This window comes from Triticum aestivum, chromosome 7D (assembly GCF_018294505.1).
Source record: "Triticum aestivum cultivar Chinese Spring chromosome 7D, IWGSC CS RefSeq v2.1, whole genome shotgun sequence".
Taxonomy (NCBI): domain Eukaryota; kingdom Viridiplantae; phylum Streptophyta; class Magnoliopsida; order Poales; family Poaceae; genus Triticum; species Triticum aestivum.
The window spans coordinates 37,108,551-37,171,905 of NC_057814.1; the positions used below are offsets into that span (position 1 = coordinate 37,108,551).

At 46.5% G+C, this 63,355-nt stretch overlaps 2 protein-coding genes and 1 pseudogene across 2 annotated transcripts; 2 read left to right on the forward strand and 1 right to left on the reverse strand.

Moving 5' to 3' along the window:
* The first annotated feature begins 920 nt into the window (after positions 1 to 920).
* On the forward strand, positions 921 to 2,148 carry LOC123170710 (uncharacterized). The gene is made up of 2 exons (XM_044588506.1): positions 921 to 1,206; positions 1,292 to 2,148. The coding sequence occupies exons 1-2, from the start codon at positions 921 to 923 to the stop codon at positions 2,011 to 2,013; spliced, it is 1,008 nt and encodes a 335-aa protein (XP_044444441.1). The 3' UTR covers positions 2,014 to 2,148.
* A 30,908-nt stretch (positions 2,149 to 33,056) lies between these two features.
* LOC123163637 (GDSL esterase/lipase At1g29660) lies at positions 33,057 to 35,107 on the reverse strand. Its single transcript, XM_044580997.1, has 5 exons — positions 34,773 to 35,107; positions 34,507 to 34,692; positions 34,306 to 34,418; positions 33,591 to 34,065; positions 33,057 to 33,371 (listed from the first exon to the last, which is right to left on the reverse strand). Exons 1-5 carry the CDS (start codon positions 35,059 to 35,061, stop codon positions 33,172 to 33,174), a joined length of 1,263 nt encoding a protein of 420 aa, XP_044436932.1. The 5' UTR covers positions 35,062 to 35,107; the 3' UTR covers positions 33,057 to 33,171.
* Positions 35,108 to 51,949: 16,842 nt separating this feature from the next.
* LOC123164412 (putative inorganic phosphate transporter 1-13) lies at positions 51,950 to 53,746 on the forward strand (annotated as a pseudogene).
* Positions 53,747 to 63,355: the final 9,609 nt, after the last annotated feature.

The window sequence follows — 63,355 nt, forward strand, 5'->3', positions numbered from 1 at the left end:
TCTAGCGGATGAACCTGTTTGGACTTTGGAATCTAAAGGGGTATATTCAGTCAAATCTTTCGATAATGCTATTAACTTTGGTGGGATAATCTCCGATATCGGAGATAGTCTACGAAAAGTTTGTTGCCACCAAAAGATTCATGTTTGTCTCCGGCTGTGTCTATAACGAAGTGCTTACTAGAGACAATTTAGGAAAAAGGAGGCATGTCGGTGATCCATCTTGTTTATTCTGCACCAAAAACGATTGCGTGCAACATATGTTTTTTTATTGTGTTGAAGCCAAATATGTTTGGGCTTTTGTTTCGTAATTCTTTCATATTCATGAAATAACTTTTTCTGAGGAGATATGTGCTATCTGGTGTCAGTATAAGAGTACACGTGCTGAACATGGTCATTGTTGTCTCCTTGTGGAGCAAAAAAGAAAGGCAGTAACGTTACACCTGCGTAATTATAATTACGTGTTTAACGTAAAGAGCAACGTGGAAGTGCGCTATGTGCGTGCAAGGTAGTGGTGGATCTGATTACCAAAAACAAAAGAGAAAAAGATAGTGGTTGACCTTTGACATGGTCGTTTCAGAGGCCGTCGGCAGGTCGGCTGGTGAGCGTCGCACGTTTAGTTAACTTACAAACACATGGTAACTAACATGAGACGAGAACAATAATTAGCAGGTCAACGCTTCTCTAGTCTTTGAGAGTCTGAGCTTTCCTTCCCCAAGAAATTAACAAGCGTAGCTATGGGGTATTTGTGTACACTTTCTGTCACCTTTGTCTTCCCCTACGCTACTTCACCGCCTATAAGAGTCTTGATCCACCCCCTACTACACAGTACACACCCATCCTCCGTCCATCGCAGACCACCACCGGCCGGCTTCACAAGCTCTTCGTACCTACACTTTGACAGCTCGTTCACGCCGGCAGCGATGGCGGTGAAGCGGCAGGCAGCTTGGTGCTTCCTGGCCGTTGTTCTAGTGGTGACTCTCTCAGTGGCGATGGCGCAGCCGCCGCAGCCAAGGGTGGGCGGGCCGGGGAGAGGCAAACTGCCGCCGGGCAACGGCAGGTTCGAGGCGGTGACATTCAACAAGTTCCACAAGCGAAAGTACGAGGTGGCGTGCACCGACAACCGCGGCCCTCCTTGCCTCGTCTCCTGCCCAAAAAACTGCCCCAACAAGTGCCTCGCCTATTGCAGCTACTGCATGACCTTCTGCAGTACGTACCGTGCATCTCATCTCCTTAGTTATCATCTGCAATTTAATATATTGACCCATCTAGCTATGTTAACTATGTGCAACAGTGTGTGATCTGTTCCCGGGTCAGTCGTGCGGGGACCCGCGGTTCACAGGGGGCGACGGCAACACCTTCTATTTCCACGGCAAGAAGGACCAGGACTTCTGTATCGTCTCTGACAAGGACCTCCACATCAACGCACACTTCATCGGCAACCACAACCCGGATATGAAGCGTGACTTCACATGGGTGCAGGCCCTCGGCATCACCTTCGGCGATGGCCACCGCCTCTATGTCGGTGCCCGAAAGGCTGTTCAGTGGGACGAGGAGGAGGACCACGTCCAGATCGCCCTTGACGGCGAGCCCGTGGAGGTCGAGGCCGCTAAGAATGCACGGTGGTTATCCAAGGCCATGCCCGGACTCTCCATCACGCGTACCGACACGGTGAACACCATCGTCGTGGAGCTAGATGGTGTGTTCAGCATCTCGGCCAACGCCGTGCCCATCACCGATGAGGATTCCCGGGTCCATAGCTATGGCAAGACTGAGGAGGACAGCCTCGTGCACCTCGACCTCGGGTTCAAGTTCTACGACCTCACCAATGACGTGGATGGTGTGCTCGGCCAGACCTACCGCTCCGACTACATCAGCAAGGTCAACGTCACGGCCAAGATGCCTATCATGGGCGGCGCACCCAAGTACCTCTCAGCCGGCCTCTTCTCCACAGACTGTGCTGTCTCCCAGTACCACCGCAGCGGCGCCAGCTCAGTCGAGACATTTGCGTTATAAATGGATATCTAAACACACGCACAATCAAACAATGCAAGGAAAGGAAGAAATAAGATCCAAACTGTATTAGCTTACAAAAAGATCCAAACTCTATTACATGCTTAATTAATTCAATAATCCACAAGTAACTGTACTTCCAATATATATGTCGCTCATGTAACTGTTTTTGAATCGAATGAATACAATCGATTCGACTTGTTTTGTGGGAAATGTCTCATGCGTATTTTACCTCTTGTTTTGCTTTGGTTCACATTAATCGTAGTAAAGTTGAACCAAAATATGTAGCCACATTTCATCACTTAAATATTCCATTACGTAACCACCATAACTTGCCACAGAAATACCTTCATGAATTAATAGAATCTAGTGACGTTGATAAATGGAAGTATATTTGGAATTAATTCAACTCATTATTCTTCTAGTAAATCTTATATCTTTTAAAAAATTGATAGTTTTGTATTAGGCACAGAATCTAGGCCTAAGAAATCTCTATAATATGGTTCCTCTTGTTATATGTGCTGTGGCCATTCTAGTGAGCACCCAATTTTTGGTTGGAACTCTCATTATTTTCTGCATTTCTAGGGCACTGCTATAATTTTGTGTGCCCAGTACGAAATTAAGGAGTATTATTTTTTAGACAAAAGGTAAATTTATTTACTTTGTTTTAGTAAAGCCAAACAGTCCTGTAGTTGCATGAGGTCACTAGTGTCAGACAGAGGAAGGAACAAACATCAACATCACCCTAACGATCACTAGTGCGAGGCGCTAGTAAATACTACTTGCCAGGGTCGGGCCCACAGTGGTGCAAAAAGTGCGGCCCGCACAAGGCCCAAAATTCTGGAGGGCCCAAAATTTTTACATAGGCCTAGTATTAAAAGAAACTTATACAGTACTGGGCTGCTAGGCGCTGGAGTGGGCTCTGCCACTCTGGGCTGGAGTCGAAGCGACGAGGGCATCCATCGAGCGACAGCGACCAGCGCTGAAACAGGATCGGCCGGTCGCGAAATCATTGGTCGAGGAATACTCGTTGCATGTCTAAAAAAAAAAAAGAATACTCGTTGCAAAGATCGCTCTAACCTCTAAGGTTGTGACAAGTGACGCGCTGCATGTGCGCCACCTGTCGCAACCCGGGAGTTTTTCCTTTTTTCGTAGATCCGTTTATTCAAAACGTTTTATCTTTTAAACCGTGCGTCTAAATATCGAACCCCTTTCACTGCTGGATTCCTCGTGTCGAGATCTTCAAAACTAGATCCTCATGTTGATAGGTTTTGACGAACTTTTTTTATGAAAAAACCGAACCGGAAGAACGGGTTTTTCCCTTTCCAAAAGAGGCACCCCGTACCTCTCACGAAATCACAACCGTGCTTCTCGCGGAAGCAAAACTGTGACTCTCGCGGAAGGAAAAACAAAAAAGAAACGTGTTTTTTTTCGTTTTCGAGGAAGCACGGCCGTGACTATCGCGAAAGCACAACTGTGCCTCTCGCGTAAGCAAAACCGTGACTCTCGCGAAAGAAAGAAAACAAAAATGCATTTTTTCGTTTTCGAGAGGCACGGCCGTTACTCTCGCGAAAGCACAACCGTGCCTTTCACGGAAGCAAAACCGTGACTCTCGCGTAAGGAGAAAAAACAGAAAATGAGTTTTTTCGTTTCCGAGAGGCACTGCCGTGACTCTCGCGAAAGAAAAAAACGCGTTTTTTTGCGCAAATTTTTTTTTAATTTTTTTTATCGAAAAGCTAAGGAAGAGTGGTGGAAAACCAAAACGTCAAAAAAGACCGTTAAAAAGGCGAAAACGCGTGTGAAAAAATAAAAAAATTTCCGAAAAGAGCGCCCAGAGCACGACACGTGGCGAATGGCTTAAAGCGCGTCAGGTGGCACTAATCGTTGCGAGGCTCCCGAAGGAGTGCTCGTTTATTAGTTGCTCTCGGCCGATCGGGGATCGTTCTCTAGCCTAACCTCCTCGACTCCAGCGATGAAACGGCGGCAGCGATTAGCGCAGAAACGAGAACTTCTCCTGATCTCCTCGTCGTCCTCGATTCCTCCTCAACTGCTTGTACTCAATCAGGCCTGTACTCGATGCCTCAATCGCTACATCGGAAATTCGGGATCTTGAAAACTAAAAACTCTCGATCGTGGGGCAACGGCCGTGGGCTCGTGGCTGTTGGAGTCCGGAACACCTCCAGCTGAACCCTCACTCTCTCTCACACGGACGGAGGAATATGAAGAACAGTCAGGGGGGGGGGGGGGGGGGGGCGGGCGAGCAGGGGCTAGACCCCTGCCGATCGCTCGCCCCCTCAACCGTTTTTAGTTAGATGTGTACTCTACAACGCTAATGGCCGCTGCTAATTGTATCATCAGCCCTTATAAAAAAATTTCTCAAAAAAAAAGCCCTTATAAAAATATATTTACTGAACCAAGTACACCGAACATAGAAGGCCAAAGCCCAATAGGCCACTGTACAACGCTAATGTGATCGATCCGATCTATTTATTGATCTACGTATGTGTTCTGCCGAACTGCTAGGGCGTTTGCCGCTGCCGCCGGCTGCCGCTTATGCCATCCTCCGTCCGAGTCCGTCCTACGTGCCCGGCTAGGGCGTTTGCAAATTGCCCGGGCGGCAGCTCGCCACGATGACGGCGCCATCGACTGATCTACAGTCCGCTGCCCGGATATTACTAGAGACAGCTGGATTAGATCACAAGAAATTCAGAATACTATTAGAGGCCGCTAGGCAGACGACTAGGATTGAAGATATTGGCAGCAGGTACCACTACGCACCAGTAATTCTTTTTCATGAATTATGATCTTAGTCAGGCTAATTAGCTCTGCGTACAAAATAGAGCATTTGACTGTTTATGCATTTTTGGATCCACGAGATGAGTTAGTTGATGTGAGTAATATATGCTCAGTGGTGGATTTTTGTATCTTGCAGTCTTTTCTAGTCAAGAACGGGCTCAATGAGTCTAAACTTGCAACTATCTAGACCTAAAAATATTGTCTTCACTTGTCGATTTGACCGCTGGATTATTTTAAACAAGTAAAACTACCGTAGATACTGCAGTTGGTTATAACTCTTTCAGTGTCAACCACGACAACTGAACAAGCTTTTTCGACCATCCGAGACATGCATGTTTTTGAAACACAATGAAGACAATTTTCTTCGACATTACATAATTTTCTATATTGGAAGGGAAAATAGTCCACTTGTTTAACACGGTGGTTGTAAGGCTAAATTTAAGTTAACATAAATGTAACACTAATTCTAATTCCAGATATATATTTTGAAGATTTGTCATCAACACTATTGTGGGACTTAACATATCATGATGTTTCATGACTGTTGTGAACATTGACTCCCCCCCCCCCCCCCCCCCCCCCCCCTCATGTCCAAATCCTGCCGTCCCTGAGAACAGTGGAGCACACAAGGGATATTCCGGCGACGAACGCCTGTATCTTGGCCTTTTATTCCTCCGGACTCAACAAACTGACGCAATACATGGGCTTATATAGCCCAGCACACAGGGCAGGCCGCCACACTCGGCCACGCACGCACGTTGCACCACTAACCAACCCTACATGCACGTCCATATCCACCTGATGCATGCACGCAATAACCAACTAGCCTACTCCAGTGAATTACAGAAAACCACCACATTTCAGCTTAGGTTTGCAGAAAACACTCATCTACGTTTTTGCTGTAGAAAACACTGATTTTTTCCCAATCTTTTGCAAAAAGCACCAAACCTCCTGTTCGGGCAGCTTAAGCACTATTATGACAGGTGGGACCCTGTCTTGTCAACGTGGCGTCACGACCGCGAGCTAACGCCGTGTAAGGGCGTCACGGCCGGTCCGCCGATAGAAACCAGCTCGATCCAGCTCTCTCCTCTGCCTCGCCCTCTCCTCTCGTCACTCTGTTCTCCTCTCCTCATTATGTTCTTCTCCCCCGACGCCGCCACACCGCGGTCCGCCGTTCTGTTGCTCCCCCGTGGCCATGGTGTCGTGGAGCGACGAGACCAGTGAGGATTCAGTCATGAACATCTCCTCCTCCTGCGATGGCATCATCAAGGTCAGTTTGCTACAGCTAGGGTTAGGGTTAGGGTTAGTGAATTGGGGATTTTGTGAATGAGCTCGATTTGAACCTAGGTTTCTCTTTGCTTGCTCCCGCAGCTTCCAGCTACGATGCACGATCCGAATTTCAATGGCACTGACGCAGATGTGAATGTTTTGTGCGAACACGGCGAGCCGGTAGAGCGCTTTGTTGCATTTGAAGGGATGCACACCGGCAGGAGGTTTCTAGGATGTGCTAAGAAGGTATCATCCTTTATAAAGGAAGGTGTTCATTGCTTAATGTTTTGTTTATGTAGTTGTTAAGCTTTGTTTAGTTTGGTCTTTGTTTACCTATATCTGACATGCCTTGTCATCAGATGGTACACATTGTTTATTGTGGTTAGTGATTACTGCTCTGTTTATCAAGTTGTTAAGCTTGGTTAAATGCTTAGTCTTTGTTTAACTTGTTTTATCCAGTGAGTGGATGGTAGTCATTGTTTATTGTGGTTAGTGCCTAATTACTTGTTTAACAGTGGTCATTGTTTATTTTTTTTGTGATATGTTTGCTGCACATATTAGAACCCTGAACATGTTTGCTTATAGAGTATGGCACTTAACAGTGGTCTTCATCCTACTCACTTAGATGATTCTTTATTATTTAATTTACAAGAAGGCATAAACTGTGGAGTAGTTCAATGGATTGATTTTGAATGGCCAGACTCAATGGAGAAGGCATTGGCCAAGTTATGGGATATGCATGAGGAGATTAAGTCAGCTAGGACCAATGACAATCTGGAGAGTTCCTTTGCAATTCACAACCTGACAGAAGAGAAGAAGAAACTACAGGAGAATTATGACAGATTGTATGCTGATGTCAATGCTCTCTTGGATGCCCAGCAGCAGAGGAGTCTGGAGTTGAACAATCAAAAGGAGCAGAAGGAATGTCTTGATGTGAAGATTGCAGAGCTAGAAACTGTAGTGGGCAACTTGAAGGCAGAGCTGGCAAAGAAAGAGGAGGAGAAGAAGAAAGTAGGGAGGACTATGACAGTTTGTATGCTGATGTGAATGCTCTCTTGGATGCCCAGCAGCAGAAGGGTGTGGAGTTAAACAATCAGAAGGAGCAGAAGGAATATGTTGATGTGAAGATTGCTGAGCTAGAAATTGTAGTGGGCAACTTGAAGGTAGAGCTGTCAAAGAAAGAGGAGGAGAAGAAGAAGCTGCTGCAAAAGTATGATACTCTAGTGAACCTGACAGGTGCTCAAGCCAATGTGATTAGGAACTTGAAGTTCAATCATTTGAAGGGGAAGGAAAGGCTTACAGAAGAGAGGCTTAAATTGCAGCATCACATTTCTGAGCTTCAAAAGTCTGAGGAGAAGATAAAGCAGAAGCTTCAGGGGGTGAAGGCCATCTTAGATGAGGAGGGGTGTCTTCTAGTATGATAATCATCTATCTGTATGTAGATGATAGTCTTCTATGCAAAACTTTAGTATGAACTTGGTCCTCAACTACTTTAACTATGTATTTTGTGATCCATGGTGTTGGATCCAGCAGTGTTGTAATGTAGATGATAATCATCTAATTAGTACTTTAGTTTGAATTTGTGAACCCAGTAATTTAAGTATGTATATTGTGATCCATTGTGTTGGATCCAACCTTGATGTAGATGATTATCATCTATTCAATATTTGAGTTTGAATCTGTGAACCAAGTAATTTAACTTAGTATTTTGTTATCAATGGTGTTGGATCCAATTTGACCCTCATTTCATCGATTCATCGACAAAATGGCCCTAGGGCTATCTTAACCCTCATTTCATCGATTCATCGACAAAATGGACCTAGGGCTATCTTGACCCTCATTTCATCGATTCATAGACAAAATGGGCCTAGGGGTATCTTGACCCTCATTTCATCGATTCATCGACAAAATGGGCCTAGGGGTACCTTGACCAACATTTCATCGATTCATCGACAAAATGGGCCTAGGGGTACCTTGACCCTCATTTCATCGATTCATCGACAAAATGGGCCTAGGGGTATCTTCACCCTCATTTCATCGATTCATCGACAAAATGGACCTAGGGGTACCTTGACCACCATTTCATCGATTCATCGACAAAATGGGCCTAGGGGTACCTTGACCCTCATTTCATCGATTCATCGACAAAATGGGCCTAGGGGTATCTTCACCCTCATTTCATTGATTCATGGACAAAATGGCCCTAGGGATATCTTGACCCTCATTTCATCGATTCATCGACAAAATGGACCTAGGGGTACCTTAACCACCATTTCATCGACAAAATGGGCCTAGGGGTACCTTCACCCTCATTTCATCATCAAAAGTGTTTAATTATCAAAACAGCAAGACCATCATGAACAAGTGTATAATTATCAAAACAACAAGACCATCATCAACATGTGTTTAATTTTCCTAATAGCAAGACCATCATGAACAAGTGTTTAATTGTCAAAACAGCAAGACCATCATCAACATGTGTTTCATTTTCCTAACAGCAAGACCATCATCAACAAGTGTTTAATTTTGCTAACAGCAAGACCATCATCAACAAGTGTTTACTTTTCCTAACAGCAAGACCATCATATGGATCAAATTGAACATGATAGCAGCAAGACCATCATATGGATCATCAACATGATAACAGCAAGAACATCATCATAGTGCATAATTCTCATAAGAGCTAGACCATCAATACTAGTTATTACAGTACCATAACATCAAACCAGCATGAGTTGTTCCCAAAATAGATCATAGCAATTAACAGTTTTGCCTGATCACATCATCAACAGATTTGCCAAAGCACATTAGTTCCCTGAAGCATAAAAGTAATCCTTCAGCCTTGATGGTTTCTTCCTCTGTCTTGGTGGCAAGAAGGTTGTCCTTGTTGCTGCAGCTGAGCTGCTTGGCCTGCTTGCTGGAGCTGCTGTGCTGCTTGCCCTGCTTGCTGGAGCTGCTGAGCTGCTTGCCCCTGGTGGTGCCTTGCTTGTTCGTGTAGTAGATGCCCTTTGCTGGAGCTGCAACAGATGAAGCTGCAGTAGTAGATGTGGTACCCTCCTCTGTCCTGTTTGACTGCATTTGAAAATGGTAGCAAGTTAATACATTCAAGTGGTACAAAACAGAAATAGATGGCAACAAGTATGGCAACAGAGGCTAACCTCATGCCTGTTCTTTTTCATTGCTAGACCTGGCTTTAGGTTTTTTTGGCAAGATGTGTATATATGACCCACATGATTGCAATTGCTGCATGTAATTGAAGCCATCCTAGATGTATCTTTAGGTGCTGGTGGCTCAAACTGGCTCCTTCTCCTTTTAGTTTGCTTCTTCCCTGGTTTATCCTTGAAAACTGGGAGTTCTATGTCTCTAGTTTTGGTCTTAGGCCAGAGGTCAGGTCCAGGTACAGGAAATATGATGGGACTCTTCAGGCCTTAATTTGGCTTTGGTAATAGCAGAGACTGCATGATTGCATGGCACTGCAGTCATATCCCGTTTTCTGCACCCACATGTCCTGTGCTGCAAGTTAACTGCATAGGTATTCTCATTGCTTGTCACTTGGTAAATATTTGGCCCAGCCATCAATGCTTGACAGTTCCTAGAGTGTTTCTTTGCTTCTTCAAGTAACTCAGCATATGTTGGGCATATTTACCACTTGGCTAACTGTGTCTTACTCCTATTTGTATTGAACCTGACCATCAACTTAGTCTTGATTCCATCTACCATGGTCTTTATTGGTTTACACCTCACATCTAATATCATCTCGTTGAACACCTCACTAATTAATATTGTTGACAACTAGGTCAGTTTTGCAATTGAAGTCCATGACATATCTAGCCCAAGCATGTCTAGTAATTTTATTTAACCAAGTCCAGGCAGCCTTACACTCTACTTTAAGATCGTCCATTGCAGCAAGATGGCCATGTTCACTATAGGAGTAACTTGCCTTATCCATGTACTTCTTTAATTTTGACCCCCTAAAACCAGCAGTCCGGAAGTTTTGGTACATGTGTCTAAGGCAGAATCTTTGGGGGCTCGTAGCTTTCGAAAGACCCTATTTGGAGAAATGACCAAACTTACTAATAAGCAATGAATATTAACTACTTCTAGCAATTACTATGAACTACTTATATCAATTAGAAATGAGCAATGAATATTAACTAATACTAATCAAATTCTATGAACTACTAGTAAGCAATTACTATGAAGTACTAATACTAAGCAAATCTATGAGCAAATTCTATAATACCTTATGTCTATCAGAGATTATGGTTAAAAACCAAATCTCCCAGATTCTCCACCAATAGCTGCCTTCAGTTCTGTGAGAAACCAGGTCCAACTCTTTGTGTCTTCTTTGTCCACAACTCCAAAGGCAATGGGATAGATGTTATTATTCCCATCCCTTCCTGTGGCAGCAAGGATTTGTTGGCCAGTAGAGAGCTTGATGAAACATCCATCCACACCTGCAATGGCCCACAAGATATGTTATAAACAAAGTATGGTGCACCACATTTATGTCATATATAACACAGTTTAGTAGTCACCTATGAATGGTCTGCATCCATTCAGAAATCCTTCCTTGCAAGCATTCAAACATATGAACAAACCATGGAACCCTGGATTGATGCTTGGATGGTCCTTCAGGAACTTAGTAGTGACATTGCACCTACTACCTGGATTGGTGTCTAACACAGCCTGCAAGTAATCCCTGATCCTGGTGTATTGCCCCCTCTGATTTCCTTGCACCACCTTAATAGCATTGTTCTTAGCCCTGTAGGCCATATGAGTGCTGATCTCAACTCCATACTTGCTCTTCAGATTTTGCATTATTGTACTTATTGGTGTGTTCAGGTCTGTTCTTATTGCTTCTAAAACTTGATGTGTAACCCACTTTGTAGTCACCTTGGTGCTCTCTGCTACAGCTGGACATGTGTGCAACAAATTAGTTTTCCTAATGCAGAAAGTTTTCTCTTTTCCCACCACAGAAGCTGCAATGAAGAAAGGGCAGTCTTCATGTGTGCACACAGCTATAATTCTGTCATTGCAGTTCCTATGAAACTGATAGTTTCTGTTCTGTGCTATGTGGAAAGTGAGAAGTGCCCTTCTAAATTGGTACACATTATCAAAGCATAACTTCTTAGCAAACTGCAGCTCTGGGCTCTCTCTATCCTCATGATACCATACCCTTGGTTTGGGTTATTTAGCCCTAGACTTACTGCCAAGCACAAATGCTAGGGGTACAACCCCATCATCTTGCTCCTCCTTCAAATCACCTGATCTGGCTCCTCATCAGATGATGGTACCCAAACACCCTCAAACTGTTGCTTTAAACTAGCATGTGATCTTGTGGTTGGTCCCTTTCTTACTTTCAACTTCTTCCTCTTTTTCCCCTGTGGTAGCACCTCCTTTTCAAGTTCCTCATGATCTCCATGCTCCTCTTGCTCTGCATTTTCCTCATGCACTTCCTCTTGTATCTCATAAAGTTCATCTACATCATTGTCACCTTCAAAGTGTAAGAGTGGGTCCTCTCTCTGCCTCCTTAGCTCAGCCATCCTAGCCATGAAATCCTCATCTTCCTCCAAGTCAGAGTCATCTTCAGTTAGTAGCACAGGAAGTTTTCTTTTCACTACCTGCACCCTCTCAACATTCTTCTGATGCTGGTTAAATCTCTGAATTGATCTCCTTCTAAGCTCCATACTTCTTTCTAACTCCTGTTGCTCCATGTCAACATCATCTCCATTGCCTTGCTCGATATCAACATCTGCTTCATTGCCTTGCTCCATATTAACATTGTGGCTCTGCTGTGTGGAGAAAAACTGGATTGGTTCATGCTCCTCAACTACTACATCCCTTTTTGATAGTTTGGATGGTGACTTGTACACCACCCCAACATCATTCACCTCATATACAATGCTCTCTCCAACATTGGCTATAGGAACTTGCTGATCACAAACATAACCTCTGTTTATATCTGCAGGTCTGGGCTCACTATCCCTAACTATTCTCAGGTTTACTATGTTCTGATCTTTATTGGCAATGTGATCCAGCATCTCATCCACCTTGTCATCATCACATATCTCCTCCAAACCAGCTACTCCCAACCCAGCATCCCTCACATAATACATATATTCTTTACTTCCATATCTTGCTGTCTCTATGAGTGCTAACAGATTGTAAAAAGTGATGTCTGAAACACACATAGTCCTTTCCAAGTTATCCATATCATGAAAGTGCAGTCTAACCTCCCAAACATCATCAGACAAGCTACAAAAAGGAACAATTCTTATATACTTATTAATTAAACAGTATAGTACTAACTACAAACAATACAGGTGACCAATTTAAAATATACAATGCATGGCAATTTAAATAAGAGCAAACTGTGATCCAAAATTAGCACTGTCTACTAAATAAACAATGCATAGCAATTTAAATCAACTCTACATGGATACTAAAAAAGTGCATAGCTATTTTTCTACTAAACAGAGCATGGGAATAGCACTCTCTACTGAACTAATTTTTTTTCACTATATTGTCTCCAAAACAGAGCATAGTAACATCACTACAATCTAATTTACAGAGCAGATGAACACTTAGTACTAGGATAAAGAACCATTTTTGATTTACACACCTAACCCTAACTATGGAATCGACAGAAAACGAGGGGGTGGGAGGGCAGAGGAGATATCTTACTCCACACCGCCGAATGCAGATGCCCAGTAGTGGCTCCCCGTCGGAGTAGCCTGCACAGCACGGGCCAGAGCGCCGGCGGCACGGTACTCCAGCGACGGGGACGGTGGTCTGCTCCGCGGGGCCTGGCTAGGTTTAGAGCTCCCGCAGACTTCCTCGGGTGACTTTGGATCTCCGCCGCCAAGGAACCCTCCTGCGCCGTCGCCGCCTCCGCCATCCACTCTGCCGCCGGCGTCCGGGCTTGCCGTTGCCATGAATGAGACAGAGAGAGAGGAGAGCACGCCGTCGCGGGGATGGTGGGGAAATTTCCAGATGCAGGAGAAGTGTCGATTCGATCTGGTCTCTTGACCTAGCGGGGGTGTTGGTGGGCACTGTAGCGCCGTTACACGGCGTCAGCTTGCAACCGTTAGCCACGTCGACGAGACAGGGTCCCACCTATCATAATAGTGCTTAAACTCCCCGAACAGGAGGTTTGGTGCTTTTTGCAAAAGATTAAAAAAAAATCAGTGTTTTCTGCAGCAAAAACGTAGATGAGTGTTTTATGCAAACCTAAGCTGAAATGTGGTGGTTTTTTGCAATTCACTCAGCCTACTCCTAGATAATAATGCGTAGCACTCACGGGCGCAACGCTCTCCCTGTGCATGCCTCCCTGGCGATCCGGTCTTCTCTGGATCGTGAGCCTACCTGCTCGTCCGCAAAACCTAATCGCCAGGTTGCGTTGCTGCACACTACCTCGTTCGCCCTACGACCACAAGCCTGGCCACAAACCGGCTCGAGCTGGGCTCACTCAATGGGCATGGACATGAGCACGAACTCACGCACCACCTGTGACACACACACACAGCACGAACACACTCGTGGTTTATTTCCTAATAGTGGCTACAGGAAGGAAAGGAACGTCTCGTCGCCTGGTCATTAGATCGATCGGATCACAGGGTGACCGACCGCTGCCATCATTGCCTTCCTTGCCTCCTCTATCCTCTCTCAAATTTGGATTGATCGACGACCGACTCTAGCCTCCTGCCAGGTGCTTACTTCTTAGCGAGTCCTTCTTTTCGATTAATTTTGGTTCCTACTCCTAATTCCTAATTTTGGAATTAACTATTGGTAGGGATCGTTACTTTGTTAGAGATTGGTTTTTTACTTCTTACCTCCTCGGTTAAACATAGGACCCAAAATTAGGTGAGTTAGATAGTTCGTCTAATTGGCAAACATTGATACATGATCTCCAACTCCAATTGATATATGCTACTGTATAATTTCAATTTTATTTTATTCATCTTCTTTATCTTGTGTGTCAATAATATAGACTTGAGTCATCACGGGGAAACATGAGTCTGGTGCCTCACAAGTGAAAAGCACAAGAACAAAATTAACTAATTAATCTTGTAAAGGTGGTATCGACAGATTTGTTACAAAAACACCCAAGTGTCATCTGGTAATCAGTGTGTTGATTCTTCTACCCTTGCACTTGCAATTGTTCCTTGCAATGATTCTAGAGATGGTCAGACAGAGACAAATAATATGGAGGTAGAGGATGATAATATTGATGTTAACTTGAATAGTTCATCTCGTCAGGATGTTGATGATTCTTTTCGGTCTGATATATTCGATCCAAGAAACTGGGATTCTCTTGATTCTAACCAGATTGATATCTTAGCACAAAAGGGTCCAAAAAGACACATATTAATTAAGAAATGTCCCAAAGATAGATATCGTAAAGGTTTACTACAATATTCTATATTAGATTCCTATCAAATGGAGAGTATTGTGATAGAGAATGGCTTGTCTATGCTAGACAACTTGATAGTCTTTTTATTTGATTGTAAATTATTTACAAAAAGTTTTCGGAAAGGTCAGTTGGCAAATGAGGGTTGTAATGATTGGTCACATATGACCAATAGACTAAAAGATCACGAGCCAATTGTGGATCATGTTTTGAGTATGACAAATTGGTATGAGCTGCGCAGTAGATTAGAAAAACATCAAACTATTGATAAAGCAGCTCAACGACAACTTGAGAAAGAGAAGGACCATTGGAGAAAGGTATTTTTCAGAATTGTTTGCATTCTAAAATTTCTTGCCAAGCATAATCTAGCATTCCGTGGTACGAATGGCAAGTTGTATGAAGATAGCAATGGTGATTTCTTGGGTTTGGTAGAGATGTTGCCTGAATTTGACCCTCATTATTCAGGAGCATGTTCGTCATATTACAAATGAAGAAAATCATGCTCATTATCTTGATCATAAGATTCAGAATGAATTGCTACACTTGCTTGATTCATGTATTAGGTCTGAAATTATCAAGAAAATAAAGAGCTCAAAGTATTTCTCTGTCATACTTGATTGTACTCCTGATGCAAGTCTCCATGAGCAAATTTCTTTAATTATAAGACATGTGGATTCATCTTCAAGTCAAGTTTGCATAGAAGAGTCCTTTCTAGGATTTCTTGATGTAAATGATACAACTGGCCAAGGACTTTTTGAAGTGCTACAGAACAAGCTAAAACTTTTTGATCCTGATATAAATGATGTGCGAGGACAAGGTTACGATAATGTATCAAATATGAAAGGAACGCATCAAGGGGTACAAAGAAAACTTTTGGATGTAAATCCTAGAGCTTTTTATTCTGCTTGTGGTTGTCATAGCCTTGATTTAACACTTTGTGATATGGCCAAGACTTGTGGTAGAGCAAAAGACTTTTTTGGAATCATCCAGCACATCTATACAATGTTTGCCAATTCTACTAAGAAATGGCATATTTTGAAAAAAAACATATTAGGATTGGCTCTCAAGTCCCTGTCAGCTACACGTTGGGAGAGTCGTGTTGAAAGGTTAAAGCTATTAGATTTCAATGTTCAGACATTTGGGAGGCTCTACTTCAGGTAACCAATATGTTCATATTGATAATGATGCAATTCATTCAGGCTTTGACTAGATCCAACCATAACATTTATGAACTGTCTTTTAATTTCAGGTATCTGAAATTGATAGTGATCCAAAGGCAAGCAGTGAGGATCTAGGTTTGGCGAACAATGAACTTGAAGGGTATGAATTTATTGTGGCAATAGAAATTTAGTATGAGGTATTGTCTGCTATTAATTTAGTAAGGAAGAACTTGCAAACAAAGGATATGATTATTGATGTTGCAGTTGAGAAAGTGAAAGGACTTATGTCTTTCTTCAAGGGATACAGAGCAACTAGTTTCTTAGAAGCATTGGAGATAGCCAAAGAAATTGCAGTTGAGATGGATATTGATGCAACATTTAGTAAAATGAGAGAAATTAAAAGAAAGAAACAATTTGATGAGAACCCAGACGACACAAATATTGCCACACAGTCTGCAGAGGAATCATTTAGAGTCAACCATTTTATATGTGTTGTTGATCAAGCAGTTTCCTCACTCACAAGGAGAATTGAGCAATATGAAGGTTACCAAAAAATATTCGGTTTCTTATTTACCTCTGAAACATTATGTTCATTGGATAAGGATAGTTTGAAATCTTCTTGTGTTAATATTCAGGCTGCCCTTATGAAGGATAAACAATCTGTTATTGATGCCAATGCTTTATTTTTAATTTGAAGTTTCTTCAAAATTTCATGCCAAAAGAAAATATCGGACCTGTTGAAATTCTGAATTTTTTAAAGTGGCTCGATTGTTTTCCCAATGCAAGTATTGCATATAGACATCTGTTGGCCATTCCTGTGACAGTTGCATTGGCAGAAAGAAGTTTTTCTAAATTGAAGCCATTGAAGTCATATATGCGCACTGCTATGACACAGCAAAGACTCAATGATTTGGCCACAATAGCACTTGAGAGTGAAGTGTTGGAGAATATTGATTATGAGTATATCGTTGAAGATTCCATTCAAAGAATACTAAAAGAATGAGGATGTTCAAATAAATAGCAACCACGAGTTGTATAGGTATGAGTTTTGTATATGTCCAATTGTTATGTAAGACATTATATTATATACATTACAATTTTTTCTGGGAGATATATATACTATAATTGGTCGTTAGTTTATTTTTTGTGATATAGGACCTCATTTTTTAGTTTCGCACAGGGCCCCGGATTTTGCCGGCCCTGCCCTGATACTTGCCACTTCTAGATCTTTAGTTGTGGTGGACGAATAGCTGCGCCCGTGACTGGTCGACCCACACAGATACATGTCGATTTCCCCCCAAAACATCTCAAAACCATTTCATTTTTCCCAAAATCCAAATTGTGTCGTCGCCCTCCTCCACCCGCCACGCCCATACCCCTCCTCGCCGATGAAAGGATCTATATAGTTGACTAGAGGGGGGGGGGGGTGAATAGGCAGTTAACAATTTTTAGCCTTTCTTTACCAATTTAAACTTCGCATCGAAGTACGTTGTATAGATATGCAACTAGGTGAGCAACCTATATGATGCAACAACAACAAGTACATAAGCAAGCAGGGGATATAACACAAATAAGCTTGCACAAGTAAAGGCATGAGATAACCAAGAGTGGAGCCGGTGAAGACGAGGATGTGTTACCGAAGTTCCTTCCTTTTGAGGGGAAGTACGTCTCCGTTAGAGCGGTGTGGAGGCACAATGCTCCCCAAGAAGCCACTAGGGCCATCGTATTCTCCTCACGCCCTCACACAATGCGAGATGCTGTGATTCCACTATTCGTGCCCTTGGAGGCGGCGACCGAACCTTTACAAACAAGGTTGGGGCAATCTCCACAACTTAATTGGAGGCTCCCAACGACACCACGAAGCTTCACCACAATGGACTATGGCTCTGTGGTGACCTCAACCGTCTAGGGTGCTCAAACACCCAAGAGTAACAAGATCCGCAAAGGATTAGTGGGGGGAATCAAATTTCTCTTGGTGGAAGTGTAGATCGAGGCCTTCTCAACCAATCCCTAGGGAGGGAGATCGGGCGAAAATGGAGCTTAGAGCACCAATGGAGCTTGGGGATGGAAGAGGTAGTCAATTCGGAGAAGAGGACACCCCTTATATAGTGGAGGGACAAATTCAACCGTTATCCACCAACTCAGCCTGCGCAGCACGGTACTACCACACCAGGGGCGCGGTACTACCGCAAGGGCAAGCGGTACTACCGCAGGGCCCCGCGGTACTACCGCCCGAGCAGCACAAAACAGGACTGCCCAAGTGCACGGAAGCAAAGGGCGGTAGAACCACTGGCGCGGTACTACCGCTCCCCCTTGCGGTACTACTGCAAGGCAGGGAAGTTCCATATTTTAGGAAGGCACGGACATATAAAAATACATCCGTGGCAACTTCCGCTGAGTTGGAGTCAATGCAAAAATCCGACACGGTAGTACCGTAAGCCAGGAGCGGTACTATCGTGCGTGGTGCGGATGTAAAAAATTACATCCGCTCCTACTTCCGCGCAGGGTGCTGAGCCAGACCACAACGCACGGTACTACCGCGCCCTGGGCGCGGATGTAAAAAATTACATCCGCCCCAACTATCGCAGCCGCAGTAGCGCCCAGCCAGGGGCGACAGTACTACCGCTCGAGGAGAGCGGTACTACCGTGGGCGCTTGCGGTACTACCGCGCCTTCGCCCGGTACTACCACAAGGGCCTGCGGTACTACCGCTCCTTGGAGCAATACTACCGCATGCCCAAGCTCAGCAAGCACGACGGTTTGCATAGACGCGAAATAACGGAGGATGCTCCAAAGGGCCAGAGGAAACGAGGTGCAAAAAGGAGTAGATGTGTGCGTGAAGATTCCACCCAAAACTTTCCAAAGCGGACCCCCTCTTAATAGTACGGCTTCCCTACGACTCAAATCCACCGAAAAGAAACGTAGAAAAACGCCGTCTTCAATAGTCTTCAAGGGGCACCAAACCGTCTTGTGCCTAGTGATGAAATGTCTGGAATACTCAAGGCACACGATTAGTCCGCAAAAGCATTGTCATCAATCACCAAAACCACTAAGGGATAAATGTGCCCTTACAATCTCCCCCTTTTTGGTGGATTGATGACAACACGGGATTTGCACAAAGGAAGATAACATAGAGCATGAGCAAACCCCACAACTCCAAAATATAGACGGGCTCCCCCTAGGCGTGTGCTATCTAGAAAGGTGTTTTGGACTGCACGGCACACATACTAGGATCAACACTCCCCCTATATTTTATAAACAAGGCAGATCTTGTAACAATAAGGCTACCACTAAGCAAGATAGTAACTATGAGCATAATATAGATAGCACAATATAACATAAGCTCAATAAGGTACGAAAGAGTGCATATGTCTTACACCATATGAAAGATAAGTCTCACAAACGCAAACCAAACCAAAGCAAACGAGGTTCAACGGAGCAAAGCAAACGACACAACGAAACAAACGACTCGCAAATCCTACACTCTCTCCCCCTTTGGCATCGAGACGCCAAAAAGGAAGAGAGGACACCTACAACACAAGTGGTGGCTCGAGCGGAGTAGTCACTCGCACGTCAGACTCGGCAGCAGGGACGGTCTCCTCGTTGTCCTCCTCAGAATCGGTCCACTGGAAACCTTGCTTTTCCATCCACTCGGCCTCTGGAGTGATGCGCTCCTCAGAGCCGCCGGAAACTTCCTCTCCAAAAACCCTCATGATCTTCTTGTCGCGGCGGCGACTTCCCTTGGAGGCAACATGAGTCTTGTACTATCCCTTTGTCTGCATGCAGAACAAGGTCTTCATCTTGGCCTTCAGCTTCTTAGCCCAGGAGGGCTCAGTCGAGGGAGGAGCATACCCAGCAGAACTATCCTCATCCTTGTCCTCCTCTTCAATCTCATCCTCATCAACATTCATACGAGCAGCCGCTGCCTCAGTCCGGGTAGTGGTGTTGGCCCACTGAGGCTTGATCCTGAGCCTGATGGGCTCATGATGAATCATCCAATCGGGGGCATTGAACTCATCCTCGGGATAGAGCTTGTCCCAAGTCTTCGTGATCAGGAGATATAAGTAAGCTGCATAGATAGGTACCTTACGGTTGAATACCGCAAACTAAAGCTCGCACCACATGATGTGTGACACGTCAAGAGGTTGAGTCTGAGAGTGACGCGCCTCCTCACAAATGAGTAACATATCCACAAGATAAGCATGCACCTTGTCCTTGTCACCAATGCGGGGAAAGAGGGAGTTGCGGAAGATGCGATGCATGATGTCAAGGAATGAGTTCAGTACCCATGCCTTCTTGCCACTAGGAAGCGTCTTCTCAACATAGAAGGGCTGAAGCTTGTTCTTGTTGGCAGACTCGGCATTGGCGTGAGGGCGGACACCAACGGGCGTGTCGAGCCCCTCATCGGGTACGTGGAGCAAATCCATGAAGTCCTTCCACTTAGCACTCATCTATTGGCCATTGGTCATCCAGGTCATCTTGCGTTCCTCATCAGGATGAAAGTAGACTGAGGCAAAGAACTGAGCGACAACCTCAGGGTCAAAATCCAGGTGAAAAGAGATAATCTCCTCAATGCCAAACCGCTCCACGAGATCCAAAGCCTCACCAAAATAGTCACGGTGCTTGTCCTGCCTCATGTGGTTCATGTCAATCCAGTGCACGTCCACGTAGAGATTCTGCTTGGCCTTGATCACATCCAGATAGATCAAATTCTGCTGCTTGGTCCAGAACAACTCATTCCCTCGGAAGTTGGCACGGGGATTCACATAGGGATTGATCTTCCTTCGAATAACAAACTCAGCCTGAGGTATCTCATCCATCCCCTTTGCGGGTTCCTTGTACTTGCTAGCGGAGGTCTTGACATTGCGCTTGGGGGCATTGGAGCCCTCTGGAGCTTCATCTTGGTTGCGCAGACGCTTGGAGCTCGTGTCACGGCTTGGGTTGGAACGACGTGCCGCGGCACCGGAGCCACCACCTAAGACACAACAGACAAGACACGAACGAGAAGCAAAAAGGATCAATGCAAAGACCACAGCAAAGTAGGTGAAACAAGTAGGAATAGCACGTGATAGTTGCCACAAGAGGATTTGAGACACCGGTAGTACCGCAGTGCCGCGCGGTACTAAATTTTTAGTGCTGCTCCTAGCCATGGTAGTACCGTGCCAAGGAGGCACGGTAGTACCGTGTCTGGGAGCGGCAGTAAAATTTTAGTGCCGTGCCCCGCGCGGTAGTACCGCACCTGAGGAGCGGTAGTACCGGACGAGCGGTAGTACCGCATGGTGGATGCGGTAGTACCGCACGGTTTGCAGATCCGAAACTTCAACTTAGATCTGAGCACAACATAGCAAGTACCCTCTCTACGCAATACTACTCTCCCACATCCTACTCTTGCAAAGATTTGGCCTAAAATCTCAAGAACAACATGCATCTCCCCAAAAACCTAGAACCAAAAGAACAAACCACAAAGAGAGAGATTTGGGGAGAAACCTTGTTCCATGGCAAGAGGGAGTGGTGGGGAAAGATCCCACCGGTCGGAATCCGAGGAGAGCGGCCGGAGACGGAGATCTGGCGAGGGACTCCGGCGCCATTCTTGAGCGAGAGAGAGAGAGACGGCACGGGGAAAACAGACGAATGGGTATGGGGGAGTTAGAACTCCCACTGCCCGTCCTTAACCCCCACGCGCCCTCGACAGCACGGTAGTACCACATGTCATCGCGGTAGTACCGCCCGGGCGGAAGTACCGCACCGAGGCAATAGTACCGCTCGCCCAGGCGGTAGTAAAAAATTACTGCCGCGCTGGGTGCGGAAGTACCGTGCGCTCTACATGCGGTAGTACCGTGGCGTGCTGCGGTAGTACCGCAAGCCGAAGAAGATGCACGTTTCCGAAAACACGAAAAACATGGTCTTTGCAAGGAAACCTACACAAGAACGGACAGACTGAAACTCTGAAACACAAGACAACACACACAAGGAAGACACGACGAAGGAAGACAAGAGACAACAAGAACTAAGACACTCAACACAACCTCTCTAAAGAGAGGGCGGTGGCCGGAGCCACCTATGTTTGAGTCACTTGGTATGGCACCGCGAAGAATTATCCTTGGGCCCATGACCGAGACTCGTCTTTGAAGCACAAGTACCATAAAAAATGGGTAATGTGAAAGAGGTGATTTATTTATGCATAATGGGGGGAGGAAGAGTTCATTGAGAGAACAACACTCCCCCTATGTCCATGCCTACATCTAAACTAGACACCAAGTTGAGTGTGGTGGGGTGTGCAAGGGTTCAAGTCACATTGCTCGAATCAATGATATTTAGCTCATGCCTTAACTCGTGGAATCTTGCTCCATCCAAGGGCTTCGTGAAAATATCTGCAATGTTATCATGAGTGTTGACATAGTTGAGCTCAATCTCCCCTCGCCTAATATGATCCCGGAGGAAGTCATACCAAATCTCAATATGCTTCGTCTTGAAGTGTTGCACCGGGTTGAGAGAAATCTTGATGGCACTTTCATTGTCACACCAAAGAGGCACTTTGTCACAAATGACACCGTAATCCTTTAAAGTTTGCCTCATCCATAAGATTTGAGCACAACAACTACCGGCCGCCACATACTCTGCTTCGGTGGATGAGAGAGACACACAACTTTGCTTCTTGGAAGACCAACTCACCAAAGAGCAACCAAGAAATTGGCACCCTCCGGAAGTGGACTTCCTATCCACTTTGTCTCCCGCCCAATCGGAGTCCGAATATCCTACAAGCTTGAAGTTTGCTCCTCTTGGGTACCATAGGCCAAAGCTTGGGGTATGAGCCAAATATTGAAAGATTCGCTTGACCGCCACAAAGTGGCTTTCCTTAGGTGCGGCTTGGAACCGTGCACAAATTCCCACACTCAACATGATATCTGGTCTAGATGCACAAAGGTAAAGCAAGGAGCCAATCATGGAGCGATATACCTTTTGATCCACCGCTTTACCATTGGGATCAATGTCAAGTTGGCACTTGGTGGGCATTGGAGTGGAAGCCGGCTTGACATCACTTAGCTTGAATCTCTTGAGCATGTCTTGAGTGTATTTGGCTTGGTTGATGAAGGTTCCTTCTCTTCTTTGCTTCACTTCGAACCCGAGAAAGAACTTCAACTCTCCCATGGAAGACATCTTGAACTTTGAGGTCATGAGAGCGGCTAATTCCTCATTGAAGGCTTTGTTAGGGGAACCAAAGATAATATCATCAACATATAGTTGGCACACAAACAACTCCCTTTTGACCTTCTTAGTAAAAAGAGTGGGGTCGATTAGCCCAACTTCAAATCCACGATCTTGTAACAACTCGGTAAGGTGGTCATACCACGCACGTGGGGCTTGTTTAAGGCCATAGAGTGCCTTATCGAGTTGATACACATGATCGGGAAAGTAAGGATCCTCGAACCCGGGGGGTTGCTTGACATATACCAACTCATTAATAGGACCATTAAGAAAAGCACTTTTCACATCCATTTGTTGCAACTTAAAGTTGTGATGAGAAGCATAAGCAATCAACGAACGAATGGATTCAAGGCGAGCAACGGGAGCGAAGGTTTCACCGTAGTCGATACCCTCGACTTGGGAGTAGCCTTGTGCCACCAATCTTGCCTTGTTGCGAATGATGGTCCCATGAGCATCTTGCTTGTTCTTGAATATCCACTTGGTTTCGATGACATTGTGATTCCCCGTTGGCCTTGGCACCAATCTCCACACCTTGTTTTACTCGAAGTTGTTGAGTTATTCATGCATGGCATTAAGCCAATCCGGATCTTCGAGCGCCTCATATACCTTTTGGGGTTCAACACAAGAGACAAACGCATGATGTTCACAATAGTTTGCCAATTGTCTACGAGTGCTTACCCCCTTTTGGATGCTTCCAAGCACATTCTTCATGAGATGACCCTTGGTGGAGAGCTTGGATGCAATCTTGGCGGCACGACGCTCCAATTCCTCCTCGGGGGTTAGTTGAGGAGCGGTTACTTGATCATCTTGCGCGCCGTCTTGAGCTTGTTCTTGATCTTGAGTTTTCTCTTGATCTTGAACTTGCTCGGAGGAGAGAACTTCACCTTGAGCATCACTTGGTGATTCAACACCTTCTTGAGGTTGATCTTGCCCTTGGTCTTGTTCATGATGTTGAGGGCCTTCACTTTGTTCTTCGGAAGCACGTGGGTCTTGGGTTGGAGATGGTTCCACTTGAGTGGAACATTGTCCTTCTCCGTCGGCCACAAGGGGTTCCTCAATGGGTAGGATATGACCCACACCCATTCTTATTATGGCTTGGGGAGGAATTTCATCACCTACATCATAAGTACCACTTTGCTCCACTTGGGAGTCGTTATTCTCATCAAACTCCACGTTACACGTCTCCTCAATAAGTCCCGTGGACTTATTGAGAACACGGTAAATATGCCCTCTTGAGCTCTAGCCTCAAATTTAGACAAACGAACACCTTTCTTGAGAATGAAACACTTACACCCGAACACCCAAAAGTACTTGAGGTTGGGCTTGTTACCGGTGAGTATCTCATATGGAGTCTCGTTCAAGCCTTTGTGCAGATAGAGCCGATTTGATGCATGACACGCGGTGTTGATGGCTTCGGCCCAAAAGTTGTATGGAGACTTGAACTCTGCCATCATGGTCCTTGCCGCATCCATCAACGTCCGGCTCTTCCTCTCCGCTACACCATTTTGTTGAGGGGTATATGGTGCGGAATATTGATGCTTGATCCCCTCATCACTAAGAAACTCATCCAAGGTGTAGTTCTTGAACTCGGTGCCGTTGTCACTTCTTATAGTCAAGATCTTTGCATTGTGTTGACGTTGGGCTTCATTTGCAAAGTCAATGACGGTTTGTTGGGTCTTGCTCTTCCTCTTGAAGAAATATACCCAAGTGTATCTTGAATAATCATCCACAATTACCAAGCAATACTTTCTACCCCCAAGACTATCAAAGGATGGAGGCCCAAAGAGCTCCATGTGAAGGAGCTCCAAAGGCCTCTTCGAGTAAATGATAGTCGTGGGCGGGTGAGCCTTCTCATGTAGCTTCCCTTCGATACAAGCACTGCAAGCACGATCTTTAGCAAAAATAACATTTGTTAGTCCACGGACATGGTCCCCCTTGAGAAGACTTTGCAAAGATCTCATATTGACATGGGCTAGACGGCGATGCCAAAGCCATCCCACGTCAACTTTAGCCATTAGGCATGTCGCGGTCTTAGTGGGTCGCTCCGAAAAGTTAATCACATAGAGACCATTCTCGACATGCCCAACAAAGGCTACTTTAAGAGTCTTGCTCCACAAGAGGGCCACGGTATCAATATGAAAGAATGTGGCAAAACCCATGAGTGCAAGTTGACGAACAAAAAGTAAATTGTATGCAAGGGACTCAACAAGCATGACTTTCTCGATCGTGAGATCATGAGAAATGACAACCTTGCCGAGTCCCAATACCTTAGAAGACGAGGCATCACCCCACTCGACATTGTTGGGCATAGATGGAATCTTTTGCACGTCCACCACCAAGTCCTTGCTTCCGGTCGTATTATTTGTAGCTCCACTATCGAGCAACCATGATCCCCCACCGGAAGCAAACACCTACAAGAGATCAATGCTTGATTTTAGGTACCCATTTTGTAATGGGTCCTTTGATGTTAGTGACAAGGGTTTTAGGAACCCAAATAGACCATTCGATGTACTCATAAGGAGAACCAACAAATTTGGCATAAACATGCCCATCACTAGCACGGCACACCACATAAGAAGGGTTAAAGTCGTCGGCTTTGTTGGAAGGGGTGGCATTGCCCTTCTTGACACCACCACCCTTCGCATTGTTCTTCTTCTCCTTGGAAGCACCCTCTCCCTCCTTCACAAACGTTTGCTTGAGAGGAGGAGGTCGTTTGGTCTTGTCATTCTTCTTCTTATTCTTGGGCTTGGGTGCGAACCCAATCCTCTCCTTGGCCACAACTTCCTTTTGATTGCTCAAAAGGTCGTTGAGGATCTTCTCACCTTGTATGCATGACACAAGGCCTTTCTCAAGTTGCCCCTTCAACTTAGCATTTTTCTCAACAAGATGCACATGCTCACAACAACGGTTACTAGAATTTGCATTATCAATTAAAACCATATGAGGAAAAGTGGCTTTCCCCTTAGTTAGCTTCACTTGGAGTTGATCATGAGACTCCTTGAGGCTAGCATGAATACCTTTCAAGGCCTTGTGTGCCTTTTCAAGTATATCAAACTCCTCCTTGAGTCTAGCAAGATCAATCCCAAGTTTGGTCTTCTCGGAATTTAGCACACGAGAAACAACAAGAGCATGATCAAGATCTTTCTTCAACTTAGCATGATCATCATTGTATGACTCCTCAAGAGCCAAACGATGACCACGCTCTTCCTCTAGAGCGTTGGATAGATCGGATATCTCATCGGCATAGCCATGACTATGTCCCTCCATCCTAGAGATGGTCTCTTCGTGAGCCTCGATCATGACATTGGCTTCACCAAGTTGTTCCAAGAGAGCAACGAAGTGCTTCCTGGATTTACCCTTAAGATTACTCATAAAAGACACAAACTCATTCTTCTCTAGATTAGACCCCTCATGTTCATCAATGCAATCCGTCAAAGAAGGATTATTAATGATGGTAGTTTTGATGTTGGGGGGTTACCTTGTTGGTGGCTTTAGCCATGAGGCACTTGGCGGTGATGTTCTCATTGGGTGAGTCGAAGAGAGACACCCGTGGAGTTGTCGCAATGGCAACGGAGGCCATGGCGACCGACTCACCATCTTCATTATCATGATCCTCACGATACTCTTCTTGGGCCACCAACCCCTTGGGATGAGTCTTCTTGGTGAAGTTGCTCTTGTTGGGAAAAGACTTGGCCTTGTCTTTTCGGATGAGCTTGCCACCATTGTCTTCCCTCTTCTCGTATGGACATTCCGCAACAAAGTGACTCACATTGCCACAATTATAGCAAGTTCTCACTCATTGCTTGACTTTAGCGCCACTTGAGTTGCTCTTGTTGAAGTTGGGCCTCGAGTTCTTCTTGTTCCAAAATTGCCTAGAAGCAAGAGCCATGTGTTCATGATAGTCATACTTTGTATTTTCGGGGTTGCTCTCCTCTTCATCCTCTTCTTCTTCTTCAAAACAAACCTTGGCCTTCAATGCAAGGTTGGGCTTCTTTTCCCTTTGAGAGCGTAGCACCACATTGTCGGCGGTCTTGTCCAAGATGCTCATAGCCACAAACTCATCCAACACTTCACTTGAGGACAAAGTGTGGAAGTCCGGCCTTTGACGAATGATGGAGGACATGGCCATGTGGTAAGGCATCATTGCCTTGAGGAATTTGCGCTTGATCCAATTGTCATCTGTGTCCTTGCTTCCATGATCTCGGAGTGAAACCGCGAGTTTGGTTACTCTCCGATAAAGCTCACGAGGTTCTTCATCCTCTTTCATTGAAAACTCGTCAGCTTCATCTTGCACCACTTCATAGTTGGAGCGTTGAATGATTGCGCTTCCCAGGTAGAGGGAAACAACTTGGTGCCATGCATCTTTGGCCATGGCGTAGGGCCGGAGGTGAGGAAGATCTTCGGGTGGTTGCATCTTGGATGATGAAGAGAGCATTCTCATTGAATTGATTATCCGCGGCTTCTCTTGGAGTGAAATTGCTTCGGTCATGCGGATAGAAACCTTCTTCAATGATTCTCCAAAGATTAGTATTCACATGATTTAAATGACGCTTAAACCGATAGACCCAAGAATCAAAGTCCTCATTTTTCACAAACTTAGGGGGAGGACCGGCATGATTCAAGTGAGTAGAAGGAATCGGTCCACCATAAACAAGTGGAGGTTCCACATGGGCAAAGATGCCAGTGCCATTCTTACCACTAGAAGAAGGAGTTTTTCACTAGTAGCTTCCCCCTTGTCGGAGTTAGCATCCGTCACCTTGTTAGTGGGATCACCCACTTTCAACAGTGCGGTGGATAGTTTAAGCCCTTCAATGAATTTATTAAACATGCTTCAACCTCGGTCGTCATGGAGGTTTTCAATGTGTCCAAAGCCACATTGAATTCCTCACGAGAGACCGTGGTTCCCTCATCGCCCGTAGACGAGACCGGATTCGCAGCGGAGTGCTCCTCCACCCCGTCTACGACGTCAATCATACTCTTCGGACGGCAAAGTCCTTAATAAATAGACGAGGCTCTGATACCAATTGAAAGGATCGATATAGTTGACTAGAGGGGGTGGGGGTGAATAGGCAACTAACAATTTTTAGCTTTTCTTTACCAATTTAAACTTCGCATCAAAGTAGGTTGTCTAGATATGCAACTAGGTGAGCAACCTATATGATGCAACAACAACAAGTACACAAGCAAGCAGGGGATATAACACAAATAAGCATGCACAAGTAAAGGCACGAGATAACCAAGAGTGGAGCCGGTGAAGACGAGGATGTGTTATCGATGTTCCTTCCTTTTGAGGGGAAGTACGTCTCCGTTAGAGCGGTGTGGAGGGACAATGCTCCCCAAGAAGCCACTAGGGCCACCGTATTCTCCTCACGCCCTCACACAATGCGAGATGCCGTGATTCCACTATTGGTGCCCTTGGAGGCGGCGACCGAACCTTTACAAACAAGGTTGGGGCAATCTCCGCAACTTAATTGGAGGCTCCCAACGACACCACAAAGCTTCACCACAATGGACTATGGCTCCGTGGTGACCTCAACCGTCTAGGGTGCTCAAACAAACAAGAGTAACAAGATCCGCAAAGGATTAGTGGTGGGAATCAAATTTCTCTTGGTGGAAGTGTAAATCGGGGCCTTCTCAACCAATCCCTAACAAATCAACAAGTTTGATTGGCTAGGGAGGGAGATCGGGCGAAAATGGAGCTTGGAGCAACAATGGAGCTTGGGAATGGAAGAGGTAGTCAACTCGGAGAAGAAGACAACCCTTATATAGTGGAGGGACAAATCCAACCGTTATCCACCAACTCAGCCTGCGCAGCACGGTACTACCGCAAGGGCAAGCGGTACTACCGCAGGGCCCCGCGGTACTACCGCCCGAGAAGCACAAAACAGGACTGCCCAAATGCACTGAAGCAAAGGGCGGTAGAACCACTGGCACGGTACTACGGCTCCCCCTTGCGGTACTACCGCAAGGCAGGGAAGTTCCAGATTTTGGGAAGGCACGGACATATAAAAAATACATCCGTGGCAACTTCCGCTGAGTTGGAGTCAATGCAAAAATCCGACACGGTAGTACCGTAAGCTAGGAGCGGCACTACCGCACGTGGTGCGGATGTAAAAAATTACATCCGCTCCTACTTCCGCGCAAGGTGCTGAACCAGGCCACAACGCACGGTACTACCGCGCCCTAGGCGCGGTACTACCGCGTGGGGCACGGATATAAAAAATTATATCCGCCCCAACTACCGCAGCCGCAGCAGCGCCTGGCCAGGGGACACGGTACTACCGCTCCAGGAGAGCGGTACTACCGTGGGCGCTTGCGGTACTACCGCGCCTTGGCCCGGTACTACCGCAAGGGCCTGCGGTACTACCGCATGCCCAAGCTCAGCAAGCATGACAGTTTGCATAGACGCGAAATAACGGAGGATGCTCCAAAGGGCCAGAGGAAAGGAGGTGCAAAAAGGAGTAGACGTGTGCGTGAAGATTCCACCCAAACCTTTCCAAAGCGGACCCCCTCTTAATAGTACGGCTTTCCTACTACTCAAATCCACCGAAAAGAAATGTAGAAAAACACCATCTTCAATAGTCTTCGAGGGGCACCAAACCATCTTGTGCCTAGTGATGAAATGTTTGGAATACTCAAGGCACACGATTAGTCCGCAAAAGCATTGTCATCAATCACCAAAACCACTAAAGGATAAATGTGCCCTTACAGCCGGCGTGCAGGTCCTCCTACCACCGTCATGCCCGTTATCCTATCACCGCTCGCCCCGTCTGCCTCATGCTCACGCTAGAATTTCAGCTTTGCAAACTCGACAAGTTTTTCCGAGAATTGTTCTCCACAAAGAGTACTCGGTGTACACCTCTCAGACAAAGAGAATTTTGCCAAGAGCCAACGGACGGACACTTGGCAAGCAGTTTGCCAAGAATCAAGCAGTGCCTCTCAGTAAAATAAAGTAACTTCAAGGCCATTGGTTCCTCAGATATTTGCTGAGAGCCAAACCGATACTCCGCAAACATTTGCACGTTGCCGAGAACCAAAAAATCTATTTTTTCCAAGAACTTTGCCGCTGTTTTACTAATTTTGGTCCACATTAATTGCAGCAAGGTTGAACCAAAAAATCTAGCCACGTTTCATCATTGAAATATTCCATTACGTAACCACCCTAATTTGCCACAGAAGTTCGTTGATGAATTGACAGAATCTAGTGACGTTGATAATTGGAAGTATATTTGGAATTAATTCAACTCAATATTCTTCTAGTAAATCTTATCTTTCCTACTTCTAAAGATTTGAGTTGGTGGTGAGTTCACTAACCCCTCATGCTCTTACGCGTGGGACATGCTGTAGTCGAAATAAAAAATTCTAGCACTGGATTGGAGCAAGCGCCTCCTTTCCACGTGGAGCCTCCTCATCTTCTCCTGCAACCGCAAAAAATACCATCTCTTCCTCACGATTCAGTCCACCGCTGTTGTTCCCCAATCACCTTTGATCTGGCCGTTGTTGTTCCCCAATCATCATCCTCTATTCGTATCTCTAATGGGGGCTTCAATTTCTCTACCACCGCCTCCCGACGACGCCATGGGCGGTTGCCATTCTGCCTATGTCATAGCTAGCGGCCTCCAAGATACTACACCAGAGGGGCGTTGTGGCTGCCATCCTTCCCACGGACAGCAGCATCGACAACTGCGATAGCAAGAAGTGCCTCTACCAATCTGGTTTGACCACCGTATACATAGGATGGTACTATTTCGTGTATATAACATAGTTTTAAATAGCCGGCTATAGCTCCGCTATAGCCTTTTCAGCAGGGTGCCGCTAAATAGACTCATGTACAAATTTCCCGCTATAGCCTGCTATAGCCCGCTATAGCTGATTTTGAGGTCCGCCGCTATTTGGCATAGCCCGCTATTAAAAACATTGATATATACGCATCGTATACATGATAGCTCATGCACAAACACTGCGGTAACTTTGACCCGGCCGGGGTGGGGGAGGGGAGGAGGTTGTTTGAAAACATACCCCCCCTCTCCTGATAACTTACGTGTAAATAGCACGGTAATGCACGTATCATAGACTTGATAACTCACGTACAAACACCGTGGTAACTTTGACCCCCGGGTGAAGAAGGTGTTTGAAATCACCCCCCTTGATAATTTATGTGTAAATAGTGGGATAATATACGGACTGCTGGTGTGGTAGCTCCCGCACAAACACCGCAGTAACTCCCCGGGAAAAAAAGTTGTTGAACACGTACCACGGTAACTGATGTGTAAATAGCCTGATAATATGCACACATCAGAGCTGATAATTTACTTAGCTCAGGTCTGGTAACTAAATGGATGCACTAGAGAAAGGTTGGAATACCATTTTTTTCATGCCCGGTAATTTCTATAAAAACAACTTGGTAACTTATTGGGTGTCCCAGACGTGATAACTTACGTGGCCACGCATCATAACTTTTTATCCGAAAAAGTCCTCAAAATATACCAACATGGGATCTAGTTTCAAAGGCCTCATCACGATGAACTTTTTATGTGAAAACTATTTTTCAGTCGGACCAATGGATTCAGCTACAAAACATTTTGAAGTATTAAAATGGAGAAATCTCGGATAACATCAGTGTTTTATCCTGTAATCCATCCATGCATTTGCACATGGGGAGAAAGGCGCGAAGACCATCTTTCATGCCCAATAATTTCTATGAAAATAGCTCCGTAACTTACATGTTATAGATATCATAACTTACATAGCCCAGGCCTGATAACATTTTACCAGTAAAAAAAGTCGCCGTAATATACCAACATGGGCTCTAATTTCATACATCTTGTCGCGGTGAATTTTTATGTGAAAATAATATTTCAATGGACGACGGTTTGAGCTATTTTAGAGTTTCAAAATAGAAGAATATTTTGCTGGCATCATCTGTTTTATCTTGTAGTTTGTATGCATGCATGGAATCACAAACCAACACTTGCATGCCCTTCATCGGCCGCAAAAGAGATTAGCAATTAAGAAAAAAGTGAAGAATTTGATGTGTGATTTGCGATTAAGGAAGAGAGAGGGGTGTTCGGAGCTGTATCTATCTTCCGACTGTTCGGAAGTTGGTTGTGTCCTTATATTATATTATATAATAGACATGTCCTTTCATATGATCCCGATTCTATGTGAAACTTGACAAGAGCTCGAAAGCTCATTTTATTTGTACATTGAGAAGTCTAATATATATACTTTCATTCTCTCTATATACTCTCTCTCCTCGGTCCAACAGTATTCAAGTGTTCATTTATTATGCACCATCCAAACGCACCTGTTACAAAATTCTTGTGTTTTGAAATCACGTTGAAATTTATGGTACATGGTATCTTAATTATACGTTTTCCATATTCCTATGTTTTCAAATTCCTGCAATGCAAAGAAGTACCTTAAAGGATTTCTAATGAATGTGATGATATGATAATGATATTATTATACTGTTGTTATTATTATTATTTTTCTTGCAAAAAGTTCATATGATGGTACTACCATTCTTTTGCTTCTATTGCTTGTCAAAAACAAATGGAAAATAAGGAATTCTTGGCAAACCAATTTCTAACATTTATAGACGATTGTGATCTGAATCTATGTGAGATATGCTAATTTAATCCAAGAACTTAACCAAAATGTTGGTTCTACGAAAAATGGTCCTTGATGTGTTATAAACTGATCGTTAAGCAATTTTAATACATCAAGTTTCTTTAAAACCGAAGAACCAAACCAATCTGTTCGGTCTTTTAGCTTTGTCCTCTAACATGCTCTACATAGTAGATCATGTTCAAATAGTTTTTAGCCTGAAACATTTTATTAATCATTGTCTCGCTTAGTATTTGCGTCGTGTCTTTATTTCCTATTTTTTATTACGGCTTTAGCTCGGTTTTGTGTTGTTAGTTTAGTTTACCTCACCGTTATTCTCATTATCTCACAGAAGGGCGATAGTAGTAAGCTATTTTCATGTGATGACCCAGGTGAAAATGCTGCTAGTCATGCTCAACCTTTGCTCCTCGCAAAAATCTATACTGCGGTGAACAGTGTGTTTGCAGTCGTCAAGATAATTTCCTTTGTCCATTGCCGGAAGCAAAGGGCACAAAACCAATTTTGGCTTTAGACGCGGGTACAAAGAAGATCAGTAGGAGTAATCTTTATTAATAACATATAGATAGAAAGGTCAGAATGACCTATTTTATTCTTCATGAAATACTTATTGCATATTTCGGTTGCTTCCATAGCACATGTCTAGTGGAAACAAATACAATACATACTACTAAAATACCACAAGATGAAATTATTTTTTCTCCAGCAGAGCCTTAAAGGTAATTGGAAATGTAAACTGGGGTGGACCATAGTAAAACGCAGCGGCTGTCAGCTTGGCAGCCCTATCTGTCATGAACTCTGGGTCCCAGAACCAGTAACCATCTGGATTGTAGCAGTACGTCCAGTCCGGGTAGCCCCACTGGCTGCAGGAGTCCCGAGTATTCACTAGCCCTGCACATCACACAACATAACAAGTAAACAATGAAACAAACGAAAGTTTAATGAATATTGGACACATGTGTGTTGGTACATTCTCGAAAAAAAAACATGTGTGTTGGTAGATAATGGAATTCGGCTCCCAGATTGGGGTGCTGGTAAATATGGCAATGGTGATTGGTTAATTTTCAACAGAAGAAAGAGTATCAGTTGTTAGTTTACTGTGCTACGTACCATAATTTGATGGGTTGGCAAAGACGGCGGTGGTGAAGCCATAGAAGTCGCCTATGGAGTATGAGAGGCCCGACTTCTTGGACGCGAGGTCAGCCATTAGGGGCTTGAGGGCCGCATCGAACGCGGTGGCTTTGTCGTTCAGGCTCTGGTCGCACTCATACCTGTAGGGTGGTGGCATGCAACCGATGAGGCCGACGTTGACGATTGCCAGCTTCCTGGCGCCCATGTCATAGAGGGACGTGATGAAATCCCCGTACAGGGACATGAGCTCCTGGAGCTCGGTCTGCTCCCGCGGATATCCGGACTCGACGTTCCATCTTGGATCCAGGTCCTGGCCACCGATGCTAATGAGGAAGATGGACTTCGAAAGGAGCTCACGCATCTTGGCGTCGCCGCCCAGCTTGTTCTCCATCTGGCCTCTCGTCACCTTAAAGTTCTCCAGCTGCTTCGGCAATGAGATAGACCGCTCTCCATTCTGCATGCAGAAATCCCCCGTTTCATGTCTTATATCAAACAGGGTTGCCATTTCTTCAGTCAACTCTTAATAAACCATCTAATCTATGTTGTAATTCGTGTGGGTTCTTGTCATTTTAAATATTTAAAAAAAATCCTACAATAATGTAAATTGATTGAAAAATATATCGATTGAGATCTAGCCACACTATTTCAAAACTTAGTTATTTCGCACAACTGCAAAAAAAGTGCAATGCCTTACAGTGGAGATTTTTATACCGGCACCCGCTGAGGCATAGTTGGCTCCCCATATGTTGAGCCCACCGTTCAGCGACATGTAAGCCGGAGGGCTCTGCTCGAAGCCGATAGATGTCGCTGGACACCATGAAATCAACCAAAAATTAAACATGGACGATTAGTGAGTAGAGAGTATGCATATGATGCGTTTGGCACGCGCTCGTACCGACGGTGTCAGCCAAGTTGGCCCCGTTGCTGAACCTGCCACTGCTCGATTTGGAGACCTGCGGGGGGTACCCCTCCTCCGTTTCAGTCTTGGGCAAGTATGCGTTGTTGCCGACGTCCAAAGCCCCGTCTCCGAACACGAACATCGCCGGTGGTGGCACCGGCTTCGGCGGCTTTACCTCGTCATCTTTTTTGACCGGCACATGCATTGTGCTATATTTCATCACAGGCCCAAAACCAAATCAACACATCCAAAAGAATACTTACTGCAGAATGTCTTGCAGTCGGGGCAGATGACGATGCATTGCTGGGGGCAGCGGGCGGGGCAGGTGCTCATACATCCCGACCGCTTCCTCTCGGAGTCCTTGCAGGTCACGTTCCTTGGAGGGGCGACCTCCCCCTCCTCCTGGTAGCCGTCCGGGGAGCCTGGAGATGGGTATGAGCCCGGGGATGGATACGAGTCCGGCGAGCTTGGGGACGACGGGTATTGGGCCAACGCCGACATCGCCAGCAAGAAGAGGAGGCCCACCCTGAGCACAATTACACGCGTCGCCATTGCTGCTGCTACCTAAGCTGTTTTTTTTTTTTTGCGAATATGCTACCTAAGCTGTTGGTGCTGATCGTTGCAATCGACGGCCTCAAGGCTCTCCTTATATTCTATGGTTAGTCAGCACTCAGCAGCAAGTTGGGTTAATGGCGAGCGTTGACCCAGATTGCCGGACCAGCAATGTGAGTAGTCGATCTGTCTTATGAAGGACGACAAGTATGGAGCAAGATCTAGTCAAGATACCCTTGGAATACAAGTACAGTATAGAACAGATCAAGTCGGCAACTCATAAGATTCTCCGGTGCAGTCGGGGCCGGTGCCTCGGGGTCAGGATAGAGATATATACTTCAATAGGTAATAATGCAACTGCAGCTGGAGACTTTTACGTGCTGGCAGAGGGAAACAACCCATGGATGAACTGAAGACATAGAGAGAGTAGCCTGTGCGTGTGATCGGGCTGACAGCAGACCTACGCGTCCATGCTTTCATAATACTAGTATAAAGCAGGAGACTAAGTCAAAGCCTCACAAGTCAAATCGTGAGATGATATGCTTCCTCACGTGCTCATGCTTGAGATCTGAAATCTTCAAAACCAAGTCAGGCGGCTCAAAAGTCAGATCGAGCACGCAATTTATTTATTTATTGTTTATTTATTTATTTTTGTTTTTTGAACACGGCAGAGCTCACAACTGTGACTTACCTAGTAACCATAGAGGGCGTCTTAGCGACTGTATTTCAATAGAATCCAGTTTTGTTGATGATGTTGATTTGTGGCTAGGTGCATATCTCGTCTATATTTGCATTGTTTTGGCTTTGCTGCTTCGGTGAAAATAGATAAATTTTATGTTTGAGAAAAAAGAAAACTACACCCGCCTTCTGTCCAAGAAATACAAGGACATGTGCAATGGCAGGGAAGTGTTTCCGACTAGATGACGGAGGAACTCGGCAAAGCATGCTTTGCGCCGAAAGGGGATATGTCGAGTATGGTATGCTGATGCAAACCATTTGTCGAGATGATAATGGTCTTCGCCAAGTCCTCCTCGCATTCGGCGAAGAAGTTGTTCAAGTGGTGAGTCTAATTTCCTTCACGTTCCATATGTTTATACATGGTAGTAAAAATATGGTATACAATAGATTATCTTTTATAAGAAAAGATTATTTCTTATCTCTCAGCGTTATCTAACAACTTGTGCATGTATGCCTATAGAAAGAGAAAATCTAATAGAAAATGTGGGGTGAAATAAAGGCATGTTAGCACAGTACAAAAAATGTCTTCATTCTCTCTCATCCAACTTATCAAACATTTCATTTATTATCTTTAAGGAGCTGACATCACCCTATTGTAGTATAAGTGTTGGATAAAGGTTTATCCCTATGAAACAATATATGCTCATACTTTAAGATGGGAGGAGTATTAATTAGTTTATCGGTAGTTAGCATAGAGGGAAATGTATAATGTAACAGGAAATTACACTTTCATAACAGGAAGGACACACTTAGGCAATATAAATGGATAACAATAATGGATCCTACATCAACGCTCCAATCCGACTCAGAATCATGGATTCTGACTACCTTGACAGCCGCCTCATCCTACCACTCTATCACCCCCTCCTCCCTGCACTGCTAGAGACCAGTGGCCAGACTAAGTCCCGACACTAGTCGATGAAGGCGACAGCGAGAAGATCTCTGCCCAGTAACCATAACCAGTGAGATGCAATCTACAAGCGACGACTTGAGCTAGAGGGTATAGTTGTGCAGTGGTGGCGGCGGTGATTCCGTCCAGGCAGGCAATCTCTTGTGGTAAGGTGTCGGTGGCCACAATCCCATCTTCAGGTACACAGATGGCACCGGCGACCTTCTGCATCCCAACGAGGCGGCTCTGCACTCGAACATGTGGATGGCACCATGGCCCTGCGCTGCTAGCTTTCATATCCAATAGCAACGGCGAGTATGTTTCGCGGACCAATTATGTCATGCCAGAAGAGGAAGGTGGAGCATGAGGATGCCACGACACTGCCGTAGTGTCCCCAATTGGGATTTTGGCGGTGCCAGTGACCTTCCTCCCTCGCCAATTTTCCTCGCATGTGCGTCAGCGATACCTTCGTCGTTCCGAGCCTTCGGTGGCAACCAATACTTGTTGTGGCTTGACTAAATGCTTGTGCGGGTATGGTCTTCACTTGTGTGGCATCTCACGTCAAGACTGTGGTATACATGTAGCTGTTGGGCTTACCGAAAATGGTGGCGATAACACATGATGGTTTGGATTTGGTAGTGCTTCTCGAGAACTCGGCCTCGAGCTCCAGGGTGAAAACCCAAGGTTTGAACCTAATTTGTTATGCCTATAGTAATGGCAGAATGTTTGTGTTTTTACCTTGTTGAAGGCATTGCTCGGATTTGCTAGGACCTTATCTTCAAGGTAAACACGCAGGATTTGACTTTTGGTGGTGAGAGATCCGGAGATAGCGGCACTTAAGTGACATTTCCTTCCTGGAGGCGTTGTTGTTGTAGAACCTTTCTCGATGTCTTTGTGATCACAAGAAATGGTTGGTGCGGATGGTCGTTGTTTTAGTTCGTCGATCACTGTTTTGATCGCTTCTTAGATTTTTCCTGTTCACTTTCCTCTGCCTAGGCGGTCTTGTATGACTTTGCACTTTGCCTGCGTAATTCTTTGTGTGTGCGCGCGCACGTTATTATTGGTTGTGTGGATCCTAATCATGCAGAGAGCGGATTTGTACTAATTGTGTTTGTATCCATTTGAATAAAAACAGCCTTTCGCAAGAATGACTAATCAGGTATTCTGATCTTGTTGTTTCCGTCCTCCTTTTATTTCACGGAACAACTGTCGTCGTCTTTATTCTGTCGTCGCCTTCCTTTTTCAGAAAAGCATAGCAACGCCAGCAAGTTCGTCAGCAAAGTTGTCAATTTTATATGTTCTTCGGAGAAAGTAAGGTGGATCTTATGCAGCTGTGGGCTGGGGCGCCCTCGTAATCATATTTCAGAGCACACTACTCGTCCAGTTGTATAATAAGAACGGAGACAACATTTGAATCGCCTCCAGTTGGATTACCAAAAGCCCCTTAACGTATAAGAGCAATTTGGGCATACTGTGCTTAATGTATCCCGCGCCGTATGCGGCATGCCCATACAGGTAGAGCCGAGCGCACGGCTCGAGCCGATACGGCCTGCTCGCATCTACCCCCTCCCGTCACGTGAAAAAAAAACCCACGACCTGCGTTGATCACGCGGCCCATTCCAACGTCGCCCCGCCCCGCCGATCGCCGCCCTTACCCGCCGATCGCCGCCTTTCCCTGCCGATCTAGCCGTGATTACGCTGCCAATTTCAACGTCTCCTCGTCTGGCCGATCGCCGCCTTTCCCCGCCGATCGCCGACCATTCTCCTCGTCTTCACTCGGGATCTGGCCGCCGTGGACGTTGTTGGAGTCGCCCGCCGTACGTGATCTGGCCTCCGTGCAGGTCGTCGCGGTGACGGGGCGTACGTGGACGCCGTCGCCGCCCGCAACTTCGTGATCAACCTCTCCGGGAACGTCCTCGCCGTCCGCAGCCAGGCCAGGCCGGCCGAAGTGCACGTACCTGCCATGTAAGCCGTCTAGTTTGTAAAAAAAAATTGTACCTGTAAATAATTATCTGCAATCACTTGTTAGATATGAAGTACTCATCGGTATGACTGTAGTACATTTAATTTGATTTAAAATTGATAGATCAATTTTTATTTTAAATGTTGCAGTGTTGGTAGTGAGGTCATTCAATGGATAAAGAAACTGGATTTACGAATCTGTTCTTGGAGACGAGTGAGTGGGATGGTAGCGATAGTGTTGATCGTATGAATGATAATGAAAGTAAAAATGATGATGATAGCAGCGACAATGAATCCTGGTCGTCGTACAGTAATTTACCAGAGGAGGATTTTCAAAAAAAGGAGAAGTGTGCTTGTAGTGAAAACGTAAGTGACGTGTACATTCATTTCGTCGGACCAAGAACCATATGGGTACTTACATGTGCATATGATTTTTTTATGTGCAGGAGGATATTGACGTCCAGAACGAGGAAAATCATGGTGTTAATGTTGGGGATCATAGCAGAATTTTAAAATTTTCTACGCATCACCAAGATCCATCTATGGAGTATACTAGCAACGAGGGGAAAGGAGTGCATCTACATACCCTTGTAGATCGCGAGCGGAAGCGTTCCAATGAACGTGGTTGATGGAGTCGTACTCGCCGTGATCCAAATCACCGATGACCGAGTGCCGAACGGACGGCACATCCGCGTTCAACACACGTACGGTGCAGCGACGTCTCCTCCTTCTTGATCCAGCAAGAGGGAAGGAGAGGTTGATGGAGATCCAGCAGCACGACGGCGTGGTGGTGGATGTAGTGGGATCTCGGCAGTGCTTCGCCGAGCTTCTGCGAGAGGGAGAGGTGTAGCAGGGGAGGAGGGAGGCGCCCAAGGCTGTAGTGTTGCTGCCCTCCCTCCCCCCTTTATATAGGCCCCCTGGGAGGGGGGGGGGGCGCCGGCCAAGACCCATCTAGATGGGGGGGGGGGGGGGGGGGCGGCGGCCAAGGGGGTAACTTACCCCCCAAGTCAAGTGGGGCGCCCCCCCACCCTAGGGTTTCCAACCCTAGGCGCAGCGGGGAGACCCATGGGGGGTGCCCCAGCACACTAAGGGCTGGTTCCCTTCCCACTTCAGCCCATGGGGCGCTCCGGGACAGGTGGCCCCACCCGGTGGACCCCCGGGACCCTTCCGTTGGTCCCGGTACAATACCGATAACCCCCGGAACTTTCCCGGTGGCCGAAACTGGACTTCCTATATATAATTCTTCACCTCCGGACCATTCCGGAACTCCTCGTGACGTCCGGGATCTCATCCGGGACTCCAAACAACTTTCGGGTTTCCGCATACTCATATCTCTACAACCCTAGGGTCACCGAACCTTAAGTGTGTAGACCCTACAGGTTCAGGAGACATGCAGACATGACCGAGACGCCTCTCCGGTCAATAACCAACAGCGGGATCTGGATACCCATGTTGGCTCCCACATGTTCCACGATGGTCTCATCGGATGAACCACGATGTCGAGGATTCAATCAATCCCGTATACAATTCCCTTTGTCAATCGGTATGTTACTTGCCCGAGATTCGATCGTCGGTATCCCAATACCTTGTTCAATCTCGTTACCGGAAGTCTCTTTACTCGTACCGCAATGCATGATCCCGTGACTAACTCCTTAGTCACATTGAGCTCATTATGATGATGCATTACTGAGTGGGCCCAGAGATACCTCTCTGTCATACGGAGTGGCAAATCCCAGTCTCGATCCGTGCCAACCCAACAGACACTTTCAGAGATACCCGTAGTGTACCTTTATAGTCACCCAGTTACGTTGTGACGTTTGGCACACCCAAAGTACTCCTACGGTATCCGGGAGCTGCATGATCTCATGGTCTAAGGAAAAGATACTTGACATTGGAAAAGCTCTAGCAAACGAACTACACGATCTTTGAGCTATGCTTAGGATTGGGTCTTGTCCATCACATCATTCTCCTAATGATGTGATCCCGTTATCAATGACATCCAATGTCCATAGTCAGGAAACCATGACTATCTGTTGATCAACGAGCTAGTCAACTAGAGGCTTACTAGGGACACGTTGTGGTCTATGTATTCACACATGTATTACGATTTTCGGATAATACAATTATAGCATGAACAATAGACAATTACCTTGAACAAAGAAATATAATAATAACCATTTATTATTGCCTCTAGGGCATATTTCCAACAGTCTCCCACTTGCACTAGAGTCAATAATCTAGTTACATAGTGATGAATCGAACACCCATTGCATCCTGGTGTTGATCATGTTTTGCTCTAGGGAGAGGTTTAGTCAACGGATCTGCTACATTCAGGTCCGTATGTACTTTACAAATATCTATATCTCCATTTTGAACACTTTCATGAATGGAGTTGAAGCGACACTTGATATGCCTGTTCTTCCTGTGAAACCTGGGCTCCTTCGCAAGGGCAATAGCTCCAGTGTTGTCATAGAAGAGAGTCATTGGGCCCGACGCATTGGGAATCACCCCTAGGTCGGTAATGAACTCCTTCATCCAGACTGCTTCCTGTGCTGCCTCCGAGGCTGCCATGTACTCCGCTTCACATGTAGATCCCGCCACGACGCTTTGTTTGCAACTGCACCAGCTTACTGCTCCTCCATTCAAAATATACACGTATCCGGTTTGTGACTTTGAGTCATCCAGATCTGTGTCGAAGCTAGCGTCGACGTAACCCTTTACGACGAGCTCTTCGTCACCTCCATAAACGAGAAACATATCCTTAGTCCTCTTCAGGTACTTCAGGATATTCTTGACCGCTGTCCAGTGTTCCATGCCGAGATTACTTTGGTACCTTCCTACCAAACTCACGGCAAGGTTTACATCAGGTCTGGTACACAGCATGGCATACATAATAGACCCTATGGCCGAGGCATAGGGGATGACACTCATCTTTTCTCTATCTTCTGCCATGGTCGGTCATTGAGCCGTGCTCAATTGCACACCTTGCAATACAGGCAAGAACCCCTTCTTGGACTGATCCATATTGAACTTCTTCAATATCTTGTCAAGGTATGTACTCTGTGAAAGACCAATGAGGCGTCTTGATCTATCTCTATAGATCTTGATGCCTAATATATAAGCAACTTCTCCAAGGTCCTTCATTGAAAAACACTTATTCAAATAGGCCTTTATACTTTCCAAGAATTCTATATCATTTCCCATCAATAGTATGTCATCCACATATAATATGAGAAATGCTACAGAGCTCCCACTCACTTTCTTGTAAACACAGGCTTCTCCATAAGTCTGTGTAAACCCAAACGCTTTGATCATCTCATCAAAGCGAATGTTCCAACTCCGAGATGCTTGCACCAGCCCATAGATTGAGCGCTGGAGCTTGCATACCTTGTTAGCATTCTTAGGGTCGACAAAACCTTCCGGCTGCATCATATACAACTCTTCCTTGGAAGCCGTTAAGGAATGCCGTTTTGACATCCATCTGCCATATCTCATAATCATAGTATGTGGCAATTGCTAACATGATTCGGACGGACTTCAGCTTTGCTACGGGTGAGAAAGTCTCATCGTAGTCAACCCCTTGAACTTGTCGATAACCCTTAGCGACAAGTCGAGCCTTATAGATGGTCACATTACCATCCGCGTGTGTCTTCTTCTTAAAGATCCATTTATTTTCTATGGCTCGCCGATCATCGGGCAAGTCAGTCAAAGTCCATACTTCGTTTTCATACATGGATCCTATCTTGGATTTCATGGCTTCTAGCCATTTGTCGGAATCCAGGCCCGCCATCGCTTCTTCATAGTTCGGAGGTTCACCGTTGTCCAACAACATGATTTTCAGGACAAGGTTGCCGTACCACTCTGGTGCGGAACGTGTCCTTGTGGACCTACGAAGTTCAGCAGTAACTTGATCCGAAGCTTCATGATCATCATCATTAACTTCCTCCCCAGTCGGTGTAGGCACCACAGGAACATCTTCCCGCGCTGCGCTACTTTCCGGTTCGGAAGGGGTGACTATCACCTCATCAAGTTCCACTTTCCTCCCACTTAATTCTTTCGAGAGAAACCTTTCTCCAGAAAGGACCCGTTCTTGGCAACAAAGATCTTGCCTTCGGATCTAAGGTAGAAGGTATACCCAATGGTTTCCTTAGGGTATCCTATGAAGACGCATTTTTCCGACTTGGGTTTGAGCTTTTCAGGTTGAAGTTTCTTGACATAAGCATCGCATCCCCAAACTTTTAGAAACGACAGCTTAGGTTTCTTCCCAAACCATAATTCATACGGTGTCGTCTCAACGGATTTCGACGGAGCCCTATTTAAAGTGAATGCGGCAGTCTCTAAAGCATAGCCCCAAAATGAGAGCGGTAAATCGGTAAGAGACATCATAGATCGCACCATATCCAATAGAGTGCGATTACGACGTTCGGACACACCGTTTCGCTGAGGTGTTCCAGGCGGCGTGAGTTGTGAAACGATTCCACATTTCCTTAAGTGCGCACATAATTCGTGACTTAAATATTCTCCACCACGATCTGATCGTAAGAACTATATTTTTCTGTCATGTTGATTCTCAACCTCACTCTGAAATTCCTTGAACTTTTCAAAGGTTTCAGACTTGTGTTTCATTAGGTAGACATACCCATATCTACTTAAGTCATCAGTGAGAGTGAGAACATAACGATATCCTCCGCGAGCCTCAACACTCATTGGACCGCACACATCGGTATGTATGATTTCCAATAAATTGGTTGCTCGCTCCATTGTTCCGGAGAACGGAGTCTTGGTCATCTTACCCATGAGGCATGGTTCGCACGTGTCAAATGATTCATAATCAAGAGACTCCAAAAGTCCTTCTGCATGGAGCTTCTTCATGCGTTTGATACCAATGTGACCAAGGCGGCAGTGCCACAAGTATGTGGGACTATCGTTATCAACTTTACATCTTTTGGTATTCACACTATGAATATGTGTAACATCACGTTCGAGATTCATCAAGAATAAACCATTGACCAGCGGGGCATGACCATAAAACATATCTCTCAAATAAATAGAACAACCATTATTCTCGGATTTAAATGAGTAGCCATCTCGAATTAAACGAGATCCAGATACAATGTTCATGCTCAAAGCTGGCACTAAATAACAATTATTGAGGTTTAAAACTAATCCCGTAGGTAGATGCAGAGGTAGCGTGCCGACGGCGATCACATCGACCTTGGAACCATTCCCGACGCGCATCATCACCTCGTCCTTTGCCAGTCTCCGTTTATTCCGCAGTTCCTGTTTTGAGTTACAAATATGAGCAACTGCACCGGTATCAAATACCCAGGAGCTACTACGAGTACTGGTAAGGTACACATCAATTACATGTATATCACATATACCTTTGGTGTTGCCGGCCTTCTTGTCCGCTAAGTATTTGGGGCAGTTCCGCTTCCAGTGACCACTTCCCTTGCAATAAAAACACTCAGTCTCGGGCTTGGGTCCATTCCTTGGCTTCTTCCCGGTAACTGGCTTACCGGGCACGGCAACTCCCTTGCCGTCCTTCTTGAAGTTCTTCTTACCCTTGCCCTTCTTGAACTTAGTGATTTTATTCACCATCAACACTTGATGTTCTTTTCTGATCTCCACCTCCGCTGATTTCAGCATTGAATATACCTCGGGAATGGTCTTTTCCATCCCCTGCATATTGAAGTTCATCACAAAGCTCTTGTAGCTCGGTGGAAGCGACTGAAGGATACTGTCAATGACGGCGTCATCCGGGAGATTAACTCCCAGTTGAGACAAGCAGTTATGCAACCCAGACATTCTGAGTATGTGCTCACTAACAGAACTATTCTCCTCCATTTTACAGCTGAAGAACTTGTCGGAGACTTCATATCTCTCGACCCGGGCATGAGCTTGGAAAACCATTTTCAGCTCCTCGAACATCTCATATGCTCCATGTTTCTCAAAACGCTTTTGGAGACCCGGTTCTAAGCTGTAAAGCATGGCGCACTGAATGAGGGAGTAATCATCAGCACGTGATTGCCAAGCGTTCATAACGTCTTGGTTCTCTGGGATTGGTGCTTCACCTAGCGGTGCTTCTAGGACATAATCTTTCTTGGCAGCCATGAGGATGATCCTCAGGTTCCGGACCCAGTCCGTATAGTTACTGCCATCATCTTTCAGCTTGGTTTTCTCTAGGAACGCGTTGAAGTTGAGGACAACGTGGGCCATTTGATCTACAAGACATAGTGTAAAGATTTTAGACTAAGTTCATGATAATTAAGTTCATCTAATCAAATTACTCAATGAACTCCCACTCAGATAGACATCCCTCTAGTCATCTAAGTGCAACATGATCCGAGTTAACTAGGCCGTGTCCGATCATCACGTGAGACGGACTAGTCAAGATCAGTGAACATCTCCATGTTGATCGTATCTTCTATACGACTCATGCTCGACCTTTCGGTCCTCCGTGTTCCGAGGCCATGTCTGTATATGCTAGGCTCGTCAAGTCAACCTAAGTGTGTTGCGTGTGTTCCGAGGCCATGTCTGTACATGCTAGACTCGTCAACACCCGTTGTATGCGAACGTTAGAATCTATCACACCCGATCATCACGTGGTGCTTCGAAACAACGATCCTTCGCAACGGTGCACAGTTAGGGAGAACACTTTCTTGAAATTATTATAAGGGATCATCTTACTTACTACCGTCGTTCTAAGCAAATAAGATGCAAAACATGATAAACATCACATGCAATCAAATAGTGACATGATATGGCCAATATCATTTGCTCCTTTGATCTCCATCTTCGGGGCACCATGATCATCTTCGTCACCGGCATGACACCATGATCTCCATCATCATGATCTCCATCATTGTGTCTTCATGAAGTTGTCACGCCAACGATTACTTCTACTTCTATGGCTAACGCGTTTAGCAACAAAGTAAAGTAATTTACATGACGTTATTCAATGACACACAGGTCATGCAAAATAATAAAGACAACTCCTATGGCTCCTGCCGGTTGTCATACTCATCGACATGCAAGTCGTGATTCCTATTACAAGAATATGATCAATCTCATACATCACATATATCATTCATCACATCTTCTGGCCATATCACATCACATAGCACATGCTGCAAAAACAAGTTAGACGTCCTCTAATTGTTGTTGCAAGTTTTTACGTGGCTTGTATAGGTTTCTAGCAAGAACGTTTCTTACCTACGTAAAACCACAACGTGATATGCCAATTTCTATTTACTCTTCATAAGGACCCTTTTCATCGAATCCTTTCCGAATAAAGTAGGAGAGATAGACACCCGCTAGCCACCTTATGCAACTAGTGCATGTCAGTCGGTGGAACCTGTCTCACGTAAGCGTACGTGTAAGGTCGGTCCGGGCCGCTTAATCCCACAATACCGCCGAAACAAGATAGGACTAGTAGAGGCAAGAAGAATTGGCAACATCAACGCCCACAACTGCTTTGTGTTCTACTCGTGCATAGTAACTACGCATAGGCCTGGCTCATGATGCCACTGTTGGGGATCGTAGCAGAATTTTAAAATTTTCTACGCATCACCAAGATCCATCTATGGAGTATACTAGCAACGAGGGGAAAGGAGTGCATCTACATACCCTTGTAGATCGCGAGCGGAAGCGTTCCAATGAACGTGGTTGATGGAGTCGTACTCGCCGTGATCCAAATCACCGATGACCGAGTGCCGAACGGACGGCACCTCCGTGTTCAACACACGTACGGTGCAGCGACGTCTCCTCCTTGTTGATCCAGCAAGGGGGAAGGAGAGGTTGACAGAGATCCAGCAGCACGACGACGTGGTGGTGGATGTAGCGGGATCTCGGCAGGGCTTCGCCGAGCTTCTGCGAGAGGGAGAGGTGTAGCAGGGGAGGAGGGAGGCGCCCAAGGATGTAGTGTTGCTGCCCTCCCTCCCCCCTTTATATAGGCCCCCTGGGAGGGGGGGCGCCGGCCAAGACCCATCTAGATGGGGGGGGGGGCCAAGGGGGGTAACTTACCCCCCCAAGTCAAGTGGGGCGCCCCCCCACCCTTGGGTTTCCAACCCTAGGCGCATGGGGGAGGCCCATGGGGGGCGCCCCAGCCCACTAAGGGCTGGTTCCCTTCCCACTTCAGCCCATGGGGCCCTCCGGGACAGGTGGCCCCACCCGGTGGACCCCCGGGACCCTTCCGGTGGTCCCGGTACAATTTCGATAACCCCCGGAACATTCCCGGTGACCGAAACTGGACTTCCTATATATAATTCTTCACCTCCGGACCATTCCGGAACTCCTCGTGATGTCCAGGATCTCATCCGGGACTCCGAACAACTTTCGGGTTTCCGCATACTCATATCTCTACAACCCTAGCGTCACCGAACCATAAGTGTGTAGACCCTACGGGTTCGGGAGACATGCAGACATGACCGAGACGCCTCTCCGGTCAATAACCAACAGCGGGATCTGGATACCCATGTTGGCTCCCACATGTTCCACGATGGTCTCATCGGATGAACCACGATGTCGAGGATTCAATCAATCCCGTATACAATTCCCTTTGTCAATCGGTATGTTACTTGCCCGAGATTCGATCGTCGGTATCCCAATACCTTGTTCAATCTCGTTACCGGAAGTCTCTTTACTCGTACCGCAATGCATGATCCCGTGACTAACTCCTTAGTCACATTGAGCTCATTATGATGATGCATTACTGAGTGGGCCCAGAGATACCTCTCTGTCATACGGAGTGGCAAATCCCAGTCTCGATCCGTGCCAACCCAACAGACACTTTCAGAGATACCCGTAGTGTACCTTTATAGTCACCCAGTTACGTTGTGACGTTTGGCACACCCAAAGTACTCCTACGGTATCCGGGAGCTCCACGATCTCATGGTCTAAGGAAAAGATACTTGACATTGGAAAAGCTCTAGCAAACGAACTACACGATCTTTGAGCTATGCTTAGGATTGGGTCTTGTCCATCACATCATTCTCCTAATGATGTGATCCCGTTATCAATGACATCCAATGTCCATAGTCAGGAAACCATGACTATCTGTTGATCAACGAGCTAGTCAACTAGAGGCTTACTAGGGACACGTTGTGGTCTATGTATTCACACATGTATTACGATTTCCGGATAATACAATTATAGCATGAACAATAGACAATTACCATGAACAAAGAAATATAATAATAACCATTTATTATTGCCTCTAGGGCATATTTCCAACAGTTGAATCTTTCGCGGATAACATAAGCCAGGTTGGGTCCAAACTTTAAGATGTCATACAATAATAAACACTTGTTAATGACAACTTACACTTGCTTATGTGGAATATTGTAGGCTAACTTCGATGGTTGGAGTGGTGATGATGGCTATGAGCATGAGGATGGAGCTAATATGGACATTGAGGAGGCTGAAATCCAGCAACGTGCGCTCGAGACACAGTTGAAGGTTATGGGTATGACATTTGCAACACAATGGGAGGCTTACATGTTCTATAATAACTACGCCAAAGACCGTGGATTTAGTATCAGAAAAGATAAGGTGAAACGAGGAAAAGGTCTTTCAACTACTATTCGGTATAGGCGGTACGTTTGCTCGAGGGCAGGAAAACGTCTCAGTAAATTATTAAACCCGGAGGGCCGTACCCGCAGGCTAAGACCTGAGACTCGTTGCGAGTGTGGCGCACATTTAGTCATGAAGTTGGACAAAGGACGTGGAGTTTGGTTCGTGGCAGCTTTTATGGATGATCACAACCATTTGTTAGCTAGAGCAGATGAGATGGTATTTCTGCGGTCACATAGAGTGATGGGAGATCACCAGATAGCTGAGATCCTCGTGATGGAAGGAGCTGGGATCAGAAAGCATATCATCGTCGACAACATTATTAGCAGGTATGGCTCGTATGATAAGTGTGGGTTTCTGAGACGAGACGCCTACAACCTATGTTGCCGAGAAAATATGAAGTTGATTGCGAAGGGTGATGCTAACACGGCAATCGACATTATGAGGAGCAGAAAGGAGAAGGATCCAGACTTTTTCTTTGAGTACGTGCTCGATAAGGAGGGCCGTTTGAAGAGCATGTTCTGGTGCGATGCACAGTCGTGACGGGACTATCAGTTGTATGGAGATGTGACTGTGTTTGCAGCACGTATAAGATGAATAGATATGGTATGTCGGGCATAAAGATGAAGTATTAATAATCAATGGAAGGCACTCGGACAGAGTTCAATTAGCATGTCGTACTATATTTGCAGACAATTTTTTCATGTTTTATTTGCCGCTTTCGTGTGAGACTAAACATTTAAATGCGTGTCCAACTATCAATGGTACTATTTTGTGAGACAGAATGTTATAAGTGTGGGCAAGTAATATTCTTGCTGTGCTAAAATGTATCAGTTTGCGGCTGTGATAAAATGTATCAGTTTGCCGCAGACGCACTCATCACCAGGGCCATTATGCATGCAAGTTTTCATAATTTTCCGACACCGTATGAATTTCTTATGATTTTCTCCGTGAAACACACCGAAAACACTGACCGGGCGTGACGCAACGTGCGTTTGGTGTCGGAATTCGTTCAAATATTGTGTGGTGCCCTAAGATGGGCATGCCCACTACCTCCCAAAATTGGGTGACGTTTCATGCATGCCACCTCGTACCACCCATGCAACCGGCACTGATCAGATATGAAGGAGGTCAGCTCCGTACTGCGTTTTCTTTTCTGAGTCAGCCGGTGGACCCCAAACTTTTTCCACATGCCAGCATCACCAGGGCCATCATGCGTGCAAGTTTTCATAATTTTCCGACACCGTATGAGTTTCTTATGGTTTTCTCCGTGAAACGCACCCAAAACACTGACCGGGCGTGATGCAACGTGCGTTTGATGTCTGAATTCGTTCAAATCTTGCGTGGGGCCCTAAGATAGGCATGCCCACTGCCTCCCAAAATTGGATGACGTTTCATGCATGCCACCTCGTACCACCCATGCAACCGGCACTGATCGGATATGAAGGAGGTCAGCTCCGTACTGCGTTTTCTTTTCTGACTCGGCTGGCACTAATCAATTTTTTTTCATAGTGTTCTACCATCATGACTAGGATGCATCTCAAGTTTCGTGATTTTCTGCTAGTCAAATCATTTCGTATGATTTTCACGGAGAGAACACAGTAAACTACTCTTCGGACATGCCGCAACATGCATTTGGTCTGCGAATACGTTCAATTTTTAGTTGAGGGTTGGGGGTGGGCATATCAACTCATTTGCAAACATTGAGGTAATTCTGAAGGGTGTTATTTTAATGTATATACACATAATTTATAAAGTATAAATAAACATACATATGTATAAACAATTGTGATGTTTTTTATATATTTCATAATTTTTTTATAATGTATAAATAAACACATTAGTAAAATATATGTTCTGAATATTAATGAAAAAAAAACAATATAAATGACACGGGGCGTCTGTCCGGACAGTTTTTCGTTTATTTTGCATCTTTTCTTTGTTCTTTCAACAATTTTCGGGTTACAACATTTTTAACAATTTTCATAATGTTTGAATAGCACGATAATTCATTACATCATTAAATAAAACATAACAATTTTTTTAGATAAACCGACCCGACTTCATTCATAATTAAAGATAAACTTAAACCGCTCCGACTACATAACTTAGAACGGAATTTAAATTTAAATTAACTTAAACCTAAACCTAAACCTAGACTACTCCTCGTCGCTGCCGCTGGTGAGGTCGATGACCGGCGCCATGCCACCGTCGCCGCCGCCGCCGTTGCCGCCGTCGTCGTCGCTGGACTCGTCATCCTACCCCCACAAGTCCGCCTCCTCCCGCCTGCTGCAACTGCACTGCCGCCTAGGCCGCCTCCCGGTCCGCGGCCGCCTCGTCTGCCGACTGGGCCAGCACCGCAAGCAGCACTGGAGTGTCGTCAGGGTCGCCGTCTTGCATGAGGGCGGCCTGCTACGGCGGGATGGGGACTAGCGCCGGGGCAGGGGGCAGCTGCTCTGCCGGGGACCGTGGGGCGGGAGCAGGTGCGGCGTGGCGGCGGCGGCGGCTAGACCCGACCTCGGCGGTGATGTCTCCGACGGGGCGGCCGGCCACTGCGTCCCTGAACGCGCCGAGGACGACGTCGAAATCTTTGCCCCGCTAGAAGCCACGGCGGTCCCTTCGGTTGTACTGGCCGCCAGGGAAAGCGCGGAGCTCTGCCGTCGGCGGCGGCGGGCCAAGGGTAGGTCGGCCGTCGGTGCCGATCCTCCATGGCCCCGGCACCTTGGTTGCCGGCTGCGCCATCAGGCCGAACCGCGCGAGGTCCTCGGTGTCGCCGATCGTGAGGCTGGATGGCCAGGCGCCGCCCGGCCAAGCCCCCTCGTCGGAGTCGCTCGAAGACATGGCGGCCGCGGTGGAGGGGATAAGTTGGAGTGGCGCGGTCGACGGGAGAAGATGGGGTGGAGAAGGCCGGCACGGGTTGGCCTTTTATAGCCGGCGGGAAGAGGGAGGCGTCGGTGGAGCGTCGGTGGAAGGCGGGCGGCCCGACGCGCGGGCATGCGGCCGCGTTGGGCCCGAGGTGGAAGGCGGGCGGCCCGACGCGGGGCAGGCGGCTGGTCGCCGCAGGCGTGGCAGACGAGGCCATCACGCGGGCGCCCCGACGCGGCGGCGGGCGCTAGGTCGTGGAAGGCGTGGCAGACGAGGCCATCTCGCGGGCGCCCCCACGCGGCGGCAGGCGGCCAGGCGCGGCAGAGGCGACCGGTTAGCGGCCGTCGGAGGCGCTCGGCGCAAGGAGGCGGCGTCGGCATGCATGCCAGATATAAGGCGGACATGCGGTTATTGCCCCACGACGGATGCACCACGTCCACACGCACGCGCCACGCCCACACGCACGCTGGTCCACCATTGCCTGGTCAACGCCCCCTTGACCCGACATTGTGGGCCCATGCCATTGACCCCGACATTGTTGGCCCATGCGTGCGGCTCGGCTCGATGGCTGCCGGCGGCTGCGCGGCTCGGCTCGCTCAGCAGCCCCGTATACAGGTGCGCACGGGGGACGCACGGGGGTATCGGCATCGACGCGCGGGAGACGCGGTGGCAGACTTTTTTATATAAGACGATCGTGCCCCTGGCTGCGAAGGGGTATGGGCTAATCTCAGCCCTTGATGTGTTTAAGGGGGTATACTGAAGCAGAAGTGTTACCAAAATCAGCGTGGTTCTACTTCTATATATGGCAAACACGAAGCACTTGGTTTTTCAGTGGAATTTTTTCCCAGAGACTATTACGTAATGTTCACGACCTGGCCCGCGAGGAGGCACGCGTGCAGCTCCCTCTTCTGCCACCTCCATGGCGCCCGGAGCACCATGCTGTACCGCGAGCTGGACGCAGTGACGTCGGTGAAATGCGAGACGCGGCAGGCTCGCAAGCAGATCAAGGTGCTCGAGGCCCTCGACGTAGCCGGGACGCAGCTGTACCACTTCACCACCATCGTCATCGCCGGCATGGGCTTCTTCACCGACGCCTACGACCTGTTCTCCGTCTCCCTGATCGCCGACCTCCTGGGTCGCATCTACTACCATTCGGCGGATGGCACGCTCCCCGGCAAGGTCGCGGGCGCCGTCAGCGGTGTGGCGCTCTGCGGCACCGTCGGCAGCTCTTCTTCGGCTGGTTCGGCGATAGGATGGGCCGGAAGCGGATCAACGGCGTCACGCTCAAGCTCATGGTGGTGTGCTCGCTCGCGTCCGGCCTCTCCTTCCACAACAAGCCCAAGTGCGTCGTGGCCACGTTGTGCTTCTTCTGCTTCTGGCTCCGCTTCGGCGTCGGCGGCGACTACCCGCTTTCGGCCACCATCATGTCTGAGTATGCCAACAAGAGGACTCGCGGAGCCTTCATAGCAGCAGTCTTCGCTATGCAGGTGTGTAAGTCTCAATCATGACATATAACGTAGAGAAATGGAAAGAAAAAAATAAAAATAAAATTTTGCACGAATCTCCATGCAATATTCACGCCTACTGAGATTTAGCAACACTACAACAAAAAAACAATATTTCAGTCCTTACCATATTATAATTGCTCTGCATAAAGGGTCTGCGAGCTTCAAGAACACGGCCGCGTACGATACTGACCAGCTCGGGCAAGCAGACTACGTGTGGCGCATAGTACTCATGCTCGGCGCCGTTCCTGCCCTGCTCACCTACTACTGGCGCATGAAGATGCCCGAGACGGCGCGCTACACCGCGCTCATCGCCAAGAACCTCAAGCTAGCGGCGTCTGACATGGCCGCGGTCCTGAACATCGACTTCGTGTCGGACATGGACGCGGAGGCTGTCGTCAAGCAGGACGAGTTCGGCCTCTTCTCCATGGAGTTCCTTCACAAGCATGGCCGCCAGCTCCTCGGAACCACCGTGTGCTGGTTCGTCCTTGATGTCGTCTTCTACTCCCTCAACCTCTTCATGAAGGGCATTTTCAACGGCATCGGCTGGTTTGGAGACGCGGCCGAGATGAGCCCTCTCGAGCAGACCTACAAGATAGCCCGCACGCAGGCCATCATCGTGGTCGGCGGTTCCCTGCCAGGGTACTTCCTCACCGTCCTCTTCGTTGACCGCATCGGCCGCATCAAGATCCAGCTCATGGGGTTCACCATGATGACCATCTTCATGATCGGGCTCGCCGCGCCCTACAAGTTCTGGTCCAAACCCAGCATGCACTCAGGCTTCGCCAGCATGTATGCATTGATCCTCTTTTTCGCAAACTTCGGCCCCAAGTCCACCACCTTCATCCTGCCCACCGAGATATTCCCGATGCGGCTGCGGTCGACGTGCAACGGCATAACGGCTGCCGGGGGTAAGTGTGGTGCCATCATCGGTGTTCTCTGGTTCCAGTATTCTCATACGAGCATCCGAAGCTCTCTCCTTCTTCTGGCAGGGTGCAACCTGGTTGGAGTCATGTTCACTCTTGCCTTGCCGGAATCCAAAGGGATGTCACTCGAGGATATCACCGGGGAAATGGAGAAAGAAAGCGAACCATCTCAAGAATCTGCAACGGTTGCTGAAGTTGAGTTCATCCACAACGTGGAAATTTTGTAACCGGTACCGTTCATCCCGGTGCAGAGTGTGTTTGGTTCTCTAGCTAAATATGTCCAGCCAGGCAATAGGATTCTAACTCATCTAAGGCATAGATCATATGAGCAAGGCTACTTGTTTGGTTTATTTGCCTAGCCTCCACTAAACCACGTTCACAACGGCAGTTACTTGCTTAATAGGCTTGTGATCAATTCTTGCCGACGGAGGCGAGCCAAATCGGCTCTCCTGTCCGGGCATGGATTTTCTAGCCCATGCAGGCTAGTTTGCTAGGCAAAGCTAGCCTTTTTCTACTATCCAAACAGCCATCCTGGCTGGGCGAGGCTAGAGTTTGGCAAATTTCAGTTTTACCCCTTCCTTTACTCCTCCTGTCCATATTACTTGCCGCTGGTTTAGTACAACTTTAGTACATAATTGTACTAAAGCAGCGACAAGTAATCCCTCTGTCCCAAAATATAAGGCATTTCAGCTTCGGTATAACCCTTAAACACATCAACGGAGGAGATCTCTCCATACCCTTCATAATAAATAATAGGATGGTCTTTCTTAAAAATACATCATCCGCACTCTAAAAATAGAGACCTGACTTGTTCTGAGTCCACCATGGGCCGGCCTAGTAGTAACTAGTAAGTGTGTACTGTAGCCCGGGATTGAAAATCAGAAGAAAATAGTTAGCCTACTAGATATTGAACCTAGGACCTGGGAGGTTGTGAGTACGTTGATAGCCACTACTACCGCCCGTCGAAACGATGACGCGCGGTGCTCCATCTCCCTCAACTGGTTAAGGGAGTGGATGTACAAACCAAACACCTGGGTTTCAAATCCTCACGGAGGTGAATTTAGATTCCTATTTATTCTTGAGGACCAGTCTTTCCTCGTACTCACGCGTTTATAGGCTCGGTGTGTAACAGAGATTAAAAATCCTAGTACTCATACTTAAAAAGGCCGCATGCATGCCTAGTTGGTGCAGAGGCCGGGAAGTGAAATTCTCCAAAAAATTTAAGCTCCCCTCCCCCTCCGTCTCCCTGCGCGGGCGACCTAGGGGTCCCAACCCTTCGCCGCCGACCCCCTCCTCCTTCCCGCTCTCCCCTCCGCCGCCGCCGGTGGTCGGCGCCGGGCTAAGCCCGCATGTGCGATGGCGGCGGCGGAGGCATCATCCTCTCACACCGGGCTAGGGATGCGCTGGATCCCCGATCTCGAGGATGAGGCCCCAATCTAAAGCAGCGGCGCCGTCTGGCCCACGGCGGTCTCCATGAGCGCGACGGCGTGGCGGCCGGCCGGTTCCTAGGGCGGCCCTGGCGGCAGCCTGGCGATGCTCTGCCTGATCTGGGGCGGAGGCTGCTGGATCCGGGGCGGCAGCCCCTAGGCTAGCCTCCTCGTCCGGGCGCGGCGGGGCAGGTGGGCTGCCAGGGATCGGATCGGGCGGCCATTGATCGTTCGGCGGTTTTCACGGCGTCAGATCTGGTGTTCCCCTCTCTCCTAATGCCTCTCTCGTCGTCATGGTGGTTTGCAGCTGCAGGCTCTGGAGATGGTGAGCCTTGGTGGTGTACCTTGGGTCCGGGGGAAACCTTGGCTGCTCTGATTGGCCCAGCGGCGGCGGCGTCCATGGGTGTCGCTTTCCTTCATGAAGGCGCAGCTGAGGGCCCAATCTACCCAGCCTGATATCATGCCGGGTGAAAACTTACAATCCTTTTCGGATTTTGCTGCAGCGGCGCTTCACGTAGTGACCTTCCTGGAGGTGTCGTCAGGGGTCTTGGGGCTCGATGGGGAGTGCATAGGAACTGCAGGTGGAGGGGATGGGACCAGTGGCAGCAGGTGGTGTTTGCGAAGGAGGTGTGGCGTTGCATCTGACACGTCGACAATGGTGGTTCCCAGCGGCATGGAGCAGTGGGGTCTCGTTGCTGGGCGTGTGTTGATGGACAAGCGCAGGATGGCAGTGTTGTGTGGCATCATTGTGGCATCGACAGTAGCTAGACCGGGCAAGGTTGATGCGTCAGTACAACTCTGAAGATGGATTGGTGGCAGTTGGCAGCCGCGGCCTCTGAGTGTGCGCCAGACCGGTGGGTGCCCCATACTGTTGGGGAACGCAGTAATTTCAAAAAAATTCCTATGCACATGCAAGATCTATGTGATGCATAGCAACGAGCGGGAGAGTGTTGTCCACGTACCCTCGTAGACCGTAAGCGGAAGCGTCAAGTGACGTGGTTGATGTAGTCGAACGTCTTCGCGATCCAACCGATCCTAATACCGAAAGTACGACACCTCCACGATCTGCACACGTTCAGCTCGGTGACGTCCCTCAAACTCTTGATCCAGCTGAGGTCGACGGAGAGTTTCGTCAGCACGACGGCGTGGTGACGGTGTTGATGAAGTTACTGATGCAGGGCTTCGCCTAAGCACTACAACGATATGACCGAGGTGGAAATCTGTGGAGGGGGGCACAGTACACGGCTAAACAATGTCAACTTCTATGTTCTAGGGTGCCCCCCTCCCCACGTATATAAAGGAGGGAGGGGGAGGCTGGCCGGCCTCTCTAGGCGCGCCAAGGGGGGAGGAGTCCTCCTCCTAGTAGGAGTAGGACTCCCCCTTTCCTAGTCTCACTAGGAATAGAAGGAAGAGGGGGGAGGAGAAAGGAAAGGGGTACCGGCCACGTCACCCAATTCGGATTGGGCTTGGGGAGCACGCCCCCTCCTAGGATGCCTTCTCTCCTCTCCCACTAAGGCCCACCGGGGGGGGGGGGGGTTCCAGTAACCCCAGGTACTCCGGTAAATGCCCGAACTCATCCGGAACCATTCCGATGTCCAAACATAGCCTTCCAATATATCGATATTTATTTCTCGACCATTCCGAGACTCCTCGTCATGTCCGTGATCATATACGGGACTTGGAACTACATTCAGTACATCAAAACACATAAACTCATAATACCGATCGTCATCGAACGTTAAGCGTGCGGACCCTATGGGTTCGAGAACTATGTAGACATGATCGAGACACATCTCCGGTCAATAACTAATAGCAGAACCTGGATGCTCATATTGGCTCCCACATATTCTACGAAGATCTTTATCGGTCAAACCGCATAACAACATACGTTGTTCCCTTTGTCATCGGTATGTTACTTGCCCGGCATCGTCGGTATCTCAATACCTAGTTAAATATCGTTACCGGCAAGTCTCTTTACTCGTTCCGTAATGCATCATCCCATAACTAACTCATTAGTCACATTGCTTGCAAGGCTTATAGTGATGTGCATTACCGAGAGGGCCCAGAGATACCTCTCCGACAATCGGAGTGACAAATCCTAATCTCAATCTATGCCAACTCAACAAACACCATCGGAGATAGCTGTAGAGCATCTTTATAATCACCCAGTTACGTTGTGACGTTTGATAGCACACAAAGTGTTCCTCCGGTATTCGGGTGTTGCATAATCTCATAGTCATAGGAACATGTATAAGTCATGAAGAAAGCAATAGCAACATACTAAACGATCAAGTGCTAAGCTAATGATGTGATCCCGTTCATCAAATGACAACTCATGTCTATGGCTAGGAAACTTAACCATCTTTGATTAACGAGCTAGTCAAGTAGAGGCATAATAGTGACACCCTGTTTGTCTATGTATTCACACATGTACTAAGTTTTCGGTTAATAAAATTCTAGCATGAATAATAAACATTTATCATGATATAAGGAAATATAAATAACAATTTTATTATTGCCTCTAGGGCATATTTCCTTCAGTCTCCCACTTGCACTAGAGTCAATAATCTAGATTACACAATAATGATCCTAACATCCATGGAGTCTTGGTGCTGATCATGTTTTGCTCGTGAGAGAGGCTTAGTCAACGGGTCTGCATCATTCAGATCCGTATGTATCTTGCAAATCTCTATGTCTCCCTCCTTGACTTGATCGTGGATGGAATTGAAGCGTCTCTTGATGTGCTTGGTTCTCTTATGAAATCTGGATTCCTTTGCCAAGGCAATTGCACCAGTATTGTCACAAAAGATTTTCATTGGACCCGATGCACTAGGTATGACACCTAGATCGGATATGACCTCCTTCATCCAGACTCCTTCATTTGCTGCTTCCACAGCAGCTATGTACTCCGCTTCACACGTAGATCCCGCCACGCCGCTTTGCTTAGAACTGCACCAACTGACAGCTACACCGTTCGATATAAATACGTATCCGGTTTGTGACTTACAGTCATCCAGATCAGTGTCAAAGCTTGCATCGACTTAACCATTTACGACGAGCTCTTTGTCACCTCCATAAACGAGAAACATTTCCTTAGTCCTCTTCAGGTATTTCAGGATGTTCTTGACCGCTGTCCAGTGATCCACTCCAGGATTACTTTGGTACCTCCCTGCTAAACTAATAGCAAGGCACACATCAGGTCTGGTACACAGCATTGCATACATGATAGAGCCTATGGATGAAGCATAGGGAACAACTTTCATTTTCTCTCTATCTTCTGCAGTGGTCGGGCATTGAGTCTGACTCAACATCACACCTTGTAACATAGGCAATAACCCTTTCTTTGCTTGATCCATTTTGAACTTCTTCAAAACTTTATCAAGGTATGTGCTTTGTGAAAGTCCAATTAAGCGTCTCGATCTATCTCTATAGATCTTGATGCCCAATATATAAGCAGCTTCACGGAGGTCTTTCATTGAAAAACTCTTGTTCAAGTATCATTTTATGCTATCCAGAAATTCTATATCATTTCCAATCAACAATATGTCATCCACATATAATATTAGAAATGCTACAGAGCACCCACTCACTTTCTTGTAAATACAGGCTTCTCCAAAAGTCTGTATAAAACCATATGCTTTGATCACACTATCAAAGTGTTTATTCTAACTCCGAGATGCTTGCATCAGTCCATAAATGGATCGCTGGAGCTTGCACACTTTGTTAGCATCCTTTGGATCGATAAAACCTTCGAGTTGCATCATATACAACTCTTCTTCCAGAAATCCATTCAGGAATGCAGTCTTTACATCCATTTTCCAAATTTCGTAATCATAAAATGCAACAACTGCTAACATGATTCGTACAGACTTAAGCATCGCTACGGGAGAGAAGGTCTCATCGTAGTCAACTCCTTGAACTTGTCCAAAACCTTTCGCAACAAGTCGAGCTTTGTAGACAGTAACATTACCCTCAGCGTCAGTCTTCTTCTTGAAGATCCATTTATTCTCGATGGCTTGCCGATCATCGGGCAAGTCAACCAAAGTCCACACTTTGTTCTCATACATGGATCCCATCTCAGATTTCATGGCCTCAAGCCCTTTCGCGGAATCTGGGCTCATCATCGCTTCCTCATAGTTCGTAGGTTCATCATGGTCAAGTAACATGACCTCTAGAGCAGGATTACCGTACCACTCTGGTGCGGATCTTACTCTGGTTGACCTACGAGGTTCAATAGTAACTTGATCTGAAGTTTCATGATCATTATCATTAGCTTCCTCACTAATTGGTGTAGGGATCACAGGAACTGATTGCTGTGATGAACTACTTTCCAATAAGGTAGCAGGTACAGTTACCTCATCAAGTTCTACTTTCCTCCCACTCACTTTTTTTGAGATAAACTCCTTCTCTAGAGAGGATCCATTCTTAGCAACGAATGTCTTGCCTTCAGATCTGCGATAGAAGGTGTACCCAACAGTCTCCTTTGGGTATCCTATGTAGACACATTTCTCCGATTTGGGTTCGAGCTTATCAGGTTGAAGCTTTTTCACATAAGCATCGCAGCCCCAAACTTTAAGAAACGACAACTTGGGTTTCTTGCCAAACCACAGTTCATAAGGTGCCGTCTCAACGGATTTAGGTGGTGCCCTATTTAACATGAATGCAGCCATCTCTAAAGCATAACCCCAAAACGATAGCGGTAAATCAGTAAGAGACATCATAGATCACACCATATCTAATAAAGTGCGGTTACGACGTTCGGACACACCATTACGTTGTGGTGTTCCGGGTAGCGTGAGTAGCGAAACCATTCCGCATTGTTTCAAATGAAGACCAAACTCGTAACTCAAATACTCTCCTCAACGATCAGATCGTAGAAACTTTATTTTCTTGTTAGGATGATTTTCCACTTCACTCTGAAATTCTTTGAACTTTTCAAAGGTTTCAGACTTATGTTTCATCAAGTAGATATACCCATATCTGCTCAAATCATCTGTCAAGGTGAGAAAATAATGATACCCACCACGAGCCTCAATATTCATCGGACCACATACATCAGTATGTATGATTTCCAACAAATCTGTTGCTCGCTCCATTGTTCCGGAGAACGGAGTTTTAGTCATCTTGCCCATGAGGCATGATCTGCAAGTACCAAGTGATCCATAATCAAGTGATTCCAAAAGTCCATCAAAATGGAGTTTCTTCATGCGCTTTACACCAATATGACCCAAACGGCGGTGCCACAAATAAGTTGCACTATCATTATCAACTCTGCATCTTTTGGCTTAAATATTATGAATATGTGTGTCACTACTATCGAGATTCAACAAAAATAGACCACTCTTCAAGGGTGCATGACCATAAAAGATATTACTCATATAAATAGAACAACCATTATTCTCGGATTTAAATGAATAATTGTCTCGCATCAAACAAGATCGAGATATAATGTTCATGCTTAACGCTGGCACCAAATAACAATTGTTCATGTCTAAAACTAATCCCGAAGGTAGATGTAGAGATAGAGTGCCGACGGCGATCACATCGACTTTGGAACCATTTCCCACGCGCATCATCACCTCGTCCTTAGCCAATCTTCGCTTAATCTGTAGTCCCTGTTTCGAGTTGCAAATATTAGCAACAGAACCAGTATCAAATACCCAGGCACTACTGTGAGCATTAGTAAGGTACACATCAATAACATGTATATCACATATACCTTCGTTCACCTTGCCATCCTTCTTATCCACCAAATACTTGGGGCAGTTCCGCTTCCAGTGACCAGTCCCTTTGCAGTAGAAGCACTCAGTCTCAGGCTTAGGTCCAGACTTGGGCTTCTTCACTTGAGCAGCAACTTGCTTGCCGTTCTTCTTGATGTTCCCCTTCTTCCCTTTACCCTTTTTCTTGAAGCTGGCGGTCTTGTTGACCATCAACACTTGATGCTGCTTCTTGATTTCTACCTCCGCAGCCTTTAGCATCACGAAGAGCTCGGGAATTGTCGTGTTCATCCCTTACATATTATAGTTCATCGCGAAGCTCTTGTAGCTTGGTGGCAGTGATTGAAGAATTCTCTCAATGGCACTATCATCAGGAAGATTAACTCCCAGCTGAATCAAGTGGTTGTTATACCCAGACATTTCGAGTATATGTTCACTGACAGAACTATTCTCCTCCATCTTGCAGCTATAGAACTTATTGGAGACTTCATATCTCTCAATCCGGGCATTTGCTTGAAATATTAACTTCAACTCCTGGAACATCTCATATGCTCCATGACGTTCAAAACGTCGTTGAAGTCCCGGTTCTAAGCCGTAAAGCATGGCACACTGAACTATCGAGTAGTCATCAGCTTTGCTCTGCCAGACTTTCACAACGTCCGGTGCTGCTCCTGCAGTGGGTCTTGCACCTAGCGGTGCTTCCAGGACGTAATTCTTCTATGCAGCAATGAGGATAATCCCTAAGTTACGGACCCAGTCCGTGTAATTGCTACCATCATCTTTCAACTTAGCTTTCTCAAGGAACGCATTAAAATTCAAAGGAACAGTAGCACGGGCCATAAATTTACAACAACATAGACATGCAAAAATACTATCAGGTACTAAGTTCATATTACTTATGAACTCCCACTTAGATAGACATCTCTCTAATCATTTTAGTGATCACGTGATCCAAATCAACTAAACCATGTCCGATCATCACGTGAGATAGAGTAGTTTTCAATGGTGAACATCACCATGTTGATCATATCTAGTATATGATTCACGCTCGACCTTTCGTTCTCAGTGTTCCGAGGCCATATCTGCATATGCTAGGCTCTTCAAGTTTAACCCGAGTATTCTGCATGTGCAAAACTGGCTTGCACCCGTTGTATGTGAACGTAGAGCTTATCACACCCGATCATCACCTGGTGTCTCGGCACGACGAACTATAGCAACGGTGCATACTCAAGGCGAAGACTTATAACTTGAAATTTAGTGAGAGATCATCTTATAAAGCTACCGTCAATCAAAGCAAAATAAGATGCATAAAAGATAAACATCACATGCAATCAATATAAGTGATATGATTTGGCCATCATCATCTTGTGCCTTTGATCTCCATCTCCAAAGCACCATCATGATCACCATCGTCACCGGCGCGACACCTTGATCTCCATCGTAGCATTGTTGTCGTCTCGCCAAATATTGTTTCTACGACTATCACTACCGCTTAGTGATAAAGCAAAAACAATTACAGGGCGATTACATTGCATATAATAAAGTGACAACCATATGGCTCCTGCCAGTTACCGATAACTTCGTTACAAAACATGATTATCTCATACAATAAAATTTAACATCATGTCTTGACCATATCACATCACAACATGCCTTGCAAAAATAAGTTAGACGTCCTCTACTTTGTTGATGCAAGTTTTACGTGGCTGCTACGGGCTGAGCAAGAACCGTTCTTACCTACGCATCAAAACCACAACGATTTTTCATCAAGTGTGTTGTTTTAACCTTCAACAAGGACCGGGCGTAGCCACACTCGATTCAACTAAAGTTGGAGAAACTGACACCCGCAGCCACCTGTGTGCGAAGCACGTCGGTAGAACCAGTCTCGCGTAAGCGTACACGTTATGTCGATCCGGGCCGCTTCATCCAACAATACCGCCGAATCAAAGTATGACATGCTGGTAAGCAGTATGACTATTATCGCCCACAACTCATTTGTGTTCTACTCGTGCATATAACATCTACACATAAACCTGTCTCTGATACCACTGTTGGGGAACACAGTAATTTCAACAACAAAAAAATACTACGCACACGCAAGATCTATGTGATGCATAGCAATGAGCGGGAGAGTGTTGCCCACGTACCCTCGTAGACCATAAGCGGAAGCGTCAAGTGACGCGGTTGATGTAGTTGAACGTCTTCGCGATCTAAGTGATCATAGTACCGAAAGTACGGCACCTCCGCGATCTGCACTCGTTCAGCTCGGTGACGTCCCTCGAACTCTTGATCCAGCTGAGGTCGAGGGAGAGTCCCGTCAGCACGACGGCGTGTTGACGGTGTTGATGAAGTTACCGACGCAGGGCTTCGCCTAAGCACTACAACGATATGACCCAGGTGGAAATCTGTGGAGGGGGCACTGCACACGGCTAAACAATGTCAACTTGTGTGTTCTAGGGTGCCCCCTCCCCACGTATAAAAGGAGGGAGGGGGAGGCCGGCCGGCCTCTCTAGGCGCGCCAAGGGGGAGGAGTCCTCCTCCTAGTAGGAGTAGGACTCCCCCTTTCCTAGTCTAACTAGGAATAGAAGGAAGAGGGGGAAGGAGAAAGGAAAGGGTGGTCGGCCCCCTCACCCAATTCGGATTGGGCTTGGGGGGCGCCCCCTCCTAGGCTGTATTCTCTCCTCTCCCACTA

What these genes read in the sequence shown, in the direction of transcription:
- LOC123163637 (XM_044580997.1), bottom strand. Translation starts at nt 35,061, where the DNA reads ATGGCGACGCGTGTAATTGTGCTCAGGGTGGGCCTCCTCTTCTTGCTG. An exon ending in CGACTGCAAGACATTCTGCA is followed by an intron (nt 34,693 to 34,772) that starts GTAAGTATTCTT and finishes CGGTCAAAAAAG; the next exon opens with ATGACGAGGTAAAGCCGCCG. An exon ending in CAACTTGGCTGACACCGTCG is followed by an intron (nt 34,419 to 34,506) that starts GTACGAGCGCGT and finishes CATGGTGTCCAG; the next exon opens with CGACATCTATCGGCTTCGAG.
- LOC123170710 (XM_044588506.1), top strand. Translation starts at nt 921, where the DNA reads ATGGCGGTGAAGCGGCAGGCAGCTTGGTGCTTCCTGGCCGTTGTTCTA. An exon ending in CTACTGCATGACCTTCTGCA is followed by an intron (nt 1,207 to 1,291) that starts GTACGTACCGTG and finishes TATGTGCAACAG; the next exon opens with TGTGTGATCTGTTCCCGGGT.